This window comes from Primulina tabacum, chromosome 17, assembly GCF_025594145.1.
Source record: "Primulina tabacum isolate GXHZ01 chromosome 17, ASM2559414v2, whole genome shotgun sequence".
NCBI classification, from domain to species: Eukaryota; Viridiplantae; Streptophyta; class Magnoliopsida; order Lamiales; family Gesneriaceae; genus Primulina; species Primulina tabacum.
Window position 1 is genome coordinate 29,177,102 of NC_134566.1, and position 72,089 is coordinate 29,249,190.

General features: G+C 33.4%; 4 protein-coding genes, 1 long non-coding RNA gene and 1 pseudogene across 12 annotated transcripts; 4 read left to right on the top strand and 2 right to left on the bottom strand.

Moving 5' to 3' along the window:
* Positions 1–6,882: 6,882 nt before the first annotated feature.
* Positions 6,883–10,766, top strand: LOC142531285 (CDPK-related kinase 5-like; annotated as a pseudogene).
* A 2,269-nt stretch (positions 10,767–13,035) lies between these two features.
* LOC142532047 (uncharacterized) lies at positions 13,036–14,211 on the top strand. Its single transcript, XR_012816453.1, has 3 exons — positions 13,036–13,503; positions 13,583–13,649; positions 13,741–14,211. It is a non-coding gene; the product is annotated as an uncharacterized LOC142532047 (long non-coding RNA).
* Positions 14,212–31,111: 16,900 nt separating this feature from the next.
* Positions 31,112–42,435, top strand: LOC142530841 (uncharacterized). Of its 4 annotated transcripts, XM_075636700.1 has the most exons (19): positions 31,112–31,346; positions 33,237–33,346; positions 33,734–33,892; positions 34,142–34,207; positions 34,301–34,390; positions 34,524–34,829; positions 34,974–35,071; positions 35,606–35,641; positions 36,252–36,372; positions 36,474–36,710; positions 37,437–37,532; positions 37,612–37,677; positions 37,834–37,872; positions 37,947–38,081; positions 38,653–39,014; positions 39,901–39,994; positions 40,585–40,719; positions 41,358–41,452; positions 41,763–42,435. In XM_075636700.1, the coding sequence occupies exons 2-19, from the start codon at positions 33,248–33,250 to the stop codon at positions 41,788–41,790; spliced, it is 2,262 nt and encodes a 753-aa protein (XP_075492815.1). In that variant the 5' UTR covers positions 31,112–31,346; positions 33,237–33,247; the 3' UTR covers positions 41,791–42,435. The 4 variants fall into 4 exon arrangements, with proteins under 4 accessions (XP_075492815.1, XP_075492817.1, XP_075492816.1 ...); XM_075636702.1 differs by lacking the exon at positions 31,112–31,346 and having other exon boundaries at positions 31,364–33,346; positions 41,358–41,476; XM_075636701.1 differs by lacking the exon at positions 31,112–31,346 and having other exon boundaries at positions 31,364–33,346; positions 41,358–41,473.
* Positions 41,843–51,329, bottom strand: LOC142530842 (tetraspanin-10-like). 4 transcript variants are annotated; one of them, XM_075636704.1, is made up of 11 exons: positions 50,919–51,329; positions 50,248–50,468; positions 50,080–50,134; positions 49,931–49,986; positions 44,092–44,139; positions 43,564–43,612; positions 43,363–43,446; positions 43,207–43,274; positions 43,014–43,139; positions 42,841–42,916; positions 41,843–42,434 (listed from the first exon to the last, which is right to left on the bottom strand). In XM_075636704.1, the coding sequence occupies exons 2-11, from the start codon at positions 50,322–50,324 to the stop codon at positions 42,369–42,371; spliced, it is 705 nt and encodes a 234-aa protein (XP_075492819.1). In that variant the 5' UTR covers positions 50,325–50,468; positions 50,919–51,329; the 3' UTR covers positions 41,843–42,368. The 4 variants fall into 4 exon arrangements, 3 of the variants coding, with proteins under 3 accessions (XP_075492819.1, XP_075492818.1, XP_075492821.1); XM_075636703.1 differs by having other exon boundaries at positions 50,248–50,360; positions 50,919–51,328; XR_012816173.1 differs by having other exon boundaries at positions 42,374–42,434; positions 42,995–43,139; positions 50,248–50,360.
* A 3,357-nt stretch (positions 51,330–54,686) lies between these two features.
* LOC142531620 (uncharacterized) lies at positions 54,687–55,542 on the bottom strand. Its single transcript, XM_075637825.1, has 2 exons — positions 55,024–55,542; positions 54,687–54,900 (listed from the first exon to the last, which is right to left on the bottom strand). The coding sequence occupies exons 1-2, from the start codon at positions 55,513–55,515 to the stop codon at positions 54,886–54,888; spliced, it is 507 nt and encodes a 168-aa protein (XP_075493940.1). The 5' UTR covers positions 55,516–55,542; the 3' UTR covers positions 54,687–54,885.
* Positions 55,543–62,754: 7,212 nt separating this feature from the next.
* Positions 62,755–67,010, top strand: LOC142530754 (uncharacterized). Of its 2 annotated transcripts, none has more exons than XM_075636561.1 (13): positions 62,755–63,109; positions 63,432–63,470; positions 63,590–63,738; positions 63,896–63,974; positions 64,307–64,598; positions 64,693–64,802; positions 64,910–64,957; positions 65,035–65,244; positions 65,509–65,607; positions 65,745–65,875; positions 66,058–66,205; positions 66,618–66,716; positions 66,792–67,010. In XM_075636561.1, exons 1-13 carry the CDS (start codon positions 62,913–62,915, stop codon positions 66,814–66,816), a joined length of 1,626 nt encoding a protein of 541 aa, XP_075492676.1. In that variant the 5' UTR covers positions 62,755–62,912; the 3' UTR covers positions 66,817–67,010. The 2 variants fall into 2 exon arrangements, with proteins under 2 accessions (XP_075492676.1, XP_075492677.1); XM_075636562.1 differs by having other exon boundaries at positions 64,310–64,598.
* Positions 67,011–72,089: the final 5,079 nt, after the last annotated feature.

The following is a 72,089-nucleotide window of genomic DNA, read 5'->3' on the forward strand; positions in this document are numbered from 1 at the left end:
GGTTTGTCTTGTATTTTGATATATGTTTCATGTATTAAAGGAAAATCAACTCGTTCTGGATAAATTGTCTGGGCAACTTTTCCGAATATCTCGGGTATTTCAATGAACTCGTTTCTAATAAACAACTCAGAATGATGTGTACTAGATAGAGCATATGAAATTTGATAAGCAATAGAGTATGGTCTATTACCTTCTTTCATCAGTCTTTTTTCCTTGAAATTCTGATGTAATGTCAAGGCTCGGCTGAAATCTCGATCTGCCAGGTTGTTGGCTATCCTCAGATAGATTACTCCTTCAATTTTCCCTGCGCAGAGATTTCCTGAGATTGTTCCCAGTACTGAATCTTGTAGATTCCCCATTCTTTTATCACATATAGCAATATCAATATGTGAATCTATCCCTTCTTTGAAAGTAGCCTTTATCATAATCTGGATTGCTCCAATATGAATTCAGGACATAGTTCTTGCTACTTCTATCTTGAGTTTTTGTAATTCCTCCTTAATTTCTTCGGAAGGAATTAACTGCATCTCCATTCTATTTCTCGTAAGTTCCATCGGGATTGCCATTTCCTTTCTAGAAACTTTATAGATCAGATGATGCTTTCTGTTTCTTAGGCCAAGACTTGCTAAGAACTTTTCTACCTGTCCTGCAGAGAAACCTTGATATCTCTGTAGACTAGGATTTTCTCTCATGATCCTTTGGACCGTGTTATTAGATATTATTGTCTGGCTGAAAAACCCAGACAAGTCTTCATGTGTTTCGTGTCGAAACACCTCGTCTTCAGTCAGATTCCGATTCAGTTCCATCAGATTCCTCCTGACTTAAGACTTCTTCTTCTTCATATATACTTTCATCTAAGGCAATGTTCTCAAATCGGTATACTTGAATAAGATCTTGGTAATAAAATGCTTCTTCAATATCCGGGGTAGGATCGAAGCGTTTAATACCTCTTTTTTCATTTTCTGGACAATTGGTCGAGATATGACCTCTTGCTCCACATGTCCAGCAATTACAATCATTGAAACTTTCATTTGCTCGAGTATGAGCTCTTCTGAAAGTTTTCTTTGTAGGTGTTCTCCCTGTGCTTCGAGATGTACTCGATGCTTGGGATGATATCCTATTCCTTGATGGTCCGCTTCTTTGTCCAGATTTATAAGATCTGGCTTTTTGTCTAGACCAAGCAGTTCTTGGTTTCCAAGAACTTCTTCCACTTCGAGCATAAGGATGAGTCCTAAAACTTTTCATCTTATGCTTCTGTGGTTTACTTCCAATAATTGTCGGAAGATCATTTTTCTTACAACACAAAGGAGTTCTTTTGTTGATACCCCTTAAGCGTTTGTAATTCTTTTGTAATGCTGCCATGTGACACCATTCTGCCAATTTTCCTTTAAAGAAAGAGGCTCTTCTTGCCAACGTATCTGGATTACCAGGTACGTATTCCCTTATGAGCATTTCTCTCCAGGGACTTGGCATTTTTTGCGAAGAAAAGCTGCATAGCTATATCTTTCTCGACTCCTGAATTCCATCGATATTTAGTGAATAACATAATGTATTCATCTACCAAACATATATCGTGTAATTCAAGACTATACAGAGCTTGAGTATATTTCTTCTTCTTCTCTGTATCTTGACTATTAAAATAGTCTACCCCTATAAATTGTGCTTTAAATAGGGTAGCCATTTTTTCGGCTATCTCATTTAGAGATTCTCCGGCCAGGACTGACTCTTTCATTTTTAATGAAGTCATGTCCCAAGCAATTTTCACTGATCCCATAAGACTCATTTCTAAGAGTTTAATGAATCCTTCTTTGTTGAGATCAAGTGTACCTGCTGCGATTCTCATAGCAGATGTCCAATCATCTATGAGATCTTCTCTGTTTTTAAAATCTAATACATCAAAGTTAAGCATAACCCCATAAGGATATATCGGATCTAAAACAGTCTTCCCGTAAGGTGTTTGGTGCAAGGGAATTTGACTTCTCCTTGTCCTTGTACCTGCTGGGTGTGATCCTCCACCAGTATGGAAATCAGATTGGGATTCTCTCATGTTAACATTCTGAAATCCCACACTTTCCTTTGGTGGTTCCTGAGTAGATGACCAGGTTATAGCAGGTATTTCACCTCCTGCTGTGTTCATCTTTAGATCTACAACTTTGAGATTTGCAAAAGATTCCGCTAGCTCTTATAGATCCTTCAGACCAATCCTTGCTAAAGTTGTCATCAGATAAATTTCTTTTCTAAGACAGATTTAATTAGATTGATCATCTTTTCTTCTTCAGTCAATGGTTTTGATACCACTCTGGCCTTTCCTTGTTGATGTAACAAAGGTTCAGTATCAAAGGATGGTGGTAACCAACCTCCTGAAGTTCGTCTACTAGAACTTGGTTGTTGTTCCAGTTTCTGAATTCTTGTTTCAATATCCTTTAACATTCCAAGAATTTCTTCCTGGGTTTCAAGGATTTTCTCAACTCGTTGCCGTACAAAATATAGCATATTGCCATAATTTTTTACTGTCTTCTGTATTTCTCTAAGATCTGAAGAGAGTTTAGAGAAATCTGGTACTATCTCCAGAAACTTGTTTGTTTGAATCATAAATTTACCTGAGGGTGCTGAGGTTTCTCTTTCTGCTCCTGATATCTAACAATAGTTAGATATTCTTGTATATATTCCAAAATATTGGAATAATCCTTGTAAATTATTTTTCTCGAACATAAGTTCGGATTCATAATTTTTTCAAAATTCTCCTTCTCATACAATTAGTTACTAGTAATAATAAAATTTGTGTTTGAAATAAATTAACCTTTCGCTCTGATACCATTTTGAAAGCGCAGAGGATCAATTAAAATTAATAGAGAATAAGGGTATTTTTGTCCATTTTAAGGTATTAGGGAGTTTAAAGAAAGGTTTTGAGGTGTAGGGAGTTTAGGTAAAGTTGAGTTTGGGTTTGGGGAGTTATGAGCAATTTACCCAAAAAAAAATTATCATGTTTACAAATTTCCAATTTAAATCGCACAATATGAATATTATTTTGAATTTTATTCAGCTTTTGTCACTTCTAAAAAATATAAAAACTTATATTAATGTAAGCTTTATCAAATATCCGAAATTCACGTAAGATCAACCGATCAAATATTTGTTACTTTGCCAAAATTTATAATTGTATGAAACAACTTAAATAAATCATACAACAACTCTAGCGTTTTTCAATATATTTTTTTCTTTAAAACAAAGATCTCTACCTATTCGACTCGTTAATATTTTTCTATTTGGATCTCTCGGTGTCCTTAAATTATCATATTAAGCAAATCATATTTGCAAAAGATAAAAAAACAAAATTCCTCGATCTTGTTGTACACGACGAAACCATGTTTGAAAATTTTCCTAATCCACAATAAATAAACCCAAATCAAAATTATCCAATCATTATCAAGGTATTTATTTTATCCTTTTTAATTTTTTTTTACATCAAAGTCTTTTTGCGGCTGATATTGAATATGGATTGTGTATTGCGTAATTGTATGAAATTATCCACAAATTCGAGCCACAACTTTATATATTTTACATGTCTTTATTTTTCAAATGATTGTTTATAATTTATATGGGGATGAGCACATGCAAGGGATAGACACCGAGGAAGAAAATAATCAGTTCGTCGATCTTTTAAATCGATTGTATATGCATCAGCCAGTCGATATTTTTAATAGAAAAATATTTAAAATTTATATATATATATATATATATATATATATATAGACACACATACATACTAGTGCACCACGCACGCATTGCGTGCTTGTATAATATTTTTTATAAATCATATTGTTTATATTTAAATGAAAATCAAAATATAATTATAAGAAATAGTGAGAGACCATACTATAATTTTGAAATATGAATTAAAAAATAAATAGAAAAAGAAAGGAATAAAAAAAAAAGACTTCATTAAGAACTAAACCTACAACTTATTATTATCTAGAAAATAAAGACTTCGTCCATTGAATTACTTGTGATTTGTAGTCTTATATTAAAGTTTTAACAGTTTATTAATGAATATAATTATTAAAACTGACCATGACACCTAAAATTAGTTACTCTAAGTATCTCAAATATATATATATACACTAGTAACCGTGGCACACGCGTTGCGTGTGTCCTGAATACATGTGGCTAATATATTAAATATTCATGTTATTACAACATAATGACGTCACAACATAAAGAAGAAAGTTTATTTTTCACGGTGGCTAGTTTGGATGAGAAATAATATTATTTTTCACGTGAGCAGTTTCCTTACGATGGTGAATATAATATTATTTGTTAAGAAAAAATATAATATAAAAAATGAGAAAGGGTAAAATAGGAAAGAAAGTTGGTGTCCTCATAGAACGATTATTATTAGGGGCTCAACTATAATAAAATAGTAAATAGTAAATATAAAAATTTAAAAAGGGTAAAACAGGAATGAAAGTTGGTGTCCTCGTAGAGCGGTTATTATATATATATATATATATATATATATATTTCAACTGGTCGATATTTTAAATGTGGGATGGTTTCAAAAGAATCTTGAGAAGGTTTTGAAATTTAAAATTTTGAGTATGGATATTTATATGATAACTTCTATATAAAAAAATAATCAAAAATTTCTTGAAATTTAAAGGAACTTAGTATCAAAATCATTAGAATATAGTATATTAGGTTTATAGTCGTGAGACGGGTCGACTCGATCCATACTTATCATAAAAATATTATTTTTTGAATGAAAATTAATATTTTTCATGAGATGAGTCAGTTGAGAGATCCGTCTCACAAAATTAATCCGTGAGACGGTCATATAAAAGTTTTTATAATAATATAATATGAAAATGTATTGTGAAAGTTCCATTTAACAAAACATTTCACATATCTCTCTCCTTTTACCTTAGCACATTCATTTAAATTTTTTTACCTGTATTTATACGCATTGCTTTGACTGCAATTAATTAATCTCGATAATCGTGGCATTACCTGAAACGTCAAAGAAACTTACTTTGAATTTAAGCTAAATACATCAAGTTGATTACCGAAAATCAAAGCAAGCCAAATAAGATCACAAATTTGTAATCAATAATCCAAGTTAATTAAACTATAAATCTGGCAAAATTCTTAGATATAATTAAAGGGAGAGTTTGGATATATATAAGAACAATTCTTGAATGATGTTTAACTTAAAATATGATGTTATGAAACACAAAAATCAATATCAATTTTTTTAAGGTCTTTTTCATTTTCAGAAAGGTTCAATCAAATACTGTTTTCTTCAAAATCATTTTCTTGAAAAAGCAAAACTACTTTTGGAATAGAAAACCCTAACAATTTCACGGACAGTAAAGAAAATTTTTCGATGTCACTCGTTCCAAGAACGAAAACGATAAGTCTAGGTTTGAACACAATAAAATTTTTCCATCCAAATTAAAGGAAAAACTCACTGATTGAAGGAAATAAAACTTATAATATTTATTAAATAATTTATAATACATAATCTTGTAAAAACGTTTTCTTGTGATTAATATGAAAACCCTAAAACTAACAATACAATTATGGATGTAATCGAGTTGAGCCAAGCCGAACTCTTGGATGTTTAAGCTTGACTCGTTATAATCGAGTCGATCTAGAGCTTTATTTATTGAATATATTCATGGCTCACGAGCTCATTAAAGCTTTTATCGAGTCTAAAAGAGTTTAATAAATATGAATTATATATTTAAATCTTCATTAAATTCATTAAAAAATAAATGATATATTTAGAGAAAAATATAATATTCTTATTAAAATTTGTAAATTTATTATAATAGATAAATTTAATGTATTTTCTATATATTTAACGAGTAATCAATAAATCAAATATCAAAATTATTATTTTTTCATCTAAGAGATGACCCATGAACTTACCAACCGACATGTTCACGAGCTAACGAGACAAATATTGTAAAGCTTGAGCTTGGTTTGTTTATCTTAACGAACTTCATTAAACGAGCTCAAACGAACTTTTATCGAATCGAGCTTATAATAGCTAACAAACGGTTTATGGTTTGGTTCATTTACATCAATAAATACAATACAATACAAGCTTCGAATAAAATTGAGTGTAGCCGAGAAATTACCTAATAAATAGTTCCAAAAAAAGTAAATTAAAACAAGTTTGTGTGTGCATCATAATATAAATAAGCATCCCTAATTAAATAAAAAAAACTTTTCCGATCTTATGAAATGTGAAACTTAATCTTGAATTTTTAATTAGTTTCTACATATGATCTTATTTGTTTTCATCTTATTAACAAACATGAAACCAAGGTTTCATTATTTGCTAAATAAGTCAATTTTATTTACATCAAAGTAAGCTAGATAAGTCATTTTTTTCAAGTAAAGCTAAACAAGTATAATGGTTGATTTAATTTTGGAGTATGTATTTTGTGAGACGGTTTCACGAATCTTTATCTATAAGACGGGTCAATGCCTATCGATATTCATAATAAAAAGCAATATTCTTAATATAAAAAGTAATATTTTTTCATCGATGACTCAAATAATAGATTTGTCTCATAAAATATGAGACATGAAATCTTTAGACAAATTTTTACCTTAATTTTAAACCTCACCAAATTATGTCCCAGCAAATATTTTATTATATAGTACAAATCAAATACCAAAATAGGGGCGACAATATCCATAAAATTAAATATTCTTACATCATTTGATAAAAAAAATAAAATCGAACTTTGTTAATCTAATAACCCAATCATATATTGCCACGTGCAGGATACATACAGCTGGACCAACCTGCCTTACATTAATGTCTCTTTAATTTATTTCCACCTTTGCTCCTCTCATGACCATATTAATTGTTTTTTATTATTATTAAATTTTTCTTTTTAATTTTTTTTCTTCATGTAAAAATCACCCATCGTCGTTTTCTTTTCAGCACCTTCTCCACAAATCCCCCGCTTCCTCTATCTTGTCTCAGTTATCAGTGGGAACAAAGAATTCAAAGTGAACTGACAAAACATCCAGTTGTTATTGTTACTGAGAAATTTGTATTCAAATATTTGAATTAAAGGGTGTTTTGTAGGCTACAAAATTTTGCAGTCTTGGAGGAGAATTGTTAACGGGAAGTGTAAAGTTTAGATTTTTATTTGTTTTGGGGAAATGGGTGTTTGTAGTTCGAAGCCAAAGTGCTCTCGAGAGCCCAATGATGGAATCAATCCGGTCGCCATTCCAGTCCGGGGTAAGAATGCGGATAACCCAATAGCGGCAAAGAATAATAATGCCGGAGATTCTGTTGATTTCTTGGATAAGAAAATGGAGGACGCGGAAGGAGGCAAAAAGTCACCGTTTTTCCCGTTCTACAGCCCAAGTCCAGCTCACTACTTGTTTTCGAAGAAGTCCCCGGCGAGATCTCCGGCGCAGGATGGCGGTACTCCTAGGAGGTTTTTCAAGAGACCGTTCCATCCACCGTCTCCGGCAAAGCATATCAGGGCGGTGCTCGCGCGGCGGCACGGAACCGTGAAGCCTAACGGGGAGGCAGTACCGGACGGGAAGGTAAGAGAGAGAAACGGGTCTGGATAAGAGTTTCGGGTTTGGTAAGAAATTTTACGACAAGTATGAGCTGGGAGAGGAGGTGGGGAGAGGGCACTTTGGGTACACATGTAAAGCTAAATTCAAGGAAGGAGAGCTTCATGGGCAGGGGATTGCTGTTAAGGTCATACCTAAAGCTAAGGTGTGGAAATTTCTTCTCTTTCTGTTTGGTATCGCAGTTTCTTGTTGTTTGAGTTTCAGTGTTTTGCATTTGGATTTTAATGGAGTATATTGGTTTATGGGCTGGACTTAGTGTCAAGGTTGGGGAGATCTGATCTGTATGACTATATGGCGATTTGCAATTTTGGGTAGAGAGCCAAAAAGTTGGTTTTTGAGATTCGAACGAGCTAAGAAATTTCAAGCTCGATTCGAATACGAAAAATGAGTCACATAGAAACTGCACACTATTTCTCGTTGACAGTAGAATTTGAATGAGAGTCGAGAAATGGCTCCTTTTTTTTGGCGTTTAGTTGACATTATGAAGCAAGATCATCGTTGCTCAAAGATGTGCACTTTTTCTTCTTCTTTTTTTGGTATTTTTTTCTCTATCTTTAATAAACGTGTTTACATTTCCAGATGACCACTGCTATAGCTATTGAAGATGTTCGAAAGGAGGTGAAAATATTAAGAGCTTTGACGGGTCATAACAACCTAATACAATTTTACGATGCACACGAAGATCATGACAATGTCTACATAGTTATGGAGTAAGCTTGATTTCTTGATCTTAGTCTCGGCTCATTTTCTTGAATTCCTAGCATAGATTGATCCCGAATCTTTATTGGCTTCTTTGTGTGCCGTCGTCGTGTATCTCTGATGAGAGGTTGCTCAATTGTGTTTGATATGTCTCTCAGGTTATGTGAAGGAGGCGAACTTCTAGATAGAATTCTTTCGAGGTAATTTGTGGCCCTAAAATATACCTTCTTTATTTACCAACTTAAATAAAAAGAAATAACTGGCCTTTATTTCTAATGAATCGTCGCATTTAACATAGTATATAGTTTAAATCAAAAAATAAATTCTCCATGTCATAGGGGTGGGAAGTACGAGGAAAATGATGCAAAGGCTGTGATGAAGCAAATACTAAGTTTCGTAGCATTCTGCCATCTCCAAGGGGTGGTGCATCGTGATCTTAAACCCGAGGTATTTATTTTGATGCTCGACCTAAAATAGATTGCCATTGTTGAGTCTTAGTCATTTGGGATCATTCATTAAAGAAGATGTTACATCCACTATCGATTGCCAGTATGTTTAACTGTAGCTTGTCTCTGGATCAGAACTTCTTGTTTTCATCCAAGGACGAAAACTCGATCTTGAAGGCTATAGACTTTGGATTATCAGATTTCGTCAAACCAGGTTTATTTTATAGTCTCACACCTAAGGTAGATGTACAAACGGACCAAATGATATGGTTTTTATTTAATTCTTTGCAGACGAAAGGCTCAATGACATTGTTGGTAGCGCATATTATGTAGCACCCGAAGTTCTGCATAGAGCCTATAGTACCGAAGCTGACGTTTGGAGTATAGGTGTGATAGCTTACATACTGTTATGTGGGAGCCGCCCATTTTGGGCTCGAACAGAGTCGGGAATTTTTCGTGCTGTTGTAAAAGCTGAACCGACTTACGAAGAACCCCCTTGGCCAACTCTTTCTTCCGAGGCAAAAAATTTCGTCAAACGTATGCTAACTAAGGATCCGAGGAAGAGAATGAGTGCTGCTCAAGCCTTGTGTGAGCACTTTTATTTGCCGAAATCAATAGAATGTGATTTTGAGATATGTCACCACTTAACAAGTTTTTTCACTTCAGGTCATCCATGGATCAGAGATACTGACGTAAAAACGCCTTTGGATATACTAATACTTAAACTAATGAAGGCTTACCTGCGTTCATCTCCCCTCCGTAAAGCTGCATTAAAGGTGAGTATGTGAAATTATTGCCAAGTAACTAAACAATTATTGTTTTTTCATTTCCTATTTGCATCCTCACACTATTAATTAATATCAACTCAGTCGACATGCATATTGAGTTGTAGGCCTTTTTGCCAACTGATTCTCCATTTTATGTTTTTTTCTCTAACCTCTTGACTGGAATTTTTGCAGGCTTTATCGAAAACTTTGACGGCTGATGAACTGTTCTACCTCAAAGAACAATTTGAGCTATTGGAACCGAACAAAAATGGGACCATAAGTTTAGACAACATCCAAGCGGTTGGTTTTTTTGCATGAAGCAATAGCCTATAACTTGATACAAATTAAATTTAATCCCAGCTTCTGTACTTTGATCAGGTATTGAAGAAAAACTCAACGGATGCCATGAACGAGTCACGTGTATTCGATCTTCTTGTTTCGGTTTGCTTCTGATTCCTAGTCGTAGTATCCCAATATATCATACTTTATTGTTTTGTAATAGATATCCTTTTCCTGTTATGTCAGCTGAATGACCTTCAATACAGAAAGATGGATTTCGAGGAATTCTGCACTGCTGCTTTGAGTGTGCATCAGTTAGAAGCCCGTGAAAGTTGGGAACAGCATGCTCGTTGCGCATATGAACTCTTCGAGAAGGATGGTAACCGAAGTATCATGATCGAGGAATTAGCTTCGGTAAAAAACTTTTAAAAAACCCAATTACAAATCCATTTCCATCTATCTTTTTGATCCTATGCTAACTTTTGAAAATTTGTTTCAGGAACTTGGACTTAGCCCTTCAGTTCCAGTTCATTCTGTCCTCCATGACTGGATCAGACACACAGATGGAAAGCTGAGTTTCCTCGGATTTGTCAAGCTGTTGCACGGTGTATCTAGCCGATCGTTCGCTAAAGTTCATTGACACTTCCGGTGTATTACAACCACCGGAACCCTCAAATTGGTCTTGCCTAATGATCTTTGTGAAAGAACAAAAGATCCACCTGAGACGCTCCATCAAAGTTCTTATTTACGACCGATTCATTGGTTTGAAGGTTTTGACTTCATATCACGTTCAAGTGATGAACGAACAGAGAGCTGCAACACGAGTAAAAGGCGAGCCTTTATGTAACCGATTGAATGTTGTAAATACGTATGCTATTTATTGCGGCTGGGAACATTTCTCAAGCTGTGAATGAAGAATATTTGAAATCAACAACACTTACCTTACCTTACCTTACCTTGAAATCTACAGTTACTTCTAAATTCCTCCACTGTAGCATTTAGCAGGTTTTTACTTTTTGTTTTGTTTTTTTTAAAAAATATTATTAATACCTCGGGTTAAGTAGTAGTACACTGAAGCAAAAATCAGAGAAAATCTTAAAGTTGACAGACGACAAATATATTCACACCACAGCTGAAGAAATAAACAAACGCTTGAAGAAAGATTAAATCAGGGCAGATTTTTCTATGGAAATTATTATTTTTTTTTCAATTTTATCGGATGTCGGTATTCTGGAGCGAATAGTATATAGATATGTCGTAATCTTCTTGTTTGATTAATATGGGAATCGGGTGAGCGTTTCGTTTATTTCAGGCCACGGAATCCGGCACAAGTTTGTAGCCCGGAATCTTGGATCCACTACTCCAGGCTGATGGTGTATTTATTTACTATTTAATCTATAAAATTTAAAAATATACCTCAGAAAGAAATAATTAGATTCGAGCTTAATGTTCACACTTCAATTCTACTTAAAATCAACATCTATTTCTCAAAAAGATCAACATTTTATTTTTGTTTAATTACCCGTTGGATTCTGCAAACTTCAGAGGTTACGTATTCAAATGGCTGACAAGAAATCCAAGAAACATGCATTTGTGGAGATATCTTCATCTTCTTCATTCTCATCTTCTGAGATTGACGAGTTCTGTTTAGCTTCTTGGTATTTTACCTTCTGACGCCTTATATTCCTGAGAGAAACTAAACGAATTTAACCTGGAATTTATTTGAATGCATTACACTGTTTTTTTTATTAAAAAAAAAAATATTCTGACGCTTGGATTTTCGTTTCTTGATTCAGTACTGATGACGATCGTGACGATGATGCGAGCAACTGGAGTTGTTCGGAAAAATGAGGACGAGATGACGTCCATGCCGATAAAGATGATGAAGCATCGACGTGCAACAAAATTGTCCGGTTTCTTCAAGGTGCAAGATTGTGGGCATTATTGATCAACTAAGATTTCTGTGAAATGGTTCATTTTTTTGTAGTGATAATTGATGGGTTGGTTGGAAACTAACTTCAAGGGAAACAAACTTGTGAAACAATCGATGGAAGTGAATGCGGTTAAATAAAGGGGAAAGGTGGAGCACAAAGGAAAAAAACACAACAGACAGAAGACTTCACACACACACAATCAAGAAGGAACAGAGAGACTCGAAAGGCTCTTCCTTCTTTGGTATCAAAGGCTCTGTACTTGTAATCCAAACCACGTAAATGCTCGTGTAATTCTTTTGCAGTTACGTGCTATTGTGTGAGTGTTGTACGTGCATGGTCACTAAGAAAGTCGAAGAACAATATCAATAACGAATTGGATAGAACTCTAACAGTCATGATTAGAATTAGATGACTTTTGATCGTTTGTTCTCTTAAATTGGTGTAGCGCACGTTTAGGCTTGTGGAGTAGTTAGATTATTTCCCTACGCTCTTTAGGAAGGGGTGATTTTCAAGTGCTAAAGCTCGTTGAATGTAAAGTGTACCTTCGAGGCATGGTTTGAGTCTCTCAGGAGCCAAGGAAGAGTGCATGGAGAGAATCGAGGAGCACTGGAGGTCATTTATTGTATTTCATTTATCAGTTTGCAGGCAGTTTCTTTTTTGTGTTTATGAGACCTTTTTCACATTTTCTCTCTTCTCAGACAGACAGTTTTAGTTGTATGATCTTATTTGCATTGGATAAAATCATAGAACTGTGTGAACTTGAATCAGGCTAGTTTGCCCAGATAGATGTGCTAGGATTCATTAATGGTACATATCAACGCTCATAGTTATTCGTCAAAGAGAAACTTTCGAGCAAAGAAAATGCGGCGATATAGCATCCTTGAGATAAGCGGCTTGAGGCTTTGACCACAACATAAATTAATGCGTTGTCACTGTTCTTTTTCAACCTCAAACCAGTACCTAAAGAACTCCATGAATTGACTACTTAAAAACTCAATGCCCGAACTTGTCCACCAGATGAATCCTATTATGAACACCAAAAACATGCCAAGAGTGTGAACCGTGATTGGATTTTGAATGCAAGTTGTAAATTTAATTCCCGCCGTTCACATTTTTAAGCGAACCCCTATTTTGTACATCTCTTGTTGCATTTGTTATGACATCTTTTCTTAAGCTGAAGTTCGTTTTTTCGGTAACAGTTTTCAAAATCTACCTGCACCCATGCATGTCACTCGATTTGAATTCATGGCAAGTCATGGTTTTCTGTGGATATGAAGTGTTGTGCGTGCAAAATGTCTTTTTCGCCTATGCAGGTTATGATAGGATTATCGTGAAGTTCGATAGATAAGGCTCATGGTTTGTTGAAGTGTGAAATAGCCTGGTAGGGTGAATTCATGCTGATGCGATGACACCATTTTCTTGTTTATTTTTGGTGAAATGAGGAGTTTCTGTCACAGGTTGAAAGATGGCAATGGTGAAGCTCTCTATCCCAGATTATCATTTACGATTAACTTCACGAGTGCTCTTTAGATAGATCTGTGCATCTGCATCAGAATTGTTCATAATAAATTCAAAGAAAGATATCCAAACACAAACAGGAAAAAACTTGTCTGATCTGTTTGTCTTATTGTTTATGCTTTAGTCATTTGATTCTTGTTGATAATCCAGGTTGAAGTGCTGTGGAGCCAAGGGACCAAGAAACTAGCTCCACTTTCCCCTTTACCTGTAAAGGGTGGCCATCTTTACAAGATGAAGACTTTTAGACAGGTGAATTAATCTCTGACCTAGCAGACTAGTTTTGTAGTTAGACATTCACACAATCATTGTTTTCACATTGCTGTTTCAGCCTTGGAAGAATGCTATGAGGACGACAAAAATGGAGATGAAGACAAATAAATCCCTCGCCAATGAAGGTTTAACTTTCTTTTCCTTTGAATAGCATCTCGTAATACATTATTATTTGAAAGTTGATATTATTTGTTGTGTGGTGAATGTGATAATCAGGAAATAAACGTCGTAAGCATTTCCATAATTTGCATCTGTCTGGAACAAGGGAGACAAACCATGTGAATAAGAATCGTGTAAATGAGCCGAAAAAGACCTCTAGAACCAAGAAACTCAACCCTCGTCAAAACTTTCCTCCATTTCAAGAACTCAACTCGAAATACACCAAAGATTTTAGGCATCCTACATCTCATTGGAGACATCAAAACCTGAAACAATCAAACCAAGCTAGAGAACCCTTCTTTTATCCAAATAGCTATCATTGTCAAGAATCATATACCTTCAACCCCTGCATTGCCCAAAGAAGACCACATCACTTTGCCGTCAACCCTTTTCGTGGTTCCCGTTTGACCCCATTTTCAGAATCTCAGGGATTTAACCAAGGCAGCCTCAGGTACAATGCTTACCCACACTTCACTCGAGTACCCGAATCAAGGCAATTTGACCAAGTTCTTGGAAGAAAGAATGTTCGCCCACCATTTTATTCATCGCCTCCTGAGACAAACAGGTGGAGATCAGCAGCACAGGCATCTGCTAAATAATAATATGTGTTTATAATTTTTTGTTCTGTGACAAAATTTTCAAATGATAATATAAAAAATAAATAATATGTAATAGTCAAATTATTTCTATTATAATGAAATAATAAGATCAATCATTTTCAAATGATCACTAAAATACAATCCGTCTGGTTAGTTTTAGGGTTAAAAATACTAATCAAATTTGTATAATCAAGTTATTTAGTAATTTCTTTCTCAATTGATAACATAACTAGTTCATTCAATATTTTTTTTTACATTGTTGATAGGAAGAAAGTTTTGATGAACTTTAATTTGAGAAACTTTATTCTCCACTTGCTACTATAATTGGGATATTCATCAATTTTCTTCAAGTAATTCACTACATCAATTACCGATTTTTGTTCTCTTGGTGATGAGGATTTCAAGAATGTCAACTCCAAAAATAAATCATCCCAATTAATATGAACAACTCGTATGAGTCAGAAATTTTTCAAGATTCTTGCAAGATCTCAATAGGACTTCATTTTTTACACGTTGTAACCTTTCCAAATTGAACAAAAAACTAAATGTTTCTTCGTATTTTTTAAACTGTTCAAATAAAGTTTTCATAGGAGAATGAGTTTGATCGATTATAAAGAGAAAATATTATTTCATTCAGATATGAAATAAAAAAAAATGATAGGGCAAAACACAAACCATGAGGAGGCAATCTGGATCGGAGTAGAAGCAAAAACATCAAAATTGAGATTCACATATGTGGATTAGAATTAAAAACTCTATTGTCGATGTGAGGGCTTAAGGAAATAGGAACATATGTAATGAAGAAGACTTATCAATTCTTTTGACTTTGTTTTGGGCTTTATGATATATTAGGAAAAGCAGATAAATAATAAATTTATATTGAGTCAATTTATACTGTTATATAAAATAGATTTTTTTTTCCAAAATTATAGTCTCCGAAAAATATGGGCCTGAGTGGAATGACTTTTTTGACTCCTAATAAGTACGGCACGACCATGGTAAAATAAAAAATCAACCGGTTTGAGTTTTTTAATGATTCCTAGCAAGCGAAGGCGAAATTTAACAGGGTAGAACTGAAAGGTTAGCAACAAACTTTGTTTCTAATTTCTTAAAATTTCTGATTTCAACATTAGTGAGGTACTAAGCTTAACATAATTGTATCACAATGTAAGAAACACATTAAGCTTGATGAAATTGTACAATATTGCTTACATATTGAGGGAGATAAGTAGAACTACGAGGTAGAGCCCCCAAGGGTCTGTTGAGATCTCTCTTCAAAGCCTGTGAGCATTCTCTTCATGTCTCAGCGTCTTATTTAGTGAGGTGTATTCAATTCAGAGTTTTGATAACTTTTGTTGACTTTTTTAAATGACAGACTTTTATGAATTTGACAGAATCTCACATATTTATAAACAGATTTATGTGGATTTATGTAGATTTTTTTGCAAGATTTTTATAAATTTTGTGGACTTTTTTTTATAGAATTTTATAAATTTTGTACTTAATTATAACATATTATTTTTTTATTAATTTCTTTGATCCAATAATTAATTGACATATATAACATATTCAGTTTAAAATTATTTTCAATATTTATATTAATAAATAAATTTACTTATTTAAAAGTTAATCATTTAATCTTTACATGTTTATATATGTGGGTTTGTATGCATGTTTGTAAATTTTTTAAAATACATAAATTGATTAACATGTAACCTTGTTTTTAAATTGATAATATACATGTGAAAATAATATTATTTAGTATTGTGTGAATATAATTTTGTATAAAAATATCATAGCTTATATATTAATTGAAAATGCTAAAATGAATTTAAAAAATCATAGTTGTTCCGAGACTATTCAATTATTAAGAATTAAGCAACATTTTTTTGGATCATCTTTTATTATTATTGAATATTACATTAATTTATATAAATCATAAATTAAAAATCACAAAATCAATTCTAGAATTCAAAATTTCCTGTGATATTAAAATAAAAAATTATTAGATGAACAATCAGTCAAAAAATGAAAAATTTGAAAAGTAAAGATGAAAAATATATAGAGATGCACTTCGAAAATTTGAGAAAGTGATCGAAATAGATGAGATGAGAGAAGATAAGAAGAGATGTGATGTGAAGCGAGAGAAAAAATTAATAAATAGTCTGTATATGAGTTAGAAGTTTCAAAAATCCATCCAAATCTTTGGGTTGAACCAAATACAATTTTTTACAATTTATAGTTGTACCTTATGCTTTAATGTTTGTATGTTAATGAATTCAATGAAGTTATTAAAAGTCAATGAAAAATTTGAATACTTATAGACTTTTAAATAGTTTTTAAAAGTCAATGTTGAATATCACTTGACTTTTTAAAACTCTATGAAAATCTATTTTGAATACCACTAGACTTCTATAGAGTATGTAAAAGTCTTATTGAATACATCTAGACTTTTAAAATCTACAAAAGTAATTAAAAGTCAATAAATCTCTTATATTGAATACACCTCCCTTAGTACAGCAACCTGTCAAATTTGACGACAAAAACTGAACTACAATATGAATATAACCAAAGATTATTTGCTAAATGTGACAGAATTTTAATTACATCTTGGTGCAAGGCTGATTTTCGTTCTCTTTGCGACCAGTTCCATATAATTTTCTCAAGGTGAGATTTGAATCTTGTGATTCCATCTTAAGATTCAATCACACCACTAATTATAATATACGTGTGGGAAAATTGCAATTTTAGTCTTGTAAATTGATTAATTTTTTTGTTTTAATCATGTAAATTATCAATATTTAGTTTTCATCTACTAACTTGAATTTTTTTCGGTTTTAGTCTTTTTTAAATCGAAACCACTAAATCTATCTAATATTGCTTATTTCGAACTGATATTCTCCTATATGGCTCATGTAATATACACATTAAAATCTATGTAAAACGCCCCAAATTCGACGACTGTCCTCATTGTATCAAAACGGGTCTTTCCAACGTGCTTATGTCCTCACTCACACGCACCCCATAAAACTTCCCAGGGGTCACCCATCCCAAAATTTCCCCAAGTCAATCACGCTTAGCTTTGAAGTTCTTATGTGATGAGCTACCGAAAAGAAGATGCATCTTCTTGATATGAATAGTATATATCAAATCTTTTAAGCCCTCTTCAACTGCACAGTCCCATATCTGAACAGTTTCGAAATCCCTCTTCTTCCGGTGTAAGATCGGTTCATCCATGTTTCATCCGCCTATAAGCCTGCCAGGAGACACTCATTGTCTGTGCAATCTCATGGCACCGACGATCACCTCCCGCCCTTTTCGGCCCCGGGCCTCACAATCTATCTAAGCAAAAATAAAAGAAAACGGCAAGTTTTTTCTTCTTATTTTGAAATATTGAATATCGTTTTGTTTTATTTTTTCTCTTTGTTTTTGTTTAGATTTATTTTGACGTGTGCAAGATTAGTTTATTCTCACTACATGAGATACATAGAAGAACATCGATGTCAGATAAATAATTGTCGAAAGAGTTAGTAAATTTTGGCAAAAAAAGAACAACACCCAAAAAAAATCCAAGTTAATGAATGAAAACCAAACATTGAGGAGTTACATGACTAAAACCCAAAATAAATAAAGCCATGGGACTAAATTGTAGTTTTCCCTGATACATGGTAAGCCCTACGAAAATATGTATTTTAAAAAGTAGATGGGATATTCTTGCGAGTTTTAGTTTTATTACCAAAATTTTCACATTTTGGCACCACATAAAGGTTTACTCATCATTGATCATTGAACTATTAATTAAAAAGAGACACCAATGAAGAAGTTCTGAATCAAAGGTACTCACTTGTAGAAGAAACGCATTAAGGTGCTTCTTGAAATTAAAAATATTGCCAACTCTTCTATTCAGACAGTAAAAGAACCTCACTAAATCTGTATTATTTCCAGAAGATCACCATATTATAATAAATGCATTTTCTGATGAAAGCTACACCCATTCGAACGTAGCATTAGGATTATTTAAACAAAAGAAAAAATTATGAGACGAGCCTCTTATTTAGGTCATTCTTGAAAAAATATTACTTTTTATTGTAAATATGGACATAGTTGACCTATCTCCGCGAGACCGTCTCACAAGAGACCTACTAATATTTAAATGCTTTTAAAAACATTCAGTTCTTGCAAATATATTAAATTGACATATTACTATGAGTTGGAAAAGGTGCATCATGTTGTTAATTATAGTTTGCATGATTACATCGAACCTCTTTCGTATAATTGATGAATAAACTTATAAATTACTTAGTAAAACTATTATTTAATTTCAGGTTTAATCTTTATCACTTTTCAGTAAGGATTAATATTTAACAGTAACAAATCAATGTGATAGAATTTTTAAGTGTTCCATAAAATGAACTTATTTATCATTTGATAACTACACTTTCTTCCATCAAATTTAGTATCTCGCAGAATAATTAATTTTTAAACGATAACTTTTTTTAAGAAAAGAATCATAACCATAGTCCATACTGGTAAAATACTCATATATATTTAATTAACCAAAATTCTTATTCGACTCGTTACTAAATTATTATTATTATTGTTTTATTTTTAATATTATTCATAATTTATTAACATACATATTGAAAATTATATATCCTGAAAATTATTCCTGAGATATATTAAAAATATATGATAGCCTAACTCGACCCATGATACTTGGTACAGAGACGAACCAAAATTAGATAACTAGTGAAAAGAAGTAGAACTCCAAGGCCAACCAATTTATGATTCTTGCGAAGAAAATAAGCCAAAAACTTCTAGTCATGAATCGAATGACCTATACCGGGACTATGCCCCGGAACCGTGGGTCGAAAATCTTCGACAAACTTATAAACCGAAGAACCTCCGTTATTATTTCCAACCATTCTCTGTCTTAAAGATTTAACGTTATGCCCCGGCTCTGAACATGACTTCCTGCACTTCATATGTCTTCCATTAACACTAATGATCATTTCTTGGCTCAAAATGATAAGAAGGAAAGAAACTGATAAAAATGCCAAAGTCGTCCTTGCGCTTTCAGCCATTAGGTACACGATTTTAATGTAAGTCTGAAATGTATACGAGAATATGAAGATCGGGATGTGGGAAATTGAAGCAGAGAAAGCGTTGGATTTTATTTTACTCGGACAGTTGCTAGAGATGAGGGTGTATATATATACCGTTTGGAAGTTAGTTTAACCAAGTTACAGCCCTTTTAATAAAAAGTTTAGATTATGTACTTATTTTTAAAACGTTAGTTGATATTTACGCTCTATTTTTTTGTTATTTGCGCTCTATTTCTGAATAAATTTGATACATATTTTGTATAGGAAATAGAGTATAGATAAAACAAAATGGAGTATAAACAGCTAATGACTTTTATTGGTATTTCGTCACTAAAATAAAGGTTCGAAAGTGCATGCTTCGTATGTGCAGGCAGCTTTTGTTTGGTTCGACAGGTGAGCAGTGATAAATACAACACATCGTTTCTGCCTGTACTTGTTCATCCATCCATTGTAGACAACTGGATTGGATTTGATCTGTTTATCTCTATTTACATGAACACAGGTTGACGATTTCGCATTAAATTTTAAAAGCGTGCGCCGAGTGTTCACGCTTTTTTTGAATAAACATGTTGCATGCTTCTCGTTAATTATAGTTTATGGTACACATTCAGATGAATTAATTAATATACCACAAGTTATATATTTTTCTGAATTATTTTTGAAGTATATATCTTCTATTTGACAAAAACTTGTGTGAAACGGTCTCACATGTCGTATTTTGTGAGATAGATCTCTTATTTAAGTCATTCATGAAAAATTGTTATTTTTTATGCTAAAAGTATTAATTTTTATTGTGAATATCGGTATGGTTGACCCGTCTCACAGATAAAGATTCGTGAGACTGTCTCACAAAAGACTCACTCCTTCTATTTTCGTGTGTGTGTGTGAGAGTATTAGACATTAAATCAGTTCCGGGGGATATTTTAATTAGCTATATGTTCGACTAACTTTTTCTTGTATGCATGCATGAGATGTTAATTTACAAATTTGGACTTAATGTGCAGCTCATTTTGGTATAAAATTATGAGAAAAAAGTTTAATTTTAGATTATATTTTCAAAGTTTAATTTTTGTATACTAACTTTTAATATATAACTATTTCGGTTCAATCGCTGATGTGACTCCAAAAAATGTTAACGCGAGACTGTAAAATACCGACGTGGCATGGGAAAATGCTGACTTATCAAATGTTATGTCAACAAAAAGTAAAATTCGATGTGCCTAAACCAAACTTTGAAAACTTAATGAATCAAAACTCAAAATTAGACGAGACAATGGACTAAAAAAAGTAAACTTTCCTATCCAATAACATTGTTTGAAAGAGATAAATCCAGCAAAATACTTTTTCAACAAGCTAGATCAAATTTAATCACGCAAAATGTTACTAGGGAAAAATTTAGTTGCAACGAACAAATTAAACATCTATAATCAATAACTACAATCATCAAAATTTAGACAAAATTTCAGAAAGTCTTTCAAGATTATTATTATTATTATTATTTAGGGCATGCATCATGGATGGCCTCAGACAAAACATGGTGGACCTAAGTTCATTCCAACATCATATGTTTTACTACTTTACTCCATATCGAGTCATGGGTTTGGTGAGAGATATCTCTAGAACCAACAAAGTTAACTAGGATCCCAACTTTTATTATATATCTTTTTAAGTTAATAGATTACTGAAATTTTTTGAAATAATACATACAGTTTTATTATAATTTACCAGTTATTTATGTATATACTAGAGATGTTTAATGTTTTCACATATTTGTTTTGAATTTCGAGAACAATGACAATGCTACATCGATCTTGGGTCGTGGGTTACTATAAATAATGAGTTTGAATCTGGAGTCGTTGGATCGTTTGGGCCTTACGAACCATAAAAATATATATTTACATGGACCTTTGCCAAGAAAATAATATAATTATTTTTATTAAATAACTGCGGTCAAAATAAAAGTGTGATGGCTAAATAATTGTTAGAAACAATAAATTTACTGAATTCTCAAATCAAATTGAGTAAAATTTTGATGTCGAGTTGGTACATAGTAATAAATTCTAAACTAAATATATCCATAAAAATATCAAAAATTGAACATTTAATCACTCTTTCCAAATGAAAATAATTGTTAAAATAACTATAATGATGCTAATCAAACTCAATACCTCATCACATCTAACAAGACCTTTCGATGTGGACATGACACAAAGGTGACGTCATATACATAGGACAATTTATATTTTTGTCACAAATTTCATTTTATCATATTATATGTTAATTCACACTTTTAGTCCACTAATTTGATTTTTTTTTAATTTTACTACTTTTTCACTGAAAATTTTGGCGCGAAACATCCAACGTCAGTAATTTCCATTGAAAAAATAATAAAATTTTAAAAAGTGCAAATTGGTTGACTAAAATTGTGAATTGATCGATAATATAATCAAATGAGACATCAACAATTCCATGTGCGACATCATTATTTTCAGGTGTCATCTCGTCATTTTTCGGCGTCACATCAATACTCCAATGAAAGAAAAACTAAAATTGAAAAAAAAAATACAATAAGTGAACTAAGATCGTGAATTGATCAAAAACATAACAAAAAATTTGTATGACCATAAATGTAATCTTCCTTAATTTTTTTAAATATTCCATACACCATAAAGTTGTCTAAGTTGATTAATAATTAAATGATATATATTGTGTAAAAAGTTAAATATTGGAGCCGAGTATTGACTAATACCATTTCAATTAAAATATTATCTCGCTCAAACCTTCATTCATCTGGAAAAAGGCCCTCCATGAATTCACCTATATAAACCGCGGCTAAAGTTGCAAAAAATATTAGAGTTTGAATATCACTTGTAAATAATCCAAGGAATATAAAAGGTATGAGAACCACTGAAGGTACTAAAAAAACAAGAACAACAACTACTAACGCTAAGATATTCTCAAAAAGTCAAAAACTAAGTGATAAGAGCTTTGTGAAATCTTCTAACAACACGTAATATTAAAACATTAAAGTTGTTTGTTTAATTAATGGGTTTCACGTGTCAGTATACGGGATTTTTCATACATCCATGGACCATGATAGCCGACAGAACATGAATAGGTTAGTCTGGTGCTATCTTTAAAGTATTATTTTACGGGTCTATTTAATAATTATAAGGAAAGTCATGTCAATTTTTCTTGTGATACAATGTATTGAATAACATGAAAAATACACATTTAACTCATTTACGTGATTCTTGATTTGGTTGTTATAATCATTGTTAGGATAGGTGGAGTGTTTAGAGGGGTTGAATGAAGTACTTCCTAATTTTTTCTTTCTTCTACTTCTGAAATATGTTCTTCAAATCTTTTTTGGAGTCAGAAGCTGATATCGATCTTTGGAAAATGTAGTGAACTACTTAAAAGTGTAGAAATAGTCCACAACATTTGATAAAACTTAAAGATGGTAGAAGATAAAACAACACAAAGTTTGTTTGTGGAAGTTCGAAAGACAAAACCCTTCTGCGTCTCTCTTATTTTGTTTTAGAATGTATTGCTAAAAGTATTTGATTAGTACACACTTGTACAAACCCACTTCAGTAGGACTTCTCATTTCCTGCTAAAACTCTTAGTATTACAATTCAACACTTAATGAAATTTTATTCTGGGAAAGACTATTTTCACATATTACAAATACTTCACATTTTTCTAAAGGTAAATCTATATTATTTTATTAAAGTTAAGGCACTTAGAGTAACTAACTTTGGTATCATGGTCTGTTTTAACAATTATATATATTAATAAAATGTTAAAATTTTAATATATGTTATATGTAGATCAGCGGATAGAGCTATTGTTTCTTGAGGACTAGGTTATAGGTTCAATTCTCACTAAGTCATTTTTTTATTCTTTTTATTTTTCGATTTATTTTTTAATTTATATATCAAAATTACAGTGTAGTTCCTCACTATTTCTTATAATTATATTTTGATCCTCATTTAAATATAAATCAAATTAATTATAAAAAATATTATACAAGCACCCAACGCGTGCGTCGGTGCACTAGTATAATGAAAGAGTGTGTCATCAATAATGACACTGATGATCTTCTTAATCTGATAGAACATTATAGTGTGTGCTGATTTTTGTAAACTTTCAGCATGATAAACTAAAAGGTGTGAGTGATTTCATAATTTCACAAAAAGATAAGTGTTTGTGAACACATCATTAAACCTTTTTATAAACCATCTTCAACGTTCGAATAAGAAACGACTATTTTTCTGTCTCTGGTACTGTGTTACTTCATTCTGTCAATTAGTATTTCTTCTTAAGGGTGTTATGATTCTCTTTAAACAGCTCGTTATCAAAAACTATGGTTCTAATTTGTCTTAAGATGAATATTACTTCTGATTTTTCTTAAGCATGTCAATACTAAAAACTATTATTCTGATTTTCTTTAAATGAAACATTATCACAATTAAAAATATCCTTAACAATTATAATATCTTTAGTTACTTTCAAAATTCTTCAAAGTACAAAAAATGATATATTTTATGTCAGACAACTTAACTCGTGATAGGTTCTTATTATCTTTGAAATAATTACAATTTGAGAAAGTATGAATGTCATTATCTCGTTTTCCCTCAATCTTTTAAATTTCGAAAATAATTACATACGCATAAATAATCAAATATTGATAATGGATTTATTAATTAACTTGTTAATAATTTATCAAAGAAAGCTATATTTAATGTTCTAACAAAAAAAAAATTAGTGATATTTAATATTGTCGTCATTTGTCCGAGATCGTTCTCATCTCATTAAATGTTCTGTGACAAATCGACATGTAATTGTTGACCAGGTCTTTGCTTTGCAAATTCGTCATTTTTTAAAAAAAAATAATGTAAAGAATTTAGGCAAAAACTTACGTGAGATTGTCTCACGGATCATATTTTGCGATACGGATATTTTATTTAGGTTATCCATGAAAAATATTACTTTTTATTGTGAATATCGGTAGGATTGACTCATCTCACAAATAAAGATTCGTAAATCATCTCATAAAAGACTTACTTAAGAATTTATTTAGTTATAGAAAGTATGTGTTAAAATTTTGTAAAAGGTTCTATCCATAAAAATCTCACACAACAGAAGCAGAGCATAAGCCAAGATCAGGAAAAAATAAATTAACAGAATTCATCCTTTGTTTCCAATTATGGAGTGTAATTTGCAATTATAGAGTATAAACGAAAGATGGTTAGTTGCATTTTCCTATTAACTATGTTTTAATACTAATACAGACTCCGATAAATTACATTTAAATTTTTTTACATAATCTGTACTATAATATATTATACTATTTTCAATACCTTTGTTGCAAAATCACTCACCAATTATACAAAAAATCCTCTTTTCTCAATATTTTCTTTCAATGGGAAACAATTCTACTTAATCTTCAAATAAAATTTCCATTTGGCTCTATTTTTAACTAAGGTATAAACGAATCAAATCAAATCGAATATTAGTAAAAAAAAATTAAGATCTAAATTCGGCTCGAATTAAGTATATTCGTGTTTGAGCTCGAATCGAAACTCGAAACTTTAATTTTTTAGCTTGAGTTTGGCTCGAAAGAGTTCGAGAGGTTTGAAAGCCCGAAATATGTATATTTATTATATAATTATATCATATAAATAAAATAATAAAGCTCGCGAGCGGCTTGCAAACTATCGAACACAATAATTTGGCTTGAGTTCGACTCAAAAAAGTTCGTACATGTTCGAGTTCGACTCGAGTTCGATAAATTTGAATATGAATCAAATTATTATCGAGCCAACTGGAAAAGTTCATGAACCATCTCAACTCGTTTATAACCCTAGTTTTAACACCCACAACCTTTTCTAAATATTTATTTCTATAAGTTGTTCTTCCTGTTGTTGACTAAGTTGGAGAGGGTCTTGAACGAGCAAAATTTATGATACTCTGGAATCTTAACGACAGCCTACAGATAAATGACACAGTTTGGAACAACACCTACAAAAATACGGCCACAACACTTAGGCTTGCAATGGATTTCTTATGCACTGGTTGGGAGCTAAACAGATATTCCAAGCAACTAATGACTCATGATATTATGGACAACAAAAGGTTGGTTTGGGATGTGTTTTGTTTGATGAGGATTGGTATGTTTTTTAGTCGAACTTGCGTTTTTGTTGACACGGTCAGTTTTAAAGAAGGTGAGGCTATAAGACATCATGAAGCTATATTATGGATGACAAAAACTTGTGTGAGACGGTCTCACAGGTCGTATTTTGTGAGACAAATTTCTTATTTGGGTCATCCATGAAAAAATATTACTTTTTATGCTAAGAGTATTACTTTTTATTGTGAATATCGGTAATGTTGACTCGTCTCACAGATAAAGATTCATGAGAAAGTCTCACAAGAGACCTACTCATTATAGATTTGAAGTTTGGGTTTCACAAAAGTATGCTTTAAACTTGACGTGGTGGTGGTGGTATTTAGGATTTCAAATAAGAAAAATTCATGAAAATTGGGTGAAACATATTTTTATTGTCAGAAATATATTTTATGTTAAAGTTTAAGTAGTGAAAAATCTAAATTTCTTCAAAGAAGACCCGTGAACCAAATGTTCGGGCCACGGGCCTATATCGTAGCATTAGTATATGACCAAGAATATAAGAAAGAAATCCCTTATTCCCTCCTCATTCAGCGGTCGTTTTTTCCCCTCTCCCCATGGCTTTCGAAAAATTCCCTTCTCCCTTCAAGAAAATTTTGGGTCTTTCGTACAATCCAAGCCTATAAATCGAGTCCTGCAGTCAAGACATTTCGTCTATAGTGAAAAAAGGTAAGTTTTATTCACTTTTTGATGTACCATCAAAGCAATATGTATTGAGTCATTTTTGTGGTGTGTTATTGATCTATTTATACGTCTTCTTGTGTTGTTAACATATTTAATTAAATATGTAGTTGGTATATATCAATTTAAAAGTGATAGTTGTTGAAATATAATTCTAACACAATTTGATTTTCTGGCGATACGAAGTTTTTCGATTATATCTCATAGATAGATGATCCAAATGACCAGCAACCAAAATGGTTGAACACAAAACTCAAATTGCTACAAGTCATATCTCCGGCTAGCTTGACGAATTTGGATAATATCTAATCAAGTTGGTGGTTGCAAGATCAAGCTGGATGAAATTGAAGCTGCAACCAGCTTGACATAACCAGTTATGGTATTTTGGTAATATCGCCGAATTCGATTATCGAAAAAGCGCGTTTCAATATGCTTATGAAGCTAACACAATGATCTACAAATTATCTTCCACAGTCGAAGCCCATATCAGATCTTAAAATGATGAAAAACCGCGATGTCACGCCCCAGGGACGGGGTTGGTCGACACCGGTGTTGCTCTCAAATTTACATTCGAAAAACAACAAGCCTCAGAGTACAAAATTCAGAAACCAGTCTTTTATTCATAATACTGAATAATTCATTGTCTGATACAAACTCACATAACTAATGTTTTACAGCGGAAATGTAAAACTAGACATAACAATGTCTAAACAGATGCAGCGGAATATAAAAACATAAATCAGAACTGAGAGATAACTGTCTTTTTCACCAGCCCCAGAACTGATTCTGCTCTTCTTCTTCTAACGTTTCTTCCTTGTTCTTATCTGAAATGGGTTGGTAGTGAGTGATATGGTCGTCACTTAATAAGCGGAGGCGAGAATAACTCCCAGTTTTCTAAACCATTTTCCATAGAAACAGTAATACAAATAATATACAGAAACTTTTACTTTCAGAACATGAATCAGTATTCAGGAATAACAGGTTTCAGAACAGATTAAAATTTAGCAAGCAAGCACTGAGCACAGTTTGCGAATTTCATGGCTAAACTGATATCAGTCCCCTATATGTTCTCTCCTCTAAGGGGTGAGACCAGTAATCAGTAATCAGGAATTAGGAATGTTTCAGAATATATAATCCTAGCATTAGTTCACTCGGTTTTAATGCTTCGAAATCAAATATCATAAATCAAAAATACATATACTTTGCTTCAAAACAGGAATTATCAAACTGATTTCAAGATATTTATACATAAGCCCACTTACAGTAATTTGCTAGAAATTTCAGGTTGAAGTCTGGAATCTGCTTGTTCTTACTATTGGATTTTATAGCTCGAAAAAAGGCACTCTCTTAGCTCGAATTTTCAAGTGATAACTCAAGATTTGTGTAACACCAATTCAGAGATTTGATTGTGTTATTTATAGGTAAAATTTTGACTGTTAACCTCCCAATTAATGGCCATAATCTGCCATTATGTGCCATTAACAGCCTTTATCACATGTTAAATGCTTCAGTTACAAGTTATAAGCAGAATCAATAGCTGTCTGCTGGAATCTCGTGCTACTGAACTCTTCTGCTGCTGGATTCTATCTGCTGAAAAAATACCAGCTTCTGAAATATTAGTTGCTGCTGGAATTCTTATCTTCTGCAGAACTTTTTGTATTGCTGCTGAGTATTGTTAGCTGCTGAAAAATGCTAGCTACTGCTGGAAATTCGGGTTCTCACACGCGATAAAATTGTTAGTTTTACACTGAATGAATAACAAGTTTTAGCTTGAATATTGTCTAGTATTTCAAGTATGTTTTTCTCATACAAACTAGAAATTGGGTGATTCTTGATTTCATGAAACTCTAAGAGGAAGAACTACGTACAACTTTCATGTTCATTAATTTTCCCACAAATCTACAAATCAAAAGATTTTAATCAAGAAAAACGACCAGTTGGATCAGCTTGAGTCAAACCAACTGATCAATAGTAAAAGCAATTCGATCTTAGAAAATGGCCAGAAAAGCGAATATAATTGTTTCAATGTTAGAAATCGTATAAAACATTTCGAAAGTGTTATATTATTGTTTCTAACACTTTTATCATTTTTGAAGACCATAAATACAATATTTTGAAAATCAAACAAGAGCTTTTGTTGGGTATTCAAAGCATGGGAATATTATAAGAGGAAAAAAGCTAGTATAAAAGAAAGCCCAAGAAAGTGAGGTATGATATACAAAAAGAGAGATGAGATTTCAAAGATAAATCCTCTGCTCATATCTCAAATGAATTCAAGACATATTTGAAGATCAAATCAAGTTTGTAGAACACTCTTCTATATTCAAATATTGAAGAATATATCATTTGAAGAAAGCTTACTCACACAAAAGAGATATGTGTTTCATAAGATAATTGAGTGAGAGTATTTGCATATAAATATTAAAGAATATCCTTGTATTCGGTTGCATGACTTGGTGTCTGAGCCATAGTGGATGCTAAGAGTTTCGATTAAATAAGAGATAAGTCTTAAACAAAATTGAGTTTGTATAAAGAGTTGTATAAATCAAAGTTTTCTATTGAAATCATTATTGCAACAGAAGAAAAGAAAATGTACAAGGACTTGGATTTTGAATTTCCATAAACAAATTTTGTCTCTTTTTACTTATTGTTACTGTTTTGCTAGGCATTGTTGAATTATTTTATGTATTTATTAAAATATCAAAATGTTATATACAAAGTGTTTGATAAAATATTTTAACCAAACTGTTTTCATACATTCAACTTGCATACTTTTCATATGATTTACAAAATGTTTAATCGGATTTTAGAGGGTTGTGATGAGTTTTTTCGGCTAATTTTAGAACAAAACTCTATATAATCTCTCGGTGCTCAGTTCACTTTTGAATATTTCAAGAACTCATTATACATATGGAGATCATTGATGTGGAGTCGAAAACTACTAAAGAAATGATTAAGTTGGCGATTTGGTAAAGGGAGAGAGTATTATGATATATCTAGATCGTTGAATTCCTGGTCTTCGGTCACATATTCAGGCCCCTAGGGGGCAGGAAAATTTGGTCATCGTCACCTTGTGGTAAATGAGGCATGGAACAAACCTTTGGTGGAAACAATCCATATATTGCACATGCAATCTTAACCATCCCACTGCCCACAATACCACAAAAGGATTCGAGATTTTGGTCATGACTCCAAAGTTAAATACTCGAATAGAGATGGATATAAAGTAGATATCGGATTCCATGAATCTCCAAGCCACGGTTCGTCGGTTCAATCCAAACAATGATGGAGCCATATTTGGAGTTTATCTATTCCCCCTAAAGTCCGAAATTTTTGGTGGCGAGTTCTACAAAACATTATACCAACAACTAGAAATCCGCTCGCTTACCACGTTCTAGTGATTGACACTTGCCCACCGTGTAGCTCTGGCAAAAATTCACCCGAGCATGCACGAGTTCTACAAAACATTATCCCAACATACTATTGTTAATTTTGTTTTTCCTTCCCACTTTCGTACCGTATAGGAATGCGAAATTTTTTCGTTTTGGTTGGAAAATCTTATAACAGAAAAACTTACTTCGGATCAATAATTAATAATCATTTAATTATATATATTTTTATTATTGAAAATTTGATATGAGTAAATATAAATGTTTTTGGTGAGATTTTTTTTAATAGTTCAAAAACGTCATTTTTTTTAAAGCTTTGGTTTACTTTTTTGTTTGTTTTTTTAAAAAAACTTTATTTTGCTTTAATGAAAAGAAAGGAGTGAATTGTTTTATTTTAGGGCTTTAATCTATTTATCAGTGTATCTATATATATTAATAAATACATGCATATTTTCAAATTTATTATGCATTACCTTTATTCTATATTTTGTAGGCACGCATTATGTGTGCCATAGTTATAATGTTTCATAAATACCCATGAAATATTATATAAATATAGTTGTAAATTAATTAAATAAGCGTGTGGTTGATGCAATTTATTAAAAAAATTGTTACCGCACAATATAATGGATTGCAATTAATGATTTATTTTTAATCGAGTTTTCTAAATAAATTTACAAAAAATTGCGCGGTGCAATTAGATTTGGAGTATGTTTCTTGTGAGACGGACTCACGAATCTTTATCTGTGAGACGGGTCAATCTTACTAATATTCACAATAAAAATTAATATTTTTAGCATTAAAAGTAATAATTTTTCATGGATAACTCAAATAAGATATCTGTCTCACAAAATATGACCCGTGAAATCGTCTCACACAAATTTTTACTTAGATTTGAACGATTCGGATGGTTTTTAAAAATATTTGATCACCTCTGGTATGGAGTGAGCCTCTGGATTATATTAATTTTTTTAAATCATTTATATATTATTCATGCTCATTATTAGTAATATCCTCTTTTTAGCTGTGTTTATTTTTTTAAAAAAAATTATATGGGAAAAATTTGTGATAAAATAAAATAAATATATATTTATATTATTATTAAGAGTTAAAATTGCCCAGAATTAATTTTATTTATTTTAAATAAATAAATAAAAATATTGTTCTTATTTAATACAAATATTATAAAAATATATTTTACTAAATCAATAATCCATATTTCCCAATCATTTTTTCTTAAATCACTGGTATTATTTTAATCAACATATAAAAATATTTATCATCTAATAAAATTTTATGATTAATTGATTTTTTTATTAGAATTATAACTATAAATCGCTATCAGTTTTTATTTAAATCATAGTGTGCATAAACTATATATTGTATAACTATAAATCGCTATCAGTTTTTATTTAAATCATAGTGTGCATAAACTATATATTGTATATATGCGGGAGGAAAATAGTTTATTAAAAGAAAAACAAAATCAACCGGGTAACCACGCCTATCCCCGACTCAGTCCCCCATCCTACATCGGTCACTCTACGCCGCCGATTCACCGCCTCAGAGTCGTCGTCCCGCCGCCGGGTCACCGTCGTTTGAATCTCCTTGCACGGAATTCATCCATCGAATATATTGGAGAAGGCAAATTTCCTCTGATTTTTTTTAATTGACTTCTACTTCGTTCCGCACACCGGTGAGACCTCTACCATCATAGCGTAGCCTTGTTTTTATTTCGTTTACTTTTTTTTTCTTCTTACGAGCTTAATCGCTAACTTAACTAAGAGCAAGAGGTGTCTGCAGCGATAGCTTGCAGCCCGTAGCCAGCAGAGCTGTCACGGGGTATGGTAATGGCACGTGAAAATGAAAAACTTGGAGAAGAGTGCTATCTCTGGCCGGAAACCGAAAAACCAATGCAAATACTAAATTAGTGATATCTATACATGACCTTGTGACCTTAGGAGTGGAGTGTCTTCCTTGATCGCCCAAATGGGTTTTTAAAAGAAATACATAAAACTACATGCACGCCGAGGAATGTAGAGCTGCCTTTAGTTGATTGAGTCAAGTGACTCAATCATGACTGTAGACTTTCAAGATCCACAAGCCTCTCTTTCGAGTCGTGATTACTTCCATGGATTGCGGATAGAGAAGTTTAGGTCCCCGTTGTTTTGAGATGAGACTGCTTACATGGGTCGCTAATAGAAGCAGTTTAGCTCTGCTCTTGACAATTATATATTTCTATTGTAGGATTGATTTATTGCATAACATTTTTTAAAATATCTAAGTGTACAAATTATGGGTTCATAATTCATGTTCAACAATTTTCTGTCATTTGTAGTGGACTTAGATCTAGAATCGTATGCTGTATAACTAGAATCTTTAGGTGCTATGATTAATCTTTGGTTTGTTTCATAGTAATGGAATGACATTCTATGCTCCTTTATGAGCCATAGGTTTTAGACTGATCATTGATGGTAGATGTTAAGCATTTTCGAATGTGTGCATCTTTTCTTCGATGCCCGTTGCCCTGTTCATTCATTCATTTTTTTTCTTTGAGAAACTAGTAAGCTCTTTTTTTATCAATAAATTTCTAAGACAATAACGTGAAGCGTGCGAGGGTAATCATGAAAATCTGAATAAAACCCCACCCCTAATGATACTTTTCCTAGTTTAGCAATTCAGTTGCAAATGCATTTTGGTCATTTTGTTCTCAGAAGTATAAAATTTTACACAAACATCGTTCCAATTATGCTTAAGAAAATGAAATTTATAGGATCGAGTGATTGCCACTTTACGAAAAGCTATAGCTGGTGGTAATGGTGCAACTCAAATTTTTTAAACCGCACAACAGTTCAAGCAACACGACTCGATCGCTCTACCAAGCAGGGACAATTATTGCTCCCTACAATCTCCCTGCCAATAATTATACTCCTTACAATCACTGAAAATCAAACTCGTGACCTTGGCTCTGATACCAATTTTAGGACCGATCGATTGTCGTTTTACCAAAAACTATAGCTGGTGATAATAGTGCAACTCAAATCTTTTAAACCGCACAGCATCTCAAGCACCACGGTTCGATCGCTCTACCAAGCAGGGACAATTATTGCACCCAATAATCTTCCTCCCAATAATTGCACTTCTTGCAATTAATGAGAATCGAACCTGTGACCTTGACTCTGATACCAATTGTAGGACCGAGTGCTTACCGCTTTACCAAAAGCTGTAGCTGGTGATAATGGTGTCACTCAAATCTTTTAAATCCCACAGCAACTCAAGCATCATTGTTCGATCGTTCTACCAATCAGGGACAATTATTGCACCCAACAAAATATAGAATGACCTATTACATAAGTTTGATGATGCATAAAATGGCATTTTTTGGTTGGTTTTAACACTCATTTATCATTCTTGTTGCTCTTGTAAAGTTGGATAAATTTGAGTGAATGAACATTGATTATGCTTCTATTTGTTAGTAGTTAGTTGTTCATTGTTTCAGAACAAGTAGATTATTTTTAAATAATTTTTTTTTGCAATGAAAAGCCATTAAATTTATTCAGCAATCATCAACTAATATTTGCTTTAGGGATTTTCGCAATGCACCGTGTTGGCAGTGCAGGGAACGCATCTGCTTCAGTTCGAACACGCAAAGAAAAGAGGTTGTCATATGTGTTAAACGATGTAGATGGATCGAAGGTGATTCTTTTTGTTTTAAAATTGCGTGCTATCTCACTTTGGTAATTCATAAGTGGTTGAGAGTATAGGTTTATTGCTTGTGTATTTTTATGTTCAACCAATTTTTCTTTAATTTGTGCTTGTGATGTGAATTAGACAACCTCAAATATATCATAAAACCCGACTTAGCTTTAAATCTTGTTGTATGATACATATTCATGGGGGGGTCAAACTTTGGTTGAACATAGTTTATATTTCTATGCTGGTAGATGTCCTTGTCATCTCTTCATTGTGCAAGAAAATGTCCTCGTCATCTCTGGCATTTTATCACTGGGGAATATGAAATATTTTTTTGACATAATGATATCAGTAATGCTAGAGGGATCAGTTATTTCTATTTATTTGCAGCATTGTGCTGGAATTAACTGCTTGGCAGTATCGAATTCAACCGGACCAGATGGGTGTGATTATCTTTTTACTGGCAGTCGTGATGGTACATTAAAGAGATGGACATTGGTTGAAAGTGGTGCTACATGCTCTGCTACATTTGAGTCCCATGTCGACTGGGTAGGTCATTCTCATCTTTGGGTCATGCTAATCTTTATGAGATTTTGAAGGTTTGAGGCTTTAATCATGGATGTCATCACTAGTGCTTCTACTCAACATAAATAAGTAATTATAGAGCTCGATGGTCTTTTTAGATAGTGAATTCAACAGGCGTATTAATATTTTTTCAAATTAGGATTTTTTATCTTTTAAGTTTTAAGGCTAAATCTGGTCGACGTGCTCTTATGTTTTCTTGTGTTTATTGGACAGGTCAATGATGCTGTTCTGACAGGTGGTAACACCTTAGTTTCTTGCTCCTCAGATGCGACTGTTAAGGTTTGATTCTCTGTTGCATTTATGGCTTGTCATAAATCAAACTTTCCTCGTACATTGTTTTTCAGAACTCTTCATCTTTTCATCAAATATCAGGTATGGAATGGCTCGTCTGAAGGAACATGTGTCAGGACGTTACGGCAGCATTCTGACTATGTCACTTGCCTTGCTACACCAGAAAAAAATGTATTATTTTTTGGCAGATTTTTTTTTTTAAATCTTTGTTCTGAGAATATTGATCCCTTTGTGACAAGTACAATGAGGCATGATGTATGGGTGCCTTCAAGCAATTTACATTCTTTATTTTTATGCATTACAGAGTAATCTTGTTGCGTCTGGTGGCCTTGGTGGGGAGGTTTTTGTATGGGATCTTGAAGCTGCACTTGCTCCTACCTCTAAATCAACTGATGTGACTGATGATGATTGTTCAACTAGTCTTAACGGTTTGGCTTCCTCCTTGCCAAATACAACTCTTCGGCCCATCGGCTCAAGCAATAATATTTCTGTGCATGCCAGTCAAAGTCAAGGATATGTTCCAGTTACTGCGAAAGGTCATAAAGAGTCTGTTTATGCATTGGCAACGAATGACAGGGGAACACTGCTTGTTTCTGGTGGAACTGAAAAGGTTTCATGTCTTGTTTTTTCGTTGATAAACTCATTGTGTTTTACTGATACTGAACAAGTGCTATTTCCCCCTTTTCAGTCCATATTATCATTAGCTGACATCACATCTTGAAACGGTTTAAGTTTTATATGATGAATTTTATAGGTAGTTCGTGTTTGGGACTCAAGAACTGGTTCAAAAACTATGAAGCTGAAGGGGCACACTGACAATATTAGGGCCCTACTGTTGGATTCTACCGGCAGGTTCGTTGAATAGGTTCCATTAAGCTCGTTTACAACTTGCAAGGACCTTGATATTGGAAATCACATTTATAACAACAGTTTGTGGACAAAATTTATTGAAGTTAGCCTGGAAGTGCATGGATGCTTAGGTGCAGCCAGTGTCAGCTAGAACTTAATCATTCTGGTTATTAGCATTGATATTGTTTATTGTTAATCTTTCAGGTGCTGCAACTATTCATCAATTTGATTCCCGTTATCTGTAATTTTGGGAGCAATTTTAATTTCACATCTAAGCAATCATGATTGTCTGCGGAATTTCTTTAGCCTCTTGTTCTTCTTGACTGAAATGAAAGGTGATAGAAAAATTAAACTGTATGTTCCACAGGTTTTCTCTTCTAAGTTCTGAGTAAGATGAACCGCCTTCCTTCGGTTTTTGAGCCATTTTGTTCCAGTTAGATTTTTCTATGCGGCAAATTGTATCTATATCTTGTATTCCTGCAATCATAAAGTAAAATTAATTAGTATTTAATAATGATATCATCTTACAACATGCAGGTATTGCTTATCTGGGTCCTCTGATTCTATGATCAGGTATGTGTGTGTTTTGTAAGTCGTAATCTCCTCAGAAATCATCAATAAAGCCTCAAAGCATCATATACTTATGTTGTGCTGTCCATGACCTTTGGCTACTGGTCGCTGTAAAATTTTATTTTATTGCTTCTTTATGATTGAACTCCATTGGCAGTAGTTTTTCGAAAACCTTTGTTAGATTGGGGTGAACTCACTGAAGAGAAATATTTAGAGTTGTCTTGCAGGAGTGATTATGGAGTTCTTGCAAAGATTTTAAATATGCTATTATAAAAGAAACATTTTTATTTCTAACCTGTGGATTCAGCCAGATATGTGGCTTGATCCAATTTTGTGACTACATCGAAACTTATTAGCATATGAGATTTTGACTGCAGCATCGAGATTTTCTTCTATTAAAATATTCTATGTGACAGATCTTTTAGCTATTCGATTTGCAGGGTTTTTGTTTCATGGTCCTGTATCTTCCAAATGGTTCCTGAATTTCTTCATCTTATATACTCACTATGTTCTGGATTCTCATTTTCTCTGCATAATATGTCGAGGAATTCTAGCGATTTAATGGATTAAATCTTACCATGTTCATCATTTTTCTTTGGTTTCTTCATACTAGGTTATGGGATCTTGGTCAGCAGCGATGTGTTCATTCCTATGCTGTGCACACAGACTCCATCTGGGCACTTGCGAGCACTCCAACATTTAGTCATGTTTATAGCGGTGGGAGAGATCTTTCCGTGAGTGCATGCCTTCAATTCTAGCGATGCCGAGATTTTCATTTGCTTTTATATTTTCTTCTTTTGGTCTTCTTCTGACAGGTTTCAGTTTGCACTTTTAGTTGTATTTCACAGATTTGGCTACAAGAGAAAGTGTTTTACTTTGTACAAAAGAACATCCTATATCACAACTGGCATTGCATGAGGATGGTATATGGGTTGCTACCACAGATTCTACTTTACATAAATGGCCAGCTGAAGTGCACAATCCACTGAAAGTATTTCAAAGAGGAGGTTCATTTTTAGCAGGGAACTTGTCATTTTCAAGGGCAAGGGTTTCAATGGAAGGCTCTACACCTGTGAGTTGGTTTCTTTTGCCCCCCACCCCCCCAATGTTCCAGCAGAGAGTTTCGAATTTTTGTTGTGCGATTTGGTGGAAGGGTCTATACCTTTCAAGTTACTTTTTCTTTAATTCAAAATGCAGCATGGTAGGGATCACTGCTTCTAGTTATCTGAAAAAAAAATCAAATTATTGAGACTCGAGTGCTTTTCTAGCTTAGGACTTGTGCCACCATGACAGTTTTCTAGTCAAAATTTAAGTGTTGCTGATGTATCTTCCCTCGTGATTCCTGGACTAAAATAATAGAGCTTGAAAGTTTGTCAACTGGGCACAGAATGAGAACTTTGGCTTATAAAGAAAGAATGAATTGCCTGATGAAGAATCTGTAAATGATTGATTTATCATTACATTCTTCTCTCTTTATTACCCACAACTGATTTGCTTATGTTCCATTAAGATTTGTGGAGTATTCATACTCTGTTGAATTTTAGTACAGCGAGCTGGAATTTATCGGTGCTTGCAATAGATAATATCTGTGTTCTTCTTGATTGAGGAAACTTCATGTTCTTGATCTCTTTTTTTGTTGTTGTGGCATCGCTTTCCTGTGTGGCTTTGAATATGCTAAAGGTTGTTCTAGATTGATGGTCTGTGCTCGTCTTAAAATGACATTTTGGCACCTCTAGTTTATTTAAATTGAGTAGAATAATTTCCATATTAAGGTGCTGACTTTTAATTGATGGTCTAGGTTCCTGTATATAGAAAACCATCTTTTACTATTCATGGAACCCCAGCAATAGTGCAGCATGAGATTTTAAACAATAGAAGACATGTACTGACCAAGGTAACTTGACATTCGATTTCCATAAACTTGTGACTTTATCAATCTACTTTCTTAAACTAAGTTGAGTTGTCTTTTCAAGGACACGTCTGGTACAGTGAAATTATGGGAAGTTACAAAAGGTGTTGTTATCGAAAACTATGGTGAGGTTAGTGATATTCTTTGAACTTCATACTCTTGCATTTTTCAGATTGTCTTTTTGGAGCGATCTGTAAACATATCCTCCTATAGCTTTAACCCTCACCGGTCTCTTCTGTGCCAGTTTTTTCCCGATAATTTCTGACTTTTCTCTTTTTATCATTAGGTTTCATTTGAGAAAAAGAAAGAAGAGTTGTTTGAGATGGTATAGATCAATTTTCTGTGTTATTTACATCTGGAATTTCCATCCACGCCATTTGACTTAATCTTCTTGTTCAGGTCAGTATTCCTGCATGGTTCACAGTGGATACGAAGCTTGGTAGCTTATCTATACATTTGGACACCCCACAATGCTTTTCTGCTGAGATGTACTCTGCTGATCTCGGTATTCATAGGAACCCAGAGGATGACAAGGTATTTTCGTAAAAAGAATTTACTCCCCTGTAAAGTTCTGCTGTCTTTTTACATATTTGTCTTCACCTTATAATCTGTAGATAGTACTTATATTTTTAGAGAAAGATTAAGAGAGCAACTGTCAATAGGAATATAAGGTATATAGGAAACTAAAAAAAAACTTAAAACCGTAGAATTTGGCAAATAATTACAAGACATCACAAAACTAACAAAGAAGACAGAAGTCCTTATGAGACAAAAATGATGAATCCAAACTATGAACTTTGTGCTGAAAATTTGCCAAACCACAACAGACTGAATGTCTTCCAGCTGTGATGATTTTCTTTATGTTTTTAAAATTTTAGTATGGTTATTTTCGAATCAACTTTATTGTGGCGTTTTGACTGCGGGATTTTGGTTTGGTTGAACCATTTATTCCAATGCATCATTCAATTCCAGGAATTATCCCTTTTCTGTATTTGTGTTGAAATTCAAAATTGATGTGTAATTAGAAGACCATGTAGGTCATCATTTTTTTAAATATGTCCTTGTTATTTCAATTCAAATGTATATGACCTATTTGAATATATAGGTTAATTTGGCTAGGGAAACCCTTAATGGCCTGTTGGTTCATTGGTTAAATAAAAGAAGGCACAGATTGGGATCACAATCACCAGTTAATGGAGAAATTCCACCTGTAAAGGAGATTTCTGCAAGGACATTAGCCTTATCTCGACTAGAAGGGGGTGTTACTGCTGAAAGTGATTCTATGGTTTATCCACCATTTGAATTTTCTGGCTCTTACCCTCCTTCCATTGTCACCGAAGGCTCTGTAGGTGGCCCATGGAGAAAGAAATTTACTAGCTTGGATGGGACAGAAGATGAGAAAGACTTACCGTGGTGGGTTATTGATTGTGTGCTGAATAATCGCCTGCCTCCAAGAGAAAATACCAAGTAATCTTCAAGACAACCTTCTTTCCTGTTATGAATGGTCGTTGCATTTTGAAGTGCCTGGCGGCCAGTAGAGATTGGTTTTTAAAAAAAATTTATTCAGGCTAGGTGTCTCTGCAAGTCTGTTAAAAAGCATGGAGAGCTTTTTGACACCTTGCTTTTGCTTATAAGATTCTCCTGATTAGCTCATTCCTATGGAACTCAATAAACTTTAGAAAGACGTTTTTCGCTTTTTGAAGAAAAAAACCTAATTATTTAATTATTTCCTTTTCGTTCTGGATATTTTGTGGTGATTCACGTATTATTTATGCTCTGGATCTAATAATTATGCAGATTCTTTGGAATGTACATTAGATGTCTCTTTCACTGTTTCTTTACATTTTGTGTTTGTAAACCATGATCTAGTTTTCTTTTTTATTGTTGTTTGACAAGCTCTTCTGCTTGGAGTTTTGTTCAATCTATGGTCTCATCCCTGGGGCATTTAAAGTAATTGATCTTAAGATGTAATAATTTTAAACTTTCTATGCATGTCTGATTTGACTTATTTATCTTGGTTGACCCTATGTCATTGTGTGTTTTAACTTTGATATGCATTCATACCACAACACTCCCTCGTCCTCTCTTTTTGAAATTGTGTTTTGCAGAGTATCGTTTTGTGGCTACCGCTCCCCGTGTGTGTGTGTGTGTGTGTGTGTGTGTGTGGGTGGGTGGGGGGTGGGGGGGTGGGGGGATTTTGCATTTCTTATTCGCATTTCTTATGATTTTGAATAGAACTAAATAGTAATACTAAAATGAGGAAGTAGGAGTCACATGATTTTCACTTTTTGTTCTCGTTTTCTGGCATTAAATTCTTCTAGTATTCCTCACATACAAATTTTCTTTACTGCAGGTGTAGCTTCTACTTGCACCCATGTGAAGGCTCCACCGTACAAATCCTTACACAAGGAAAACTTAGTGCGCCTCGCATTTTACGAGTACATAAAGTAAGAGTTGTCACTGGGTAGCTCATGTCCTTATAAAACTGGCCTAAAAATGTTGTAGCTTGTTAATATGGATATAGATATATAGTGTCGTTTCTATTTTTTCAGTATGTATTATGATCTAATGCTTACATCGTCAATGATTCTACTAAAAATTTATGCATGTATAATCAACAGTCTGGCAATTGAAATATCACCTTCCATATAAGTTTCGAGATTTTTATAATTTTATGAATGCCACTAAAATTCAATTGGATTATTCGCCAAGCATGAATCCTTCATTTGTACTTTACAGCATAGTGTCGCCTTGGAGTATCTCAACATTTTTATGTTATTAGATTATCAGGCTCTGCCAAAAGCGTAAATACTTTCAAAATCTTGAAGTATTTTCTATAGCAAAGTGAAGTATTGATTAGAAATGGAGAACCTGGTACTTCCTCGAAAATGAGCTAAATTACAAATCTTGTTTGGTGCTTCAAGCGGTTGCTTCTTTATATGATATTCTGCTGTGTGGTTATCTTAATGAATGATACTGTTTTTTTAAATTTGTAGCAAGCTCACTAGTGAATGGTTTCTATGATTTATTTTTCTAGGTTATCAACTATGTCATAGAAAAGATGGTCCTTGATAAGCCGGTAGATAGCATAAATTCGGATGGAGTATTTTCCCCTGGATTGAAACCTTGGCCAAAACTCAAGCCTTCTATAGAGATCTTGTGCAATAATCAGGCAAGTTCATGAGATCTGATGAACATTGGTTTCAATACCGAACAATCAAATATACCCTTTGTTAATTACTTAATTATTTTTTTCAATGTAGTTTGTTTCTTGTTTAATGGGAGGAAGCATCCCTAGAATAAATTAAAATAAACTGAACTGTACGGAATGTTTTTGCAAATGTTGTTGAACAGCGATTCATTCATTTCTTTTAAATCAATTGTTTCTTTTTTTCTAATGGCCTCCAGTGGACTTGTATTAGCTTCAGAGAAGCTTCAGAACTGCTTGTGTCACACTGTCGAATAACAGAAATTGATTGTATTTATGTTTCTTGCACATGTAAGAAGGTTATGCGACATTGATTTATGGTAATGATCTTATTTCTCTTTTCCTTTTGATAAGTCAATTTGTTCTTTGCTTTATCATGAATATGTGGCAGTCACAGACATTGATTTATAGTAATGATCTTATTTCTCTTTTCCTTTTGATACGTCAATTTGTTCTTTGCTTTATCGTGAATATGTGGCAGTCACAGAATCTCATTGTGTGTTTATATTTTGTTCCACATTTTTTTCTTTATCATCTCTTTCCTGAGTTTTAGATAGAAAGTAACATCTTTTTCATTTGAGTGAAATGTGGTGGTTTACCAGGTACTACCTCCAGAAATAAGCTTGGCCACTGTTCGGACATATATATGGAAGAAACCTGAAGATCTTATCCTTAACTACAGAGTGGTGCCGGGGAGGTGAGGGATGACAAATTGAAGGTGGTAATACATTCTTTCTACGCATTTTGGTTCATATTATGGGCCTTGCTACCTTTCCAAGTTTTCATTTGGTTATTTTGAAATTTTGTTTTTCGGGTATTGTAACTTGCTTTGGTTGAGTCGTACAAATTGAATCAAAATTTGAATTGGCTAAGAACACAAATTGCATGAGTATGGTTGATAATGTTTAACTTTTGGCGTTATTTTCAGCTCCAAAATCTCATAGAATTGATGAAAATCAGGTTATTGTTCCTCTTTTGGTACCTTATCAATTACTCGTCATGTGCAGGGTTAGTGAAAGTATTCTGCCATTGTGAAGCTTGTAAAATTTTGAAATTCTGCATCTTCCTGGTGAGCTTCGCCTTTCGATTTTTTTTTTGGATGACTATTTAATTATGCGTGGAACTTGGGATTGGGTGATTGACATCACAAAACAAGTCGACTTGCTGGTGTCTTTGAGGATAAAACTTGCATTCTAGGGGTCAGAGAGTGGCTAATCAGAGCATTCCCAAAGGATTCTGATTAAAATAAAGACTCTACGAAGGGTTCTGAAAGAAATAATAGTACATACTCCCCCTCAGACTTCGTCTTTTTATTTACGGATATACTTTTTTCTTTATTTGTAATCCATTTTTGTAATTAATTAGCTTTCTTTACTTGGTTCAATCAGATGAAGGCTTCTTCTCCTGTTTATTGATATAACATGATTTGAGTAAATGAATCTGTTTGCAGCAATTTCAGCAAGCTTTCAATTACTTGCTCGATCCCGGCATCCCATTCAGGCTGGATGTCTACTTCTTTTATCGCATGCTCATACAAGATTTTGTATATTTCAAAGCTCAAATGAACAATGCCGATTTTCCTAGATATACAATGATCCACGCGTCTGCATCGTTCACGCTTTAGAGCGATTCTTGGCCGCATTTCGTCTTGCACAGCATCCCACAAAGTAGACCATCGACTGCAGAAACATAAGCATTTGAAGTAAGACAAGATCATTATATTTGCCACATGTTACATGGTAAAATAGAACAAATACTCAATGTAAGTAAATATAGAAGTGGTTCATCTTAACCAAATTTTTTGGACGGCGGATGATGTAATGGGGCACAAATTGGATTTTAGGCTGTTATAAAACGAAACATTGGGGGGGGAGGGGGGGGGGGCGCACACTTTCCTGCCCCAGCTTATTTGATCATAGGATGTAAAAGGTGCATGCGCACAAACGTATATACGATCTACTTCTCTATCTTCTAAAGCTGACTTGTCATCTCATGAAAATGTCACAATCAGAAATTTTGAAGTTTCTCTTTTATGTGACTAGTTCTGATTTTATGCCACGAAAATGTTTGAGGATAAAGCTTTACCAAAACAACAAACAGAATAACATTGAAGATTGCAACCACTCTCCATTCAGTTTTCATGTACTGTGCGACTCCGGCCCTGGATAGTTCGTAACGATGCAAAAAAGTAAGCAATGACTCGTTAGAATTTCTTAGCGAACCAAATGTGGAACAATACCCGGGTAAATTTCATTTACTTGCAGGAGTCGCAATTGTAGCACTTCATAGTCATGGAGTTTTTGTAAAGTTTACAGTCCTTGATTGAACTGATTGGATGGAAGCTCAAGTCGTAGAATGAGGCGTTCACCACAGGATAACCACATCTAAGAACGACGGATGTTAAGAGAAAGAGCGTCAGCTTTAAAATAAAGAAAAGAAAAGAGGAAATACTCAGATGGGGGACGGCAGCATCCAGCTTCAATGGGGCTTAACTTTGCTGATTTAAATTGCTTGAGAGTCTGCAGTAAACAGCTCAAATACTCGATACCATTTAGAGTAAAAAGACGATGAAGAGACATTAGATTTACAAGTGAGGGAGAGAGAGACCTTGTATTTCTTTGATAGGTGGTTGCATTCACTAGACTTGACAAGACAACTCTTCAGGTGCTCCCAATTGTGGGAGTTATTGAGCTGAAAATGTAGGAGAAAATGGAAACAATGCTGAATTTCCATGCTGTGAAATCTACGAATCCAACTTTATTTGTGCTTTTTTAAAGTCCTGAGATAGAGAAAGGAACGGATGCTCACTTGTTTAAGAAACCAGGAACTGTAATCTTGAAGTTGATATTCTTTATACCTGACAGACCAAGTGATTACTTTCTCCGACAAAACCAAGAACGTGGACCAAAGCACATACAAAAGGACATGCAAAAATGTACCCAAACACATTTACATGCAAGGTCGTAACATTTCTAGCTCGGCTTTCTGATTTCACAAGGACCCTTGAGACTTTGAAAGAAATGTGTTTATTTCGTGTATTTTCTCAATAGCTCCCACCGAGTTCTGTCACTTTCTTTTTCCTAGCATCTGTTAAAAGTCCCCTTGCATCTTCTATGAATGCTTAAGCCCTTGTATTTTTATATTTAGATACAACTACATATTTCAAATATGCTTAAACAAAATAACTGAAGTTTGGATCCACCTTTGTCTAGTTGTGTTCATTGATGAGGAATAAACATGTCTGAACGCCATTAGCAGAAAAGAAGTGCACAATCCATGGAATGAGTATGCAATTGTTAGAATGAGCACAAATTAAGACACTGCGAGTTGCCTTACCTAAGTCCAGTTACGGTATGACCAGATCCATTATTTGTTACTATAAACCTATGAAAAAATAGACAGCGAAGAAGACGTCATAAAACAGGTATATATAGCGTAAAATTATGAGGCCTGATACAGAAGGAAATATGTAATAAATATTTGGTAAAATAAATGGTAGGGGAGGCTGCAAATTGATTTTATTCATATAAAGGATAAACATGAACTCCTACAAAAATAAGCAAACAGATAGTGTCGTTTTTGCCATTGTGTAGCAGATCATCAAAACTCAGTGTCGATCCAACTCACGATCTTAATGTTGAACTAACTACTCCATCACTGAGATAATTGATTGGCCACAATGACTGCTCTAAACCTCTATTTTCCTTGAATATAATTGGGCCACTCGTCTCTTATAATTTAAGGAAGAAACAATATTAGGCCCCAGCTCTATACAAAAACCAGTAACTCTTAGCCCATGGGAACATCCAATTACAATTATCTTTGAAATTCAAGTTCAATTATATCAGAATATATACCAAGGTTTTGATGAATCATGGATTTGAAATTTTTTCAATCCAAATGCAATTTATCCACGCTTGGATGCTCTTGAACTACATAAATGTGAAATTCCTTGTTTTCCATTTTTAACTTGCTCATAAATCAACTATGGATTTCAAATTCTCAAAAATTTGAATCATCTAAAATTCATCAATCAAATAAGCTTCTCAATCCAAATCTATAAATCCAAATGCAACATAATATATTGCATCTCTTATCAGTTTCAATTACTGTTAAAGAGAGTAGAAATTAAAGAAGAAAATCTTCTGTTATTTCAAAATGAGCTCTGTAAGCTAACTCTTGTTACTGGTACGAACTAACATTTATACATTCGCCCTTATTAACTGAACAAGCGTGACAATTATTAGTAGAAATACAAAACACGACTTATACCAACACACCCCCCCTCAAGCTTGGTATAGGTCACGAACACCAAGCTTGGACAACAAAAAATGATGTTGCTCTTTGCTCAACCCTTTGGTGAGTATGTCCGCCAGCTGTTGTGAAGTTGAAACATGTTCCGTCTTGATCAATCCGGCCTATCTTTTCGCGTACCAAATGACAGTCAATTTCAATGTGTTTGGTACGTTCATGATACATGGGATTTGCCGCAATGTGTAAGGCTGCTTTATTATCACAATATAAGATGGCAGGGCCTTGCAATTGAACTCCCATGTCTGAGAGCAAGCCAATGATCCAAACAATTTCACATGTGGTTGTAGCCATGGCTCGATAATCAGCTTCAGCAGAAGACCGGGATACAGTACTTTGTTTTTTGTTCGCCACGATAAAAGTGAACTGCCCAACTTGATGCAATATCCTGTAAGTGAACGTCGGGTCATGGGACAAGCTGCCCAATCCGAATCACAATGAGCATTAAGAACCAAAGCACTCTGGACAGGGAGCAGAATACCAAGGCCCGGCGCCTTCTTTATATATTGCACAACACGAAGTGCAGCATCCATGTGAGATTGTTTGGGGGAATGCATGAACTGACTCAAATGTTGAACAACATAAGAGAGGTCAGGTCTAGTGATTGTAAGATAAATCAACTTCCCTACCAGATGAGTGTAAAAATCTGGATTAGAAAGAACAAGATCATTCTCAGCAACTGAATTGTCTTGCTTCATGATCAAATCCAAATCCAAGCTTGTCAACCGTTTATGTTGTTCAAATGGCGTGTCAATTGGTTTCGCTCCCGAGAGACCAACTTCAGCAATGAGTTCCAAAGAATACTTTCTTTGGTTGAGGTATATGCCTTCCCTGGAGCGGGCAATTTCAAGCCCCGAGAAATACCGTAAAGTGCCAAGATCTCGAATTTGTAACTTGGAGTGCAAAAATTTCTTGATAGAAGAAATGGCCGCTTCACTATTGCCCGTGATGATTATATCGTCCACATAAACTATTAACAGTGTTATATCAGCAGAATTATGTTTCAAAAACAAGGAATGATCATGTTGGGACTCTCTAAATCCTGTCTCAAGCATCACACTAGCAAATTTGTGATTCCATTGGCGAGACGCTTGCTTGAGGCCATACAAAGACTTACGTAGCTTGCAAACCTTATTAGTTCCATGAACTTTATATCCTAGTGGAAGACACATGAAAATCTCCTCATCTAAGTCTCCTTGGAGAAATGCATTGGCCACATCCATTTGATTAAGGCTCCATCGATTAATCGCTGCTAAGGCTAATAAACATCTAATGGTAACGATCTTGGCCGTGGGAGAAAACGTATCATGAAAATCTATGCCTGGAAGTTGAGTATAGCCCTTCGCAACTAATCTGGCTTTAAATCGATCAACCTTCCCATCCGGCAGATATTTGATCTTGTAAACCCATCGACACCCAATAGCCTTAATATTTTTCGGCAAATCCTCCACTGTCCATGTGTGATTGGATTCCAAGGCTGCAAGTTCTAGGTTCATAGCTTCCCTCCATCTAGGATCGACGACTGCCTCGTGATAAAATCGGGGTTCGGTCACAGAAGAAATGGCAGCAACAAAATTTTGATAAGAGGGAGAAAATTTGGAAGATTGTGGATAATGTGATATAGGATATACGCAAGAAACAGTATTGGTTTGGGATAAAGAAGGACAAGAATAATCAGTGGTCCAAATAGGAGGTCTAGTGGTGCGAGTGGATCTTCGTGGCTGTACCATAGATTTATCAGAGGGTGCAGGAATTGTGGGAGGATCAGAAGAGGACTCAGGGACAGATTCTGAAGGTCCATGAGCCGAAGATGAGGGATCAGTGGATGACTCAGGGACATAATCTGAGTGTCCATGATTTGAAGAGTCCATGAAGGGTAATGAATGAGAACTAAATGGACGTGAATCTTTTGGCTGGGCAAAAGGAAAGTAATCCTCATGGAACACACATCTCGTGATATGAAGAATCTGTTCGTCTGAAGATCCATGACTTTGTATCCCTTTTGAAAACTAGAGTAACCCAGAAAGACACATGCATTTGCTCGGGGAGAAAACTTATGGTCACGAGTCAAGGCTGTTGCATAGCAAAGGCAACCAAAGACGCGAAGAATGAGAATAAGAGGGAGGTTTACAAAACAATATTTCGAATGGTGTTTGGTGTTGGATAAGGGGACTAGGAGTACGGTTGATGAGGTAGACCGCAGTCAAAACACAATCCCCCCAAAATTTAAGTGGAAGTGATGCTTGAAATCGTAAGGACCTTGCTATGTCGAGAATATGTCGATGTTTTCTTTCAACCACACCATTTTGTTGTGGTGTGTATGGACAAGAGCTTTGGTGTATGACTCCAAGAGAAGAAAAAAAGGAACTACACTCAGATTTGAAAAAATCAGAGGCATTATCGGTGCGAATAACTTTGATACATGTGGAAAATTGATTCCGCACCATAGCGAAAAATTGTTGAAGTATACTGGAATATATCCAGTTTGGAATGCATAAGATACACCCAAGTCCCTCGAGAAAAGTCATCAACAATTGTGATGAAATAACGTTCACCATTGTAAGTGGGTACCCGAAATGGACCCCAAATATCCATATGCAATTGGAAAAATTGGGAAGATGTGGACATACTTTTCTGTGGGAAGCTTGATCTAGTTTGTTTAGCTTGCGGACAAACAGGGCAAAATCTCAAAACAGAATTTGTCAACATAAATGGCAACTTATTCATTCTAGCAAGGGACATATGTCCAAGTCTCTTATGCCAAAGCTCAGTACTAATGGTTATACAAGAGATAGCAGTATGTAGAGTGGAAAGTGTATTACATTGCGAGTATTAAGGAGTGTGAGCTGTCATATTTGAACAGGAAGGCGCAAGGGACGCAGTGGTGAGATGATAAAGGCCATGTTTCTCCTTACCAATCCCCATAATCCTCCCACTCTTGAGGTCCTGAAAAATGCAAAGATGTGGGTAAAAGACAACATAACAGTTACGAGTTTTGGTGAATTGAGAGATGGATAACAAATTGAATTGGAACTGAGGAATATACAGAACATTATGAAGATTGACGGATGTGGATAAGGGTACTGAACCAGTTTTGTGAACGTGAATTTGGTTACCATTTGGCAGTCGCACTGAGCTAGTAGAGTTACGCAAGGACCTAGGGTCTTGCAACAACAAGGAATTACCAGTCATGTGCTCAGTTGCCCCTGTATCAACTATCCAATTTGTTCCACAAAATGCATCAAGATTACCTGCCATATTTGCCATTGGTTCAGTAGGAGATTGCCCCGCAGAACTGCCCAACAACTTCAGTATCTCAGCATATTGAGCAGACGTAAAAACTGGAGTGGTGTTGATGATTTCTGGATTTGGCTTCTCTGCTTGTGCTTCAGTAGCCATGTGCACATCATGATAACCCCTCCTTGGTTTAGCATTATCCTTGGCTAATTTCCGAGGCCCTCGAAACTGTTGAGGTTTATATAAACGATGGCCCGGTGGAGAACCAACAAGTTTGTAGCAATTGCTCTTAGAATGACCAGTCATGTGGCAGTACTCACATGTAGCTACTTCTGCCTTACGATCATCCATTTTGTTTTGGGAGGAATAAAAAACCGACGGTGGAGGTTCAATGGCCAAGAATGATCTAGTTGATTCTTCTTGAGATACAACAGAAAAGGCTTGTCCCACCGTTGGCAGTGGATCCATCATTAGAATCTGGCTTCGAATATGGACATAACTATCGTTCAATCCAAGCAAAAACTGGAGCAACTTTTGTTGGTGATCATGATCTTTATATTTGTGGGCAGCATCACACACACACGAAGGGAGAGTAATAAACGATGCATATTCATCCCAAAGTTGTTTGAGTTTACAATAGTATGTGGAAATAGAGAGATTACCCTGACGTAATCCTCCAATCTCCCTGTGGATGGCAAAAATTCGAGATCCATTCACTTTATCAAATTGTTCTTTCAAATCTTGCCAAACGGCTGATGCATCAGTGGATAGACAATTCCCCCAAATATCTCTTTTGAAACCGTATTCAGGATCCATGACAGCACCAATGCATTACAATGTTCCCACTAGTTGAGCGTAAGAGTTCCAGCAGCTGGACGTGAGCAAGTTCCATCAATAAATGCCAATTTATTTTTCGCTCGCAACGCAATCAACATCGCACGACTCCACACTCTGTAATTCTCAACACCAATCAATTGTTCATTGATGAAGTTTATTCCTGGAGTATCAGAAGGTTGAATTGACAGAGGATCACTGAAATTGGTGACATTTGCCATGGATTAAGAACAACCGAGAATAGCTACTGACACATTCGAAAGAAAAACCGCAAACTCCGTAGAAGTATCGCAAATGATCAACAAATTGCTGAAATACTGCACATCCGAGAGACAGTAGCATAAAATTCAGAAGGAAAGGAATCCCCGATGAAAAATTCCGAAGCGTGTTCTAGATCTCACGCTCTGATACCATGTTAAAGAGAGTAGAAATGAAAGAAGAAAATCTTCTGTTATTTCAAAATGAGCTCTGTAAGCTAACTCTTGTTACTGGTACGAACTAACATTTATACATTCGCCCTTATTAACTGAACAAGCGTGACAATTATTAGTAGAAATACAAAACACGACTTATAACCAACAATTACATTACAAAATTATTGGTCAAATTATTTCAAATCCATGTCTATATCTATTGTGTATGTTTGGGTATTTTAAAATTCCATGAAGTTCAAGTTCTTCTCCCACCATTTGATGCATTTGTAACAAGCATTGCAGTAGATTTCCAATACCCCAAGATAAAGTCATTATGTGTAATCTCTCAAAAAAAAAAAATCTACATTACAAGTACTTACGCCAACACTGTGAAGACCAAAATCGCCAACAAAATGATGCAAAGCAAAATGAGATACTGCAAGTAAAAGGCTAAGAAAAACAAAACAAAAGTACATCGAAATTCGAAACATTATTGGTTCATGACAAAATTTCATGGTGCAAAGGATACAATCCACAACAAGAATGAGCTGTTCTTCAAGGCTCCAAAAAATCCAATTATTGATCTGTATAAACATCAGATGAGAAACACAAATGAAAAGGAACCTTGGAGAAGATATAGTACAATTTCTTGTCCACTTTGAGAAATAGCAGAAACTCTATAATAATGGAAGCTTACAGGACAAAGATTAGAGCACCAAGGATTATAACAGGGAGTATAAGAGATCTCTTGCAGCTGTCATGATGAGTGCTCATCCACACACCATAACCTATGACGGCCACGGCCAATAACTACAAAGGAATGACGAAGCCAATCTTCTATTACGATTCGGATTCTTGACACTTATATGATAACATTAGCAAGAAATAACTTATTCGACTGGCATCTCACAATTTAAACTAAAAAACATTAATTGAACCCCCATCAGACATAAAGTATGAAAAAAAAACAATGAGAATTTATGAAAGGAAGACATTGGAAATTGGAAAATACAATGTTTAACAGTGATTAAAGAAACAAAAAATTATTTAGGTTTGATGAACTAAAACCACGGTTTTCGCAGCAGTTGAAGAGCCAATTCTAATGACTTAGAAGAACGGCTTCAGTTTCCAATAAATTAGAGCTGAAATTAACATGAGGAAGTCATAAACATAACAATTAATTTTAAAAAAACATAAACCAAACCCATTTACAGGCAATTAATTCGTAGACAAGTGGAAAGGACAAAATATCAAAAGCCCTTTCATAGAAAAGATGACACTCCCTTCCAAAAAGAAAGAACAATAAGCAATGCAGCAGAAAACTAAGAAACAAGATTAAAAGGTCTCATATTTAACATAGCTCTTTACCATAGTCAGAAAGTTTGTCCATTTGATTATGAAAGTGCTTGTTCCCATCCCTGAGCTCATGATGCCTTTTCCCCTTCCCTCTCCAACTCTTTTCTTTCAGTAAAAAACAAACCCGACACTCACAAATACGCGATGAAAGCTTCAATGACCTAACAAAAGAGTTAATGAAGTCTGTGCAAGAATTTAGGCAACGAAGAAAGATGAAATATTGCAGAGTGCAAGCAAGAAAAAGGGGTTGGAGACGAGCAAAAGGGAGGGGAAAAACGAATTTCCTTTCGTCTGTTGCTTTTCAGTGATAGGTGTTTTAAAATTGAGGGGTAATTCAGGCTCCGCAAGGAAGGCTGGTTTCGGAAAATAAAAGACATTTTCACATGGTTTCTGGTAAAAAAAAAAAAACAAAACAAAACAGGTTTCTGGTATTTTAAAAAAAAAAAAAAAACAGAACAAGACGAAACAAGTGTGGGTGAAGAGATAGGGAATGTGGTGAATATATCAGTTTAAGATTTGAGTACGTTACCCTTCTTTGCATTGGAAGGTCAAAAATGATGGCATGGCTACCTCCCGGGTGGCCATGGCCATGGGTGTGGTTTTTCTGGTTTCGAGTTTTCTGGGTTGGGGTTTTCGGGTTTTTTATTTTTTTGTCTAAACCTTATTTCAGATTCAGATCGGGAATTATCCGATTTTTGAAAAAACTATAATATATATATAATTAAATGTATAGTTTCTCAAATAATTAAATTATACTTAAAAAAATTACAAAAATTACCTGCTCTATCCACCCACTGTGTTCATCACGAAAGTGACACTTAATTAATAGATGTGATAAAATATATCAAAATTATATATCCAATGAGGCAGTATCTCGGTGGTATAATAATATTTATTTATTGTTACTACTATTTTTTATGAGTAAATTTGTGAAAAATCTCTCTGTCAATATTTGAATTAAGATTCAGTATCTAGCCACAATTCTTTAAGAATAAGTACCTGAAAATAGTATAATTTTAGTTTTAACTCCCTACAAAACCAAATTTACATTTTTGCAATTTTATTATTTTAGCCACAAAAATGACACGTGTCTTCTCCATCTAAAATATAATTTTTTTAAAAAAATATTGTTTCTCAGTTATCATGAAATAAGAGTAAACATTTATTTTGACATACAAAGTATCTATTATGGAGTTTCAGATAATTGATTTCGCTCTTTCAATACTCCAAATGTATACGAAAATACTATATTTCCGAGTAATAATCACAAATTCAGTCGTTGTTGGTCTTTTCATGAAAATGCATCAGGGTGACTTATTCATGTCATTTTATTTTGTAAAAAAAAAAAACACACAGTTCATCACTCATCATGAAATAAGTTTAAGTATTTATTTTATCCTACAAAATACCTATTTTGAAGTTCCATATGCTTGATTTGGTTATTTGAATACTTCAAATTTGCTAAGAAAATACTTGAATCTTCGAATGATTACCATAAATTCGATAATCGTTGTTCTTTTCGTTGAAAATGTGTTAAGACCTATTTCAGGGTGAATCTTTGATTTGATATATGAATACTTCAAATGTGTAAAAAATACTTAAGTTTCAAGTAATATTAAGTGACTTTTGATAGTATCATTTGTGAAGTTAAAATGTAATACCTAAATTGGTACAAATAGTATCTAATTAGAGTATACAAGTGCATGATTTTACTCATTAAATGCTCATATCCAATTATTTGGGGAAGACAAATATAGTTTGAAATTAATATTGAGTGGAACTTATGATGACATTCGTGAAGTAAAAATGTGATATCTAAATTAATACAAATAATACATAATTTGAATACACAAATACTTGATTTTGCCATTTAAATACTCAAATTCGATTATTTGAGGATGTCAAAATATATAGTTTGAAGTTAATATCGAGTGACCTTTGATGATGAGATTTGTTGATAAAAAATGTGGTACCTAAATTGGTACAAATAGTACATAATTTGATCTGCCATATACTTGATTTTACCCTTTAAGATTCAATTTTGATTATTTTGAATATAAAAAAATATAGTTCCAAGTAATACTGAGTGACTTTTGATGTGTCATTTATGAAGCTAAAATGTGAAACTTAAATTGATATAAAAAATATTAATTCGAGTCTATAAATACCTGATTTTACTCCCTAAATACTTAATTTCAATTAATTTTTAATGTCAAATTATATAGTTTGAAGGTGATATTATGTGGCATTTGACTGATGATAAGTGAAAATGTGACACTTAAATTAATACAAATAATACTTAATTTGAGTCCAAACTCATCTTCATTGTAATTTAATGAGGCAACAATAGTTTTCTTAGGTTTACGCAGCGTCTCGTCCCATCGAGCCATTTTCACCATCAAACAATCAAATCACTTTTACTAATATGAGTTGGCCCATTATTGTTTGCAACATAAAACAAACAATTATAACATAATGAAAACGTCGTTAACTCAAATTTTTTAAATCGTATAAATGTCAGAGCAAACACAATATTTTAAAATGTTATCTTATTGTTATGATCATAGATGCAAAAACATGATATTATTTACTAGTTTGGTGGGAAACAGGACAAAGATTGTTTTTGGGGGAGAGTGTAAGAAAAAGAGTCGGTGTTGGCATAGAATTTATGACCAAAAGGGGTAACTCATAACTGGATACGCTCCTCACTAAGCACTTTACTGTCACCACTCCCACATTTATGTAAGAATACCCATTTCCATTTTGTCAGATTTTTCATTTATTCCTGTTTTTATTTCTCTTTCTTTTTTTTTTTTTTTCTCTTTGTTTTTTTCCTCAACGTGATGCCATGAGCCATCTATGAGCTGTACACTGTCTCGTTGACCGTCGACTCCCATTAAATATATACGTGTTCTTTTAAATTTGAAACTATGCTTATAAAGTTTAATATAATTCTCACAAAAACTTGCGTGAGACAGTCTTACGGGATCGTATTTTATGAGACGGATATCTTATTTAGATCATCCATGAAAAAATATTACTTTTTATACTAAAGTACTGTTTGGTTCAAGTATTTGTAAGTACTAATATAAATAGTCCTATCATATCACTTGTTTTGTACAAATATTAGTTATCTCGATCAATCAAATTATTAATTATTTATTTCACATCAATCAAATTCGTAATAATTTATCTCACATCAATCTAATCAATAATATAAAATTACGATATTATCTTTAATAAATAATATTATTAATATTCTATTAATATTTTCAACAATGACAAAATGATAATATCATATTATCTCAAATTTAATTAATCAAATCAATTAAATCAAACACTATATTAACTATCATTTTCTATTTATTTTATTATTATAAAATATTACTTATCTTCATACTATATATCTCATACCATGAACCAAACGGTACCTAAGACTATTACTTTTTATTGTGAATATCGGTAGAGTTGACCTGTCTTCTAAATAAATATTCGTGAGACCGTCTCACAAAAGATATACTCTATATTTTTTTATGGTGCTGTACATTTTCTTGTGGTATTTGATTATAATCCTATATAATAATAAACAAATTGGTGTATGATTTTGAATGTTATTTTTCCTTTCACTATTCAAAATAGTAAAATATTTTTCATGTTATATAGATATTACTATGCATATACTTAAAAATGATATAAACTCGTCTGCATCAACATGTTTAGTGGTTAAGTGTAAATTCATGGATGATTAAGCCACAAAAATTGAAAATTCTTGGGGTGAATTAAGGATCATAATTAGTACATTAAAGCAGCCTGAAGAAAAAAATTAGTTCAAAACTAGAGAAAAATTAAATCCAACTTAGACTAATACAATTAGATCAATCTCACAGAATTTTTATATCTTCCCCAAAATTTTCTTCTTCCTTCCCATTAAGCATCAATCCTCACAAGAAACTCCAATTCTTGCTTCTTTTTTCACCCATCATTCAACAGATTCCTGAAAAAACACAAGCAAGAGAAAGCTTCATTCAATATATGATTTTTATGAAAAAGCATATTATGCATTCATGAATTGTTCCATTTCTCAAAACTAGAGTATATGTATGTATGTATGTATAACCTGTGAATTCTTGCTGCAATGGACATTGTTAATATCTTCATAATGAAAGATTCCCCGTTTCTCTACAGAAGCTTGGCCGTATTTATCAGATTTCTTGGAGTTGATGTGCGGTTTCCGAAGCCCCAAAAAGCCTCTCCATCTGGTGGGATTCTTGGGCGGCCTGGACGAGAAATCGCCATCTACTTCCTCGTTCTGCAGCTCATCTCTTAACGTAGTGGTACTCTTGGAGAACTGGTTACTGCTACCTTCCTTGTATGGCAGAATCCGGCCCTTGCAGAAGAGCTCGTCGGCGCCGCTCATCATGGAGCAATTATTGCTGACGGAGAAGGCGAAATCCGAGGAAACGGGCGCATCCCTGTACGGATCCGGCCTGGCGCGGGATTGAGAATGGGAATGGGAGTGGGAGGGCTCCACGAAGTCGATGGAGAAAGAGATTCTTGGGCTCATGGGAGGAGCTCCGAGGGATTTGTGCTCTGAATTTTGGTTGTACATTTCTCAACATTGCCATACAACAGTCGCACCAACTGGCAACATAAGGAGGGAAGTTGGGGAACCAATTTCTTTAAAAAATAATTAAAAAAAATCTTATGTCTGTTTTATATCTCTTTTTCCACTTATATTTATTATTTTTTTTAATTTTTTTTACGTGCGATGCGATACTTGCACATATATTAAAATTTAATATTTTTGAAAAATATAGAGACGTACGAAGATGGGTTTTTATGGAGTTCTTTCTTAAATAATTGTGGAGAAAACATTGAGATGAATAAAATAATAGTTTATGAATTTTTTTTAATTTTAAGAATCTTAAAATGTATTTTCGAAACAAGAAAACAAAATTTAGTATATGGTGAAATATTTACTCTGTTTTTAAATATTATGGAGTAATAATATACGATTATTTGGAATTCGGAAAAACCCTCTCACTCTACTGCTGTCTCATTGCAGCAGGATGTGTTTGTATTTATATCTATAGAGAAGACCCTTTTATGTACTTTTTTTAAAAAAGAATTTGGAAGTATTCAGTTTTTTTAAGGTATTTTTTATTATTACATTAATGAATTCAATATGCACCAAGTTTGAAAGCCAAGCTCGTGAGCTTCCGTTCCATGATAAATAAATAATGCAAATAAATTATTTAAGAAGTTCCAGTGTAAGTTTCTTGTGAATCTGATCATGTATTTTTGTCTGGGTATGCGACCTTGGATTGCTATTGCATATTCAGCTTCTGTTGCAACCGCTACCTATTTTAACACCTGTTTTTTCTCTAGAAATAGATAACATTTTTGAACTCCTACGAAAGGAATGGTTTTTTTAACCGAGGAATCCGCAAGCCGCTGTCTTTGGTGGTGTAGAATAATTTTGACATTAATATATTTCATAACTCCACCATGATGTTAGAGTAGATGCTCTGTAAGTCAACTGTTGGCTAGGGATTTTATTGACTCTGTTGTAATAAACAATCTTTATTTTAATATAATTTATTATTTCATGGTTTGTTATTTCTTTATCTGTATACCCATGTTATCAAACATAGATAAAGACATTGATTATACTTTAATACAAATGAATCGTAATTCAATGTTGAAACTCATTTGTAAACACTGTATGATCTAAATTCGTTCCTAGTCGATTCAGCCGCCTAAAACATGGATAAAGGTCGCTTGAGCTCGAGACTGACATCTGTGATGTTGTGTACCGCATTTCTTGGTAAGGGAATAGAGATGTCCAAACATGCAGATGGGTAGTCATATGATGATTATACTGAACTACTCCTCCCTCAGACTTTTTCAAGTGGTTATCATTCATCGAAAGGATAAGTCCGTGGTTATGATTGTACACCATTAATCCTTACGACCCGGACAACACTGAGGCTCTATATGCTAGGGCTGTGCTTTGACTCGTTTACTGATTCCAGGAGAGTCATCAGGTGGCGAGATTGGGTACAGTTGCGACACATGTATGAGCCAGTGCATTGTAGTCGGGGATTCATCTCTCACCTACGGGTGTGGATATCCTATGTGATCTGATGAAATAATAGTGCGTTGAATCTCTGGCCAGAATATGAGATGTACGTTAGAGAAGGAGTTCTCTAATAATATATGTGATGCCACTATTTATATGTATCACATAGTTATCGAATTAATATGCAACCCTCGATGAACCAATGATTGCAGATTCGATCGGGATATATGAGATGAAATGATCGTAATGTACGTTAATTATAATCAACTGGTTCTTGCAGGCACTATCAGTGATACCTAGGAAATCATGGGGAAATGCTACTAGACGCTCTTACCACGATTCGATGGGTTTGATCAGAAATATGATTTCTGACATTCTCATGATCAATTGTTGATACATAGAACATGGCATATTAGGGTAAGCCAGAATAAATGATTATGTCCTGAATCACAAAGAGTTGTGAACCCCCGGCTAACTGTAATCCTGAACCATTGAGGGTCACACAAGTACTGGATTATTTTTTCCTCGTTGAGATAATTAATTCAAGGAGTTGAATTTATGTAAAACGTTGAGAGAATAAATTCAAGTAGTTGAATTTATATAAAATTATGATATAGTAAATTCATTGAATTGAATTTATGATAATTAAATTTTAAGAAAATAAATTCAAGAAGTTGAATTTATGAGATAGTAAATTCAAGAAGTCGAATTTATGAATTTATAAAATTTGGAGAGAATAAATTCAAGGAGTTGAATTTATAAAATTTGGGAATTTAGATTATTAAACTCAAATGTTGAGTTTATTAAATATTAAATTTTGGAGTTAATAAATTCAAGGAGTTGAATTTATAATTTAAATATTAAATTCAAATATTTAAATTAAATGTAATAGGTATATGTATAATGAGCTTGTAAGAGTACAAGACCAACATACATATTATGAAGGTTCTTAATTGGACTTTAAAAGAATAATTAATTAATTAAACTAGTTGGACTAGAATAATTAATTGATTAAATCCATTAAGTATTTAATTTAATTAATGGACCCTGAGCTTATATATATGTGCATTAGGTTTAGGGTCAATACATAACACTTATAATTTCGAAACCCTAGCCTCTACCAAGGATTTCAAAAAATTGATATCATTTTTCTTCAAAATTTTCGGCCATCACCTTTGGTTTTTCAAAGGGTTTTGAGCATCCTCTCGTTTAATTAATCTCAATGAAAAATCCTTCTAAATTTCTAGTGCAATTTAGAAGAAGAACAAGTAATCCGGTCGTGGACCTGATTCGAAGATTGAAGAAATGAGATTCGAAGAACGTACGTGAAATTTACAACAAGAGCTACGTTCGCTTATATCGGCGTAGTTGGAGCCAAATGAATATTCAGTAAGGTAAAAGTTTTAAACATCCTACGTATGTTTATTTATTAAAATCATACGAGTGCTCAAACAAATATTTTGATTGTAAAAATAAAATAAAATTTTAAAACTTTAGCTGCGTTTGGGCACGAGAAAATCGAGATCCAACACATGACTGGGTCTCAAGTCCGCTTTACGGAATATAGATCCTCATTTAGGTACATAAAAATCATCTGTGCCACGAAAAATAATGAGCATGAAATTTTGGCCCTTCGAAACAATATGAAGAACTGCATTTAATAATTAGGATATGGCACGAGCCTCCTGTCGAAGCCTCCCATATATTTTCCTCGGATGTTATGTTGTCCCGACTCTTATTGTAGATTACCAAAGAGGTTGGCAATTTTTGTACATCCATCTTCTTAAAGTAAGTATATATAAAAATGTCTTAAAGAAAGGAATTGAAGATGCTTTTCTTATCCTCCAACAATTTTCTTTGACACAGATATATATATATCTTAGTGGTGTGGATAGCGTTGATGTCTGTTGACTACATGTTAAAAGATGTGATGGTTTTTGTCATTATATGTCACTTTGGCATTCAGTGAACTGATCACCGAATCTTGGATAGGATCCTAAACCCTGATCGGGTCTTTTGTGGGCTTGACTTGGCTGGTGGGAATCAAGACAGTTTTAAATATATCTTTTTGGTCTGAATTAATGATAATGGTCTTCAATCAATATCCTGCATCTAACATTCTTAGCAAGAGTAGCACTCTTTTGGCCATTATAGTCAAGCTCTGGAAACATTGAATATATATCAGATTTGACCAAAAAGGATGGAGATTTAATCAATCATCTCCCAATATGCGCAAATTCTTTCTTCACTTTATATGTGTGTGTGTGTATATATATATATATTAAAATAAATCATGCACGAAAAGAAGGCTCGTTAGGAAGTGGTCGGTGAAGCTTATGCATATATCCTCAAAAAACATAATCCTACCTATTTTGCAATTAATCAGGGAGATCTTCTGGTCTGGCCTTTTCTTGTTTTGTGTTTCATAAAGAAAAGTGTGTCGACGATTTGAAGGAGAGAAAATTATCACATTTTTTCTTGTTAGTTTGTGGGAAATACGAGATAAGAGGTGGTGGTGTGTGGCGGATACATGCATAGACAATAAATATTAACGAAGACAGATGGCTAAATGGGGCGGGATGAATTGACGAAGGGTACAAAAAGCCAGAAGCCAGATTTTCTGGCTGGCACAGTTTCGTTTGCTGGCAAAAATATGTAGTCTTTTTTTTCTTTTTTTAGAATTGAATATTATAACACCGTCTCACCGATTAATGTTTTGAAATAAATTTCATATCTTAATCCATGAAAAATATTATATTTATAATGTCATAAGTATTACGTTTAACTCTATATATGGATCGAGTCAACTCATCTCAATAATATAAATATATGATATCGTCTCACAAAGACATACACTTGAATATTAGGATTTGTGAAATGGCCAAATAAATGAAGATTTTTTACATTTTTTTGTTAAAAACCACAAGATATTTTACCAATAAAGGCATCAACTAAGTACGAGTAAATCATAAAATTGTAGAAAAAATATATGATTTTAGTTTTCTCTAACTAGTCAAATTTCAATTTTAATTTAATAAATTTGATTCTATTACAATTTCAATCAGTTTTTTTTTTCCAACCTGAAAACTAATGTGGCTAAGAGTCACGTGACGTGGACAATACCCGATGTCACACGAACAATGACTATCGTTACATTAGCAATATCCGGTTGCAAATCGGCATTCAAACTAATAAAATTAAAATTACAAAAAAAAAAAAAAACACACATTATTTGAATCAGACTGAAATTTGACTGGATAGATAATTAGACATAATTAAGTCAACCTACACGATTAATCTCGTAATTGTCGCAGTGTTATATATCCATCAAAATCTTAATATATTAAAATGAACCCCAAACTAGAAATAATCGGAAAAGCGTGGAAGTATGGAAAAGACTCCAGAAATTTTCTCAAAAATAAAAAAGACTCTGCAAATCACAGCTAAAAGGAAAATACATAGATAGTTTCGTCACCTACTATACAAAAGATAGTTGGACGTTTATACAAATAAATAATTATGAAATATTATTAATTTGGCTGAAGTTATTATAAATAATCAAATAAAAATTGCCTGGGAAATGGAAACAGGATAATTTATACAAACTGCCGTGCAGAATTTGTCCCTTGGCAGCACAGTAATATAAATATTTTTTAACATAAAAATAATATATATATTTCCAAATTATTTGTGATTTGGGAACAAACTCAACAGCTGTTTCGTATATTTTAATAATAATAATAATAATAATAATAATATATAATAAGAGTAAGTCTCTTGTGAGACGGTCTCACGAATCTTTATCTGTGAGACGAGTCAACCTTACCGATATTCACAATAAAAAGTAATATTTTTTATGAATGACCCAAATAAAAGATCTGTCTCACAAAATACGACCCGTGAGACCGTCACATACTGGGTTTTGCCATATAATAATTAGCTTTTTAAGTGCTATAGACGAACGCGTTTGATATGCGAAATCGAGGGATAAATATTAAAATTATCCTCCACTTCTGTCCAAATTCTCGGTTTTTCAATTTTATCCTTTTAAAAATTGTAAAAGTCAATTAAAGGGAAATGTACATTTTATTTATACAACACTGTCACCAAATTACACAGTTACGTGTATAACAAATACTATTGCGAGTTAAAATGTAAAAAGACCTCGGAAAAACAAGAGGAATGATTTTGAAGTTCACGAAAACTCTTGTGAGATTATCTCACGGATCAATTTCGTGGGTCGAATATCTTATTTGAATCATAAATAAAAAAGTATTATTTTTTATGCTAAGAGTATTACTTTTTATTTTTGAATTTCCGTAGGGTTGACTCGTCTCACAAGAGACATACTCTTTGAAAATTTGGTAAAAACGAAAGAAAGAAAAGATTTGAAGATAATATGAACTTTATCCCAAAATCAAATATGTTATAGTAAATAAATCTTCTTGTAATTAATATAATTAAACCCATTATGCTGCAGATATATATTATTTAAAAAAATGGTTATGCGAAGCATTATAATTTTTTTTCATAAATTTATATTTGAGACGAGTCAATCCTACCGATATTCACAATAAAAATAATACTCTCAGCATAAAAAGTAATACTTTTTCATGGATGACCCAAATAAGAGATCTGTCTCAAAAAATCTCACACAAGTTTTTGTCCATAAATTATGATTGATTAATTAACTCAACATACGTAAAAAAATCCAAATTAGTCCATGAGCAAAAACATGAAATTTAAATTATTCCTTTTAAAAATTTTAGGCCGGTCAAACTCATTTGTATACCCAACTTTTACCCCTGCCTTCAAAAGCAACTCGATAATTTTTTTTTTGTTTCTGATTCATTATTTATATAAAGTTCAAAATATTGTTAAAACTTCAAAATCAGTTCCTTTGTTTTTCCAAATTTCTTCAAATTTGTCTATGTATTTTCCTATCATATGATATGACGACTACATATATTACACTTTAATTGGATATTAATTTTTTTTGGAGGCACAAAATTGGGACATGTATGAATTTAACATTTGTAACAAAAGTGAGAAATGATTAATCTTAAATTTTATCCTTAATCGGTGGCTAATGCTTGATTAATAATTTAATATCAGTACGTTGTAGTTAAAAACACACACTATGTCTAAAATCTTCCTATAATTTTTTTTTATAAACATTTAGGTCTTCTGCATAGGTAACATTCGTGTAATAAATATACAAATTTGATACGACGGAAAATTTAAGGTCCGATTCCAGCAATTGTCACTAGTCCAAACGCAGGTTTTGGAATTGTGCTGAGCATGAAATCACGAATAAGACCGTTAGAAGGGGGGCCAAGAGAGTGTCCTGGTGTAGCCCCTCCGACGTTCAAGTCAGAAACTGAGGATATAAATGAAGAGCAGCTAGGGATGCTGCTGAAAAATAATATAATGAATGAATTAACTGAACACTCAAACCTGGTATTTATAGAAGAATACATGGGCCTTTGATGTGATTGTCTTCCATTTGTGCTAGAGATGGTCCAGGGATAGTGGGCCCCATCCACGGGGTATCAATATATATATATATATATATATATATATATATATATATATATATGTATGTGTGTGTATTCAAAACGAGGACTCAAAATGGAACCAAATGAAATAATTAAAAGTATCGAGGATAAATCTAAGAAGTCTAAACTATGAGAGTACTGAAGTGTAAATTTGACCTATGCCACCGCAATTCTACAATTTTTCTCGCCGATAATAATAATAAAAATAAATGGTATAAGATAAAACGAAAATGAAAATGGGGGTAAATTCGCGGGCGTAGGGTTTCTACTTGACGATCGAGAATCAGTCATACAATACCCTGTAATGTTATTTGCTATAATAAAAAGTGAATTTTGATTGGAATATTTACGAATTAATCGGACAACATGTGGCATGAGGCTCGGAAGTCGGAGAAGAAGGTGCACGATATGATGGACGCAGCGCGGAAGCGGGCTCAGCGCCGAGCGATATACCTGGCTAAGCGGCGCGGCGACCCGCAGCAGTCAATCCAGGCTGTTGGATCTCGCTGCCGCATCTACCGCGATGATGCACTCTATCAAGCCACCCAGGATCAGCAAGGCTTGTACGGCTTCTCGTTTTTATTTTGTTAATTTTATTTTTCCTTTTTCCAATGGAATACATTTATGTAATTTGAAGGCCATGTCAATCAAGGGAACAATTTATTTTTTTTGAAAAAATATTTTAGTATTTTGAACAACATTGTTGGCGAATTTTTCAAGTAATCGCGAGAGTTGTGTTTGGATTGTTGGCTGTGAATCAATAATTCTGTTTGTTCTTAATTTTCTCTTGATTATAGCTGCTTTTGTAGCTCTTCATATGTGATTTTTCAATTTGGATAATTGCACTCTCGTTAAGTTTGAGGTAACCACTTTGCCATGTATCAGGATACCTTGGAATGGGAAGCAAGATATTTTAATTGACAGGTATTTTTATTCTTAACTGCATTTCGATGGGGGAATTGCAGAAAATATTTAAAGTGATGAAATTTACGGTGATTTACCTGCTTTACTTATTGACGACACTTGCGTTGTCCTCTTTACAGATTTGACGGCCGTGCCCTTCTCGACTTTATTCGTGATACCAGTTCCCGACGATCTCGATGCCTTGATAAAACCGAAGAAGAAGAAGAGCTAGAGGAGTTTGTTAATTTTGAGCGTTATCGGGATTTAATTAAGCATCGCCGTAGAGGATGTCGGTACTTTTTTTGCTTTTTACGTGTCTATTGTGTGATTTATTGTGTATAATCTCTAGTTGGCGATGTCATGATTTTTTGTCATACAATTATCATTGTTGAATTGTATGGTTGTGATTAATCACTACTTTTAAGTATTAACAAGAAGTTTGTCAGTTACTGACGAGGATGGGCTGCAACATGTTAACCTAGAGATGGAGGCTAAAATTACAGCATTTTTCAGATCATCAGACAGGTTAGATTTTCTTTTAACGTTACTTTTAGTGTTGAAAATTTTATTTTCTGGCTAAATGCACCATAAATTTATATTGCTAATACCAAAATTGGCCACATGCATACTCTTACATACTTTAGAATGCCACACTGTATGTTCTGGTGTGATATTTCATGTTTCGTATCGTGCTACTTCTTCCTGTTTCAGTTTCATGTCTGTCGCTGCAGGATGCTTCTTGATGTTTTCTTTCTGTAGTAAGATTGGCCTATATTCAGATCATTCTCTTTTTTATTTGCCTGTAATTAATCTCTATGTTTGCCCTTTTAACCTGCTCGTGGAATCCGTGGTTGCAGTAGATCTCATGCAGCTCAGCCTCAACCTAGCAAAGGGTCCTATTCGCAAGTTGGTTTCTCTTATGATGGTGAAGGAAAGGAAGATACTCAATGTTCCGATGGTGAAGAAGAGGACTACGAAGAGGATAATGAAGAAGAAGATTTTAACAGTGACGCCAGTAATGATGAAGTAATGGAATCAATTGCAAAAGAGTTTGGAGTAAAGAGATATGGATGGCTTTTATATATGGATAAAAAAGCTAAGGAGGAGAAAAGGAGGCAAAAAGAAATCATCAAAGGAGATCCTTCAATTGTAAGTTTGAATGTCGTTTGGATTTGAAATATGGCTCAACGAGGTTAGAAAAGATATTTATAATTCATACCCATCTATATTACCTCTACTTAAGCGGAAGCTAAGTCGCAAAGAAAGAAGGAAAGCTTCTCAGATAGAAAGAGAGAGGGAAAGAGAAGCTGCCAGGAGTAATGGAACAAGATTACTTCGTCATGACCCCTATCGGTGAATGATTGATCCTCCTGTTGATGAATTTACCAGAACATGTGGAGAGCTATTTTCTATAAGAAGTTATTGGTGGTCTTAATATGATATAATCTGATAATTTGCAGGGAGTCCAGGCGAAGTCCTACTTATGAAGCTTACTCACGTTCTAAAAGGTTAATATTCACTCAGTTTGTTTTCGTTTCAAAACAAAACAACTGGTAGACTATTCTGAATAATCTGTTTTGGACAGATCAAGGTCTAAATCTCGATCATACTCCCCGTCACAATCAAGGCGCATTTCACGTGGAGTGAATGCTGATGATACTACTCGGAGCAAGGATAATTGTCCCAAACTAGAGTATATCACTGAATTTGGGGGCGCTGGTGATGGAGATGAGCCAAAGCGTGAAAGATATTCTCCACCACCTTCTCCACCATCTCAGCTTGATACATCAAACCGGTCGGAGCACTCGACCTTTAATTCTTGCAAAGATAGATTGGACACTCTTTACTCTGCTGCAGCTTAGCCTCCATTTTGTTATCGGAGCCAAACTTTTGTGGTGTATAATAAATCATATTTTAGGTTACGAGCATAACTTCCAGGGCGGATGAGGGAAGGAAGCTTCTTTTTTGGGGCTCTTTTTTCCCTGCGTTGGACTATATGACTGCATCTGAGCTGGTGGAAGTCACATTAAGTGTTTCTAATGCTTCTGCTTTCATGCAGGCCATCATCCGGTCGCATACTTGAGGCCCTCCATATAGACCCTGCATCTGGTGTGTCTCTTGAGAAAGAAAAAAGCACCTTGCTGTTGAAAACACCAAGGTAGCACTTAATTTTTGTAGTACGTGTTATATTTTTTTTTATAGGTATTGTATTTTATTGTAAGGTTTATGAGGATTGTTTGACATTTCTTATCATGGTTTCCTTGCTAGTTTATTTTACTCTTGTTCTCTTGGCAGTACGTCCTCTGCAATATCAAAATTGAGCAAAGCAACAAGCAGCAGCAATCTCTCTAAACAACAGGCGGACAAAAAGGAAACTCCTCAAGAACGACTTAAACGGATCATGGAGAAACAACTAAACAAACAAAGTATATTTGCTTGATGTTTATTCCAGAACTGAAGCACCCAATCCATTCATCTGCTGCCATATGCTGTCAAAATAGACAACTAGGAGTCTAGGATATCTTTTTCTGAAGTCACTGACTTTTGGTTATGCGTCTCTATAATTAATGTCATAAAATGTGGTGTCATTGCTTTTTTTTTTTTGCAGTTAAAAAAGATACCGCCACTGAGATGGCTAAGAAACGAGAGCAAGAAAAGCAAAGGCTCGAAAAACTTGGGGAAACAAATCGAATTAGTCGATATCAACGCCGAAGTCGAAGCCGAAGCCGAAGTAGAAGTTACAGCCGCTCGCCTAAGTATATACTGGTTTCTCAGTTTTGTATGAATGTTACTAGAATTCCATATTTGTAGTATGTTGGAGTCAGTTTCTTCTCTTGCCCAGCTATATCTGTGGAAACCAAAGTCCATTGGGAGTTTCTTTTTCGCTTCACTCAAGTCATAGGGTATTTTTTAACTTGTCGAATTGGAAAAGAGTTGCATTGCACTGACACCCCTTTTTGACACCTTTAAATTTTCACAGTAAGAGCAGACAGAACTTGCTGTTAACAAACTAGTTTACATATAGGCATGGATAATTTTCATATTTGTCATTTATGTAAAATTTAATGTGATTCAAACCTACTATCCTTTCCATAACTGTAGAATGATCACATCTTATTACGGCTGATTTGTTTATATAAAGAGTTCAATTTTATGTGTTTGATGCAGAAGGTACAGAGACAGCCGTAGTCCAAGCAGGAGTAAAACTGCACATAGATATCATTCACGTTCTCTCTCCCAGTCGAGCTCTCGCTCCTACTCTCCTCGGTAACATATTTTAGTCTTAGGTTGTAAGGCATCACAGGATCTGGTATCTTGCTTACTCATGGCTTCATATTGCAGGGGAAGAAGGCAGTCGAGATATTAAATGGCAAGTTCTGCAAAGGGCTTTGAAATGAATTCAGCACCTCCCTGTAATCCATTGAAGTTGACTTTAATGTTTTATGCTAGTGTGTTTTGGTTCTCTGTTGTCTTCTACATTATCCGAAACCGTATGTTGGTTTTTACTATTATCCATGACGACCTTTCTTCAGAAGGAAAATTGGCATGGTTTTACCTTGTTATACTTGTCTTCTTTTCAAATTATTGCCATGAATTTATTTAAAATTTTGAAAAATTTGTACGTGTAATGGAAATTGTTGATACTGATCCGACAAAGCGGTATAAATACGGCCTAATCTGTATTTGAACTTAGCTGCATAACTTGTCCGCAAATGTCTCTATTTCTCATATCAAGTTGCACAATCTGGGTAGCCCAGTTTTATGTCTTTGTGAGGTTCGAATGGATGCTGTTGCATGGAATGGCTAAATTCGAGGTTTGGCTGAAGATTGATCAACATATTTGAGATTCACAGTGACAATGAATTAGTGTGAGTATGGATGACAATGCTCCGGACCATCCTGACTCGTTTAGTAAATATATTATATTTACCAAACATGTTTATATAAAGAAATTGAGTATGTTTCTCGTGAGGCGGTCTCACAAATCTTTATCTGTGAGACAGGGTCAATCTTACTGATATTCACAATAAAAAATAATGCTCTCAGCATAAAAGTAATACTTTTTCATGAATGACCTAAATAAGAGATCAGTATCACAAAATACGACATGTGAGACCGTCTTATACAAGTTTTTGCCAAAAAAATTATAAATGTAGATAAAATTATCATTGACGGTATATTCAGTTATGTCTTTATAAAAATTTAACATAATATTTTTTTATTTGGAGATAATTATTCAAATTTTAAGCGATTTATCTTCTTGTGGTACTTATTATCACTAACTATGTTCGATGAGAGAGAACAGTTTTCAGTTAGATGAGAGAATAATTTTATGAAAAATATTTTCTTGAGACAAATTACTGGTTAGTTAATTCGAATTTTATATAAGAAAATATTTAATATGTATTTTTTATCCGACTCTTGTTGAAAACATGTTAGGTTAAAAACAGAAAGTGTCGAAATATATCATTAATACACAGAACTTTAAATGTTATTAATTTTAAAGAATTTTTTTTTCGCTTTTTGGAACTTTTATAAGGGACGCCACTGAAATTTTCCCTACAATTGTTTGATACGAGTCTTTCAGAAAATTTACGTGAGGGGTAATGACTCAGTTTAATTATTCAATTTATTATTGAGATCCAAATTAATTATAAAAGTTCAAGCCGTTATATACTCCAAAAAAATCTATAAATAGGTGATGATTCTCATTATTCAAAGAGGATAATTTTATGCTTAAACTTTTTAGCTCTCAATTAACATCGTTAAATTATTTTCTGACTTGAGCGTCGGAGTGTTTACCCGACGTCTCTGACGTTTGTTTGTGACGCAGGTGATAACCCACATAGATTTCTCTTCACCAGCTACTTAGACCCATTTACGAACCTATAGAGTAATTCGGATAATCACAATTTTTTGCTACATCATTACATAAGGGTTTTTTTTGCTTTGAGTAAATGTTTATGTACATCATGATTTATTTGAGTGATGATTTGTTTTCTTATATTTCTTCTTTGTTGTCTTTGCTTTAAAAAGGGGAAATCGACTCGAGCAGGAGGAGGATGGTTTTTCCTTCAAATTATGAAAGAATGATTGAAATGGTAATTGATTATTTTTTTAGCTAACTTTTTTGTTTACCCTTTTCCACGAAAGTCCAAAATCATATAGGAGAATATATATATGCCGATTTTATTATTATAGAATAACTACTCAAATTTATATTTATTATTTATTAAAATTATACTTGATTTACTAACTAAATTTATATAATGACGAAACTTTTTTATAATTTATAAAATACTATATAACTATTTAAATATATATATATATATGACATTTTTCTATACATTTTATTTACTCTCTCATCATTTCAAGTACAAAAATATATTACTATTATTTGATTTTTTTTAAAAATACTTCATTTCCTATGGACCACATGCATCATGTATTCACGTGTGACATGATCCGCTAGTTTAAATAAAAGACATTGAACCTTGATGAAGTTAATGCATTTCTAAATTTTGTGTTGCCCAGGGAATCCCGTGCATCTCACGGTTGTACTCTTTGATTATTCTAGATGAGATTTAAAAGTATAAAAATATTTTTTTTAAATATATTTACATGCATTTATATGATTTGTATATTTAGGATAAGACTGAAAATTTTTATGAGATAATTTGATTTTTGTATAATAAATTATTAATATATGGATAAATTTTAATTAAAACTACACATTTAATTGAATGAGATAAAAAGTTGGATTCTTAACCTAATAATTTCCACTCTTTCTTTTCAAGCCTTTTTAGCTTTTAGTTTTAGCTTAGGCTTCTAAACTACCTTTTTCCTCGTAGAGGGCGGCAGTCTTGACAATTGACATGACTCCTCTTGCCATCGATTTTAATTCGTCATTTTTTTATATTTAAATTTTTTCTTCGATTATTTTGCCTTTGATTTTCCAAAAAAAATTGCTTCTAGGTGTCAATTCCTGCTCAATATGTTGTGGATAAGTGTATACTAGTAACAGTAATATTGTGATTGATGATCTTCTGAAAAATTCTCGTATGTCAAGATGTTGATGTTGCGTCGTTTGATCTAATTGTTTAGGTAAACCGTAAAAGAATGACACTAAACTTTAGCGAATAATACTAATTTTGTTTGTGACAGTACTCAAGATAAGGAAGAAAAGACTAATATCCGAATGATATGAGACAACACAAGCTGATAAATATGCAATCTCCTTTGACTCATGGCTTAATAGTCTTACCCATCAACACTCAAGTTGGTGTACTGTGCGTTGTCACAAATATAAAGAAATAAAGTTGTGTTTTGACTAACAACTATAATTTTTGTTCTAGTGATAAATATTGATGATAACATAAGGAAAATTTGAATTCACATTACATATATAAATGGAGATTGATGGGAATTATACATAATCTTGGCCGGAAAAGTTACATATTATAATTATTGAAAAAATCACATATTTTTGTTTGAAAATGTAATTGATTTACATAAATATACATATATCAAGGTTTTTAAATAAACAATTTACCTAGTAGGCATCATCTTTTTATGTAGCTTTACAACCTACACATCAAAGCTTCGATTCAATGGTTCATGTCTTTTGATATAAATAAAATAAAAAAATGTTATAATATATTGTTACTTTTTCTATTATCTTATTAAAAGAATGAATTTATGTACTCCCAAATCTTCATCAATGCATATAAAAATACAGAAAATGAATATCTAACTTTAGATTAGGCTTTAATGATCCATTGTTCCTCAACATGGGATGGTCGATCGTGGATATCTCATTAATTATTAGTTGAAATAATGCCTATTTTTTATGAAACTTTTATTTCTAATGGTGGATACTTTCTCTTTTTTTTAATAATAATAATAATAATAATAATTTGAATAATAAAGATATGACAAAAACTTGTGTGAGACGGTTTCACGGATCGTATTTTGTGAGATGGATATCTTATTTGGGTCATCCTTGAAAAAAATATTACTTTTTATGCTAAGAGTATTACTTTTTATTGTGAATATCAGTAGGATTGACCCGTCTCACAGGTCAAAAATATATATAACCGCGAAATTAATACAAATTTTTATGAGTATTTTATAACCCCGAAAGATACAGATGCGAAATTAACAATTTTTCTCAGTATCGACATAGGGCTCCAAAAAATATTTTTTTAAAGTCGAAAATTAATGAAGACTTATTTTCGATAAACTTTCTCGCAAGAAAGATTAAATGGATTTATGATATTATCACTTAAGGGAAAAATAATTAAATATACTAATTAGGAAAATTCAGTTAATACATTTGTATTTATTGATAAAATTAAGTGTATTGTTTTAATTGTTGAAAAAGTTTTAACCAAGAGAATTGGCATTGCCACTTGAGGAAATGTGTTAAATCATAGATAGAAATATAAGAACTGATTTGTCATTATAATCATTACGTGCAATTTTATCCAAAGCACACACAGTTGTCAATTTAATTTCATGAATTTATTAAATCAGATTTGCTCCGCTCTACAATTATATATATATATATATATATATATATATATATATATATATATATATATATATATATATATATGTTATTGATAAAAATTTGTGTGAGACGGTTTCACGGATCGTATTTTGTGAGACTGGATTTCTTATTTGGGTCATTCATGAAAAAGTATTACTTTTTATGTTAAGAGTATTACTTTTTATTGTGAATATCGGTAGAATTGATCCGTCTCACAGATAAAGATTCGTGAGACCATCTTACAAGAGACATAGTTATATTATTTTGTTCGTGTGTATGTCTAGTTAGCAATCACACCAAACTAAATTTATTATGAAAATTTAATGTCAGAACGAGTGATCTCCATCTTTGAACTTATTTTTTGCATCATGAAAGCTTGACCTATCAGTAGACGAACATATTATGGGCGTGGCGGAGGAAGACAACTTGTTTATGGTGCCCATCACCGTGTCGGAATGGGCCGTCTGGGTCGTTCACAACCAGCCCCACCGTGTCGGGTGGCTCTTGGACGAGAATACGACTTCATATTATCTGTATTAAATTTTCATACTAAATATATTTATTTTTAGACAATGTTATAATTTGATTTTTCTTAATTACCATTGTCCATAATTACTACAGAAGTTAATAGATAAATACAACACTTAACGATGAATTGATACTCACGTATTAAATGCACAGTTTTGATATCTTTTATTATATTCAACAATTGTGCGTCACATCATCAGTACTCACATAAATATGTATAGTGGATACACAACGTATCAGAACTATATATATGCGTGTGTTTGACCAATTTGTTTAAGGTTTTAATAAATCCCCAATTGGCCAATCATATAAATGATTAATTATTAGCTTGATCACATGAATCTCAATTGTTACTGTTAATATTATATTCCATCTTCGTAAAGACAAAAAATTGTGTGAGACGGTCTCATGAGTCGTATTTTGTGAGACATATCTCTTCTTTGGGTCATCCATGAAAAATTATTATTTTTTATGCTAAATGTATTACTTTTTATTGTGAACTATCGGTAGGGTTGACTCGTCTCACATATAAAGATTCGTGAAATCGTCTCACAAGAGAC

What these genes read in the sequence shown, in the direction of transcription:
- LOC142530841 (XM_075636700.1), top strand. Translation starts at nt 33,248, where the DNA reads ATGCACCGTGTTGGCAGTGCAGGGAACGCATCTGCTTCAGTTCGAACA. An exon ending in TTGAGTCCCATGTCGACTGG is followed by an intron (nt 33,893 to 34,141) that starts GTAGGTCATTCT and finishes TTTATTGGACAG; the next exon opens with GTCAATGATGCTGTTCTGAC. An exon ending in CCTCCAAGAGAAAATACCAA is followed by an intron (nt 39,015 to 39,900) that starts GTAATCTTCAAG and finishes TCTTTACTGCAG; the next exon opens with GTGTAGCTTCTACTTGCACC.
- LOC142530842 (XM_075636703.1), bottom strand. Translation starts at nt 50,978, where the DNA reads ATGAGCTCAGGGATGGGAACAAGCACTTTCATAATCAAATGGACAAAC. An exon ending in GGTGCTCTAATCTTTGTCCT is followed by an intron (nt 50,135 to 50,247) that starts GTAAGCTTCCAT and finishes ATGTTTATACAG; the next exon opens with ATCAATAATTGGATTTTTTG. An exon ending in TACAATTGCGACTCCTGCAA is followed by an intron (nt 42,917 to 43,013) that starts GTAAATGAAATT and finishes CGAACTATCCAG; the next exon opens with GGCCGGAGTCGCACAGTACA.
- LOC142531620 (XM_075637825.1), bottom strand. Translation starts at nt 55,515, where the DNA reads ATGTACAACCAAAATTCAGAGCACAAATCCCTCGGAGCTCCTCCCATG.
- LOC142530754 (XM_075636561.1), top strand. Translation starts at nt 62,913, where the DNA reads ATGTGGCATGAGGCTCGGAAGTCGGAGAAGAAGGTGCACGATATGATG. An exon ending in CTTCGTCATGACCCCTATCG is followed by an intron (nt 64,803 to 64,909) that starts GTGAATGATTGA and finishes GATAATTTGCAG; the next exon opens with GGAGTCCAGGCGAAGTCCTA. An exon ending in GCTTACTCACGTTCTAAAAG is followed by an intron (nt 64,958 to 65,034) that starts GTTAATATTCAC and finishes TGTTTTGGACAG; the next exon opens with ATCAAGGTCTAAATCTCGAT.